Genomic DNA, 72089 nt, shown 5'->3' with positions numbered 1-72089 from the left:
TCCGGCTTGCAACGCTTCCTCCCTGCACGTGTGGATACCTTGGAGGTGTTGCGCCTGCAGCACTTGGACGAGCCATCGACGAGCCGCCGACGAGCCACGACGAGCCGACGACGAGCCACGGCACCGGAGGCGATCTTGCTGTGCACGTGGACGAGCTGCTGAGGAGCTGCTGGACGTGATCGACTACGTACGACTACGTTGATCGACTACGTACGACTACGTGATCGTCTTCACTGCACCGACGCATATCTACATCTTCCGCACCAGTAGTGCGTCGAGTGGTAATCCCGTGATCCTTATACGGCAGTTCTTCCTGGTTATACGCGGTAGAAATTTTGATTTGCGCTAGCGTAGCCTACCTCGTATCCCAACAGTGGTATCAGAGCCTTAGCTGCTTAGTTTTGGATTCGGGATGTGTGCATATGGAGATATGCGAGTTCTCTGTTTGATCTATGTCCTGATTTCGTGCCCTTGCTGCAATGGTAGTGTAACGACATACTCCTACCGGTCGGTTTCCGCCATCGGAGTTAAGTGATACACGTAAATCCAGTTGCAGTGAGGGAAGATCAATATGATTGGTCGAATCGAGATCCAGGGTCATACGCCAGGCGCATTAGATGTGCAATAGTAGATGTGATCTACTGCCGGGGTCGGGATTTTGCCGTATGCGCATGCTTCGGTAAATCAGCCGTAACGTTTCGGTACGATCTCGGATCGGGGCGATTTCTATACGAAAATTGATCTACAGAAAAAGTTACACGTGAATTTCAACGGCTTTGCCGTTTTCGGCGAAATTAGATTTGCCAAATTCGGCTTGGAAGATGGAGTTTCGGGCCTCCCAAGTTTGGAACGTTAGGACGCCTAACTCTCTTTTGCAGGATGTATGTATATATCTTGTGATCAGTATGGCCCCCTTGTGTATGTGATGCATGTGTGTAACTAATTCGTGACCTGCGTGTCGCGCGTACGGCAACACGGCAGGAGCCATATGTGTTGTCACTTTATTGTAATTAATGGTCTGCGTACCAATCTGTGATGATCCAAGCAACTATGTAATCTTCATTACTAGATTCTTTACTAGCTATTAGGCGTAATAGCATGCTCTAGTTCTTGGAGGACTCATCACCAGGAGGATGGCGCACATGGAACATGGAGATGGAGATCACCATGGTGAACAGGTTCTATGGAGATGGAGATCACCATAAGAAAAACGGGCCATACTGTGTCACAACTGTGTGAATGCTATTCTGTTTTATGTTTTACTTTCTGCATGCTGTGATGTTAGAAGTAGAACGATCCCTCACAAAGTTTAAGTTAGTATGCCCTCCCAACTAAAACTTGCGCCGTCCCATGTCTTGTACAATTAGTGGTGGGTCTATGAAATTAGGGTGCCACTAGTTTTCCTTGACTAGACGGGTTTGTGTCGGACACTTACACGCATAAGGGTTGGTTAACTTAACGAGGTCATCTTAACGGTTAAGGACCTTGGGGCATAAAGGTTGGGCGCCGAGACATAGAGATGTCACCCAACAACAGGAGTCATATGTGATATGATTAGCAAAAGTTGCTTACCGACCTACCTCGTTTGCTAGCGGTGATGCTAAAGCTCACTAGTAGACTTGTTAGTTGTGGATCCTGAATCACTAAGTTTCAATAGAGGGATATTGATTTTAGTGGGAGTAGATTCTGTTAAAATAGTTTAATGTAATTTGCTCTATCATGGATACGTTTGTCTTAGTGTATTTTGCATTACTTTTGTTGTAGATTAAATGGCACCTAGCAACACCACCACATCTTTTGCTTTGCGTTCGGTCCTTGAGAAGGACAAGTTGAATGGAACAAACTACTCGGATTGGATCCGCAACCTGAGAATTGTTCTCAGGGCTGAGAAAAAGGAAGATGTTCTAGACAACCCACTACCAGAAGAACCTGCTGAGGATGCACCCGCTGCTGCTAAGAATGCTTACAAGAAAGCATGTGATGCTAACCTCGAAGTAAGCTGCCTTATGCTTGCTTGCATGGAACCCGAGCTGCAGATGCAGTTTGAAACAAACCATGAGGCGCACGATATGATCGTGGCGCTTAGAGACATGTTCCAAACACAGGCCAGGACTGAAAGGTTCAATGTGTCTAAGGTCTTTGTTGAGAGCAAGCTAGCAGAAGGCGCAGCAGTAGGACCACACGTGATCAAGATGGTTGGTTACACCCAACGGTTGGAGAAGCTAGGCTTCCCACTGGGCCAAGAGTTGGCCACTGATTTCATTCTTTCATCTCTTCCGGCTAGCTATGGGAACTTCATCTCGAACTACCATATGCATGGGACGGAGAAGGGTCTGAATGAGCTGTGTGGTATGCTCAAGACAGCAGAGGCTGACATAAAGAAAAGCGCTAGTACCAGCCATGTGATGGCGATACAGAACAAGCCCAGCTTTAAGAAGAAGGGCAATTCTTGGAAGAAGAAGGGCAAGGCTGGAACGTCCAAGCCAAACCCACCGCCCAAGGTTAAAGCTGGACCTGGACCTGCTCCAGATAAAGAGTGCTTTTACTGTCATGAACTTGGTCACTGGAAGAGAAACTGCAAGCAGTACCTAGCTTCCTTGAAGAACGGCGGAAGTAAGAGTACTTCTACCTCAGGTACGCTTGTTGTTAATGTTATAGACAACATATTTCTCGCTGATACAGTTATTAATTCTTGGGTATTTGATACCGGATCGGTTGCTCATATTTGCAATTCGATGCAGGGAATGATAAGAAGTAGAAGCGTGGAAAGAGGAGAAGTTGATTTCCGCGTGGGCAATAATGCAAGAGTTGCTGCTTTGACCGTCGGGACGATGCAACTCCACCTCCCGTCAGGATTTATTATGGAGTTGAATAATTGTTATTTTGTTCCTAGTTTAAGTCGAAACATTTTATCTCCTTCATGTTTGATGAAGGATGGTTATTCATTTGCGAGTGAAAACAATGGTTGTGTGATCTCTAAGAATAATATGTTTATGGCTTTTGCACCCATTGTGAATGGATTGTTTGTTTTAAATCTTGATGGTTCACCTGTCTGTAATGTAAGTGCTAAAAGGCCTCGGCCTAATGATTTGAGTCCTACCTACTTGTGGCATTGTTGTTTGGGTCATATAAGTGAAAAGCGCATGAAGAAGCTCCATTCTGATGGACTTCTAACTTCGTTTGATTTTGAATCATACGAGACATGTGAGGCTTGCTTGCTAGGCAAGATGACCAAGACGCCTTTCACAGGATTTCCTGAGAGAGCAGTAGACTTGTTGGAACTCGTACATAGTGATGTATGCGGACCAATGAGCACGACGGCTAGAGGAGGATTCCAATACTTCATAACTTTCACTGATGATTTTAGTAGATATGGCTATGTCTACTTGATGAGGCACAAGTCTGAGACCTTTGAAAAGTTCAAGGAATTTCAGAATGAAGTTGAAAATCAGCGTGGCAAGAAAATTAAGGCCTTACGATCTGATCGTGGAGGCGAGTATTTGAGCCACGAGTTTAGCAATCATCTAAAGAGTTGCGGAATTGTTCCACAACTTACGCCGCCTGGAACACCTCAGAGAAACGGTGTGTCCGAGCGACGTAATCGAACTTTGTTAGACATGGTTCGATCAATGATGAGCCAGTCGGACCTACCGTTGTCATTTTGGGGATACGCTCTAGAAACAGCAGCTTTCACACTTAATAGGGTACCATCTAAATCCGTAGTTAAGACACCATATGAGATGTGGACTGGAAAGGTTCCTAGTTTGTCTTTTCTAAAGATTTGGGGATGTGAAGTGTTTGTCAAGCGACTTCAGTCGGACAAGATCACACCCAAGTCGGATAAGTGCATTTTCGTGGGATATCCAAAGGAAACTTTGGGATATTATTTCTACAACCGATCAGAAGGCAAAGTGTTTGTCGCTCGGAACGGGGTTTTCCTAGAGAAAGAGTTCCTCAAAGGAGAAAAGAGTGGAAAGACAGTGCATCTTGAAGAAGTTCAAGATGAGCCAATCGGGCAAGAATCAATGAGTGATGCTAACGTAGCAGAACAAGTTGAGATACCCATGGCAAGAGAAGCACCGCCACAACCACGAAGGTCGGCAAGGCTCCGCGAAATGCGGGAAATATTATTGTTGGACAATGATGAGCCTGCGACATATGCAGAAGCAATGATGGACCCAGACTCCGAAAAATGGCAGAGTGCCATGCAATCCGAAATAGAGTCCATGGGAGACAATCAAGTTTGGAACTTGGTTGACCCGCCTGATGGTGTTAAAGCCATAGAGTGCAAGTGGATCTATAAGAAGAAAAAGGACATGGATGGAAATGTTCACATCTATAAAGCACGACTTGTTGCAAAAGGTTTTTGACAAGTTCAAGGAGTTGACTACGATGAGACCTTCTCGCCCGTAGTGATGCTTAAGTCCATTCGGATTATTCTAGCTATAGCTGCATATTTCGATTATGAGATATGGCAGATGGATGTCAAGACAGCTTTCCTGAATGGAAACCTAGCTGAGGACGTGTATATGATACAGCCCGAGGGTTTTGTCGATCCGAAAAATGCTGGAAAGGTATGCAAGCTTCAGAGATCCATTTATGGATTGAAGCAAGCATCTAGGAGTTGGAATATTCGTTTTGATGAAGTGGTCAAAGGGTTTGACTTCACCAAGAACGAAGAAGAGTCTTGTGTTTACAAGAAGGTTAGTGGGAGCTCTGTAGTATTTCTAATCTTATATGTGGATGACATATTACTGATTGGAAATAACATTCCTATGCTTGAGTCCGTAAAGACTTCACTGAAAAATAGTTTTTCGATGAAGGACTTAGGGGAAGCGGCATATATTCTGGGTATTAAGATCTATAGAGATAGATCGAGAAGGCTTATAGGTTTAAGCCAAGATACTTACATTGACAAAGTGTTGAAGCGGTTCAGCATGGAAGAGGCAAAGAAAGGGTTCTTGCCTATGTCACATGGCATACATCTCAGCAAGACTCAGTGTCCTTCGACTGCTGATGAGCGGGATCGCATGAGTAGAGTGCCATATGCCTCGGCTATTGGATCTATCATGTATGCAATGATAAGTACTCGCCCAGATGTTTCATATGCGCTAAGTATGACAAGTAGACACCAATCCGATCCAGGTGAGAGTCACTGGACAGCGGTGAAAAACATTCTTAAGTACTTGAGAAGGACTAAAGATATGTTCCTCGTCTATGGAGGTCAGGAGGAGCTCGTTGTAACAGGTTACACCGATGCTAGTTTCCAAACCGACAGAGACGATTCAAAGTCACAATCAGGATTTGTGTTCACGCTAAATGGTGGTGCTGTTAGTTGGAAGAGTTCCAAGCAGGAGACGGTGGCCGATTCTACGACAGAAGCCGAGTACATCGCGGCTTCGGAAGCCGCGAAGGAAGGTGTTTGGATAAGGAATTTCCTCATTGAGCTTGGTGTGTTCCCGAATGCGTCCAGCCCATTGAATCTCTACTGTGATAATAATGGGGCAATTGCGCAAGCAAAGGAGCCAAGGAACCACCAGAAGAACAAACACGTAATGCGGCGATTTCATCTCATTCGAGACTTCGTTAACCGGGGTGAGATCAAGATATGCAAAATACACACGGATCTGAACATTTCTGATCCGTTGACAAAACCACTCCCGCAGGCTAAGCATGATGCGCATGTAAGAGCTATGGGTATTAGGTACCTTCTAGATTGACTCTAGTGCAAGTGGGAGACTGTTGGAGGTATGCCCTAGAGGCAATCATAGAGATGATGATATTCCATTTGTATCCATGATTTGTATATTGTGTTCATTGAATATCCATTAAAGGCTACTTGAATTGATTTGCAATTATGTGAATTGTATGTGAAACTCTTTACTTGTATGGTTATTCTAAAGTTGTCCCTAGTCGGAGTTCATGTGAGGACACACATGAATATTAGACTAGCACATGTATTAGTTGATGACTATGTTTCACAAGTCATGGACATGGAGATGTTGAACTAATAATGTGGACACATGTGGAGACATGTGTTAGGACTGACCCAACACGAGAAGTAGTTCTCTCCTTAAACAACATATACGCTTTGTCCTTAGACCTGAGATTGTCGCATGTATTCTAGATGTGGATCGACCTACTTAGGGGCTATCAAACGCTACGCCGTAACAGGGTAGTTATAAAGGTAGCTTTCGGGTTTGTCAAGAAGCATGCTATGAGACATGGTCAATCAAGATGGGATTTGCCCCTCTCTGATTGAGAGTGATATCTCTGGGCCCCTCGAGTGATCGGATCCGAAAATGCATGGCCATGCTACGTACGGTTAAGAGTTAACCTACAAAGGGATTCCGAATCACAGGATCGAGAAAGAGCGGTCGGCTTGAAGCTAGACCAAATATCGTGAGGCAAAGGGAATAGCATGTATATTATGTTGTGATGGTTCGTCTGATATGATCTTCGTATGCGTATAGGAGTTGGCACGTCTTGCTAGAGGCCGCTACCGACTATTGGGCCGAGTAGGAGTACTCGGACCATGTCTATACGTATCCGAACCCATAGGGTCGCACACTTAAGGGGCTGGAAGCCCAATTCGGATCTGATCCGAGTTGGATTAGGTTTAGGAGTACTAATGGGCCTCGGATCCAGAGGCCCATCAGGAACCCCTATAAATAGAGGGGTGGGGGCGCCCTAGGGTTTGACACCTTTTTGCGAAACACTTCTGCCGCGCCTCCCACGCCCTCGCCTGTTGCAACTCGCGGATCTAGCAATCCGGCTTGCGACGCTTCCTCCCTGCACGTGTGGATACCTTGGAGGTGTTGCGCCTGCAGCACTTGGACGAGCCATCGACGAGCCGCCGACGAGCCACGACGAGCCGACGACGAGCCACGGCACCGGAGGCGATCTTGCTGTGCACGTGGACGAGCTGCTGAGGAGCTGCTGGACGTGATCGACTACGTACGACTACGTTGATCGACTACGTACGACTACGTGATCGTCTTCACTGCACCGACGCATATCTACATCTTCCGCACCAGTAGTGCGTCGAGTGGTAATCCCGTGATCCTTATACGGCAGTTCTTCCTGGTTATACGCGGTAGAAATTTTGATTTGCGCTAGCGTAGCCTACCTCGTATCCCAACAGGGGACTGGTACCCGAACCATTTCAAGGTATCCCACAAGATCGCGGGAAAGCCCTCGAAGTGTAGACACGTTGAATGGAAGGTGCCATCCGCTACATACAGGACATGTCCGAGGGTGGCCATCTGGAACCAAGAACCAAAACCACGTGAGATGGACTCTAAAGGTCAGGGGTCGGACAGAGAAAGCATCCAGATTTTTAACCGAAAAACAAGCTGGAGGAACTAGAAATCCTTAGAACCGAAGAAGAGCTTCTCCGAGCAAGGTTGCTTTTGAGGAGGGTGACTTTACAGATTCTTAGCTTATGTCGCATGCACGGCCTACCTCGTTCTCAACCAAAACAACTGCCAAAACTTTGGTCTTACGCAGTTAGTGCCGGTGGCAAGGCAACAATTACGTCTCTCCCTATAATAGCTAGTCGGTTCTAGCAACGTCTCCTAAGCGAACGCGGTTAGTGTACCTGCAGAAAAACACCACCACACAAACCTTTCGTGCCAGCACCCACGAAAGTGTTCCCAAACATTACAGCTCACTATAGGAACGGCACCCATGCGTTCAAGGCTGCATGGATAGCACTCAACCGTGGAAATAGATTCCCTTTGAATGGAACCGTATAACCCTTCGCATACTCGCGATGCGGAATCAGCGCACGTATCATAGACGTGGTGAACAACCGTGCTGATAGGCTCGTTGGAATTGAACCGTACCAACCTTCGTATGGATTACATACGGAACCTGTGCACGTATGATAGATGTGGGCGAAACAACCGCGATGATAGGGTTCTTTGAATAGAACTCCCTATCAACCTTCGCATACTCGTGATGCGGAACTCGACACACGTATGATAAACGTGGCGAAGTGCTGGAAGGGTTAGCAAGATAACCAAATCAATATTAGCCACCTAAAACAACCCCAAAATCCCCTAGGGCCTCTCGCACTAAAGTCATCCTTAACGATCGTACGAGACAGTTTTCAAAGAGTTTCTTGCAACTTTTATCTTTTCAAAGAAGTGTGTTAGGGCTTGTTGTGTTCTCTGTATTGCTAACCTGGCTCTGGTACCAGCTGTGGCGGATCCACTTCGGATTAGCTTGATTAAACATGGTTAAGTCGCCTAACATGCGACACCCATGCCTTAGCCAAGTTAACACGAAGTGCCGTCGGATTTCATCCGATTTAACCACTTGAACAGGACCGAGTTAGCAAACTCACACGAAGGTGAGTGGTTCCAGGGAATACAACAAGTCCATTGAGTTAAACAACTTAACCATTTAGTTCGGCCATAAAACCAACATCAGAGTTTTACAAGGTTCAAAAGAAAACAACATAAGGTAAAACAGCAAGCGGAAGCTACTTCGTCGGGGTCGGACATCCCTGGTGAGGCCAGCCAGGACGTCAGTGATCCCTCTCCTCGCCGTCCGAGGAGGGATCCCACTCAACCATCCAACCCGGAGGGAGTTGGGGCGGCCAAGTGCCAACAGAAGAAGACTCGGGAGCAGCAACTTCACCTGAAAAAGAAAAAGCCACAACAAGGCTGAGCTACTAAGCTCAACAAGACTTAACCGCCAGGGAGTACGCTACTCCACCACTTCTAGACATGCAAGGCTTTTTGGCTGAGGGGTTTGTTTGCCAAGAAGCACTAAGTAGATCCTTATTTTCGAAGTTTTAGCTCAGGTTCTAAGTTCATTATCCGGTCTAGGTTAGCAACTTACTCTAAGCAACCATAGAACCAAACAGAGGGTATATAACATCATCGAGACCAAGTTATCATCAGATTCCATCATTACTCAGGGTAGCATAGCGATCAAGCAGTCTCAAACTGTGAGAGGCAGACGAATCGATTCGAGTTCTTTAACCATGCATGGTGAAATTAACCTCACGACATCCGCGCACCACCGAGGGTCGCTTCCTGTGTCGGCCTTCCCCATCAATTCCCTAACCCGTGTCGGGCCCATTTTCTTTGGTGCAAGGTTCCACAGACCCGGCCTCTGTCGTTCTGTGACCACACTTGCCACCACGTGCGGCCGCAGGGGAAACTCCGTTCCAAGGACAATGGGGCGACCGCTCACGTCTAGGTTCAATCCGGTACTAGGCTTCCTCATCCCATAATAAGTATGAAGTTAGTACTTTCAAACACTTGATCATGAACACCACCACTGTCGGGCCTTAGCAAGTTTCATAGACAGACGGGGCGATCAACCAACCACCAAAGAGTTACCTAAAACCCTGCCCGGTCCATCGTCCTTATAGTTGTAACAGAAGAGAACTCAACCAACTCCTATAACTCGCGAGTGACAGGAAATCACTCGGCTTTTACCGCTTCCTATTTAAGCAAAGCATCTACTCGGTCCAACAGCTGGTGTTCAGATCAAGGGATCTAAGTTATATCTAGGGTTGCAAACAACTCCTATACGTAAATGCACAAACAAGATGCAGAAGGCATGCGCAAGTTTGGAAAACATAGGGGTTTCATGCATCCGGGTCTTGCCTTCAAGCGAGAAGGAAGGAAGCTGCTCTTCTGCTTGGGCGGCTTCGGCTTCTGGGGGCAGGAGCTCGGCTACAGCTTCGTCTTCTGGCGCCGGGTGCAGCTCGTAGTAGCCGTCGGTGAGACGCAGCTCTACACGAATGCAATGCATTGGTTAGCATAGACGGTTATTTCAACAGCAACACTTGCAAGCCTGAGCCCAAAAACTTGCGACAAAAAAAACAGGAGGGTGGGGAGGTTCCATGGAGTTGATGGAGATCAAGAGGTAAGGGTCGGAGGGAAGGAACTTATGAGCTCACCCTTAAACTAGAGGATGTGATGTACTACGGGTCCTCAGACTCAACGCTGAAAGGTCCCCAAGTTTTACACATACACCCTCGGTTCAAAGAAAAAGACACAGCCGAGCCCTCGGGCGAGGCGGAGAAGGGTCGGCGGAACAGACAGGGTCGGGCGAGACGGAACCGGGGTCGGGCGGATAAGAGGGGTCGGGCGAAGCGAACAAGGGTTGGCAGCCTACCTTCGTCTTACAGAGGAGGCTTGGGCCGAAGAACTAAGGGCTTGGGACGGTGGCGAGAATGTCCGGCGGCGGCGGTGCTTCTTGCGGATCACAAGCAAGCTCTTTGGCAGCACTGAAAGCAGTGGCTGGTGGATTGGAGAAAAATGATGGCGCTTGAGCAGAGAGGAGAGTTCCTCAGACTTAGGTGGTGGCGCTGTGAGCTCGAACAGGGAGCAAGAGAGATGGCAGCTAGGGCAAGGGAAACTCCGACGGGGCTTGCGCATCCCGTTTTATAGCTGCGCGGAAGAGGGAAGGGGGAGCGGCGCGAAGGCCGGGGAAGAAGCGATGGAGTGCTCTGCCCGGGCGGCGATTGAGCGATGAGGGCGGTGGAGCAGGACTTCGGGGATGACGCTGGCGGTCAGTGGGCACTGGCGTCAGGGCGGCGCAGGCGTGGGTTTGCCGGTGGTTGAGATTTGGCGGAGGCGGGCGTCGTCGTGTGGTGGAGCTGATGGAAGTGACCGGGAAAACGGCGCTAGGATCGAGGGTGCACAGGTGAGAAGACAGGCGGCTGCGGGCGCGCGGGCGAGCGCGGAGCAACAGATTGTCGGGGCGGCTTCTGACAGGGCGGGAAAAGGAGCTGTCGCTGCCGCGGTCTGAGTTGGCTGAGGAGGAATCGTTGTGTAGCGAAGATCGGGCAGCGCGACTATGGCGAGGTGACAGAAAAGACGGGTGGCATCGGGCTCTGCGGCCAGGATCTGGCGATGTGATGATGGGCGCGGGCGGCGAGGTGCTGCAGAAAGGGTTGCAGAGGGGCTTCCGCTGCGATTGGGGAGGAGGGCGCGGGATTCCATCCGGTCGCGGGCCGAAGACGAGGCGGACCGGTGGACGTCGGAGGAGTTGAGCCACGCGGCGGGGAAAAACTGAAGCGGGCATGCAACTCGAGTGCGCTTGTTGCGAAGATCTGGGGGAAAAGATCTCGTGGGCCCACCGGTCAGTTTCGGTGGTCCACTGCTTGAACTGGAGGGCGGTGCTGCGCAATGGCTTAGGAAGATCCGTCGGTGGGTTGGGGGTCGGCGGGGTCGGAACTGGGGAGACCACGGCGAGGGGTCGGATTGCAGGGGTCGGGAGAGCTGGAGGTCGAACACTTAGGCTTGGAAAAACTAAGACAGGTGATCAGGGGCTCGGATTAAGATTAACGCGAAGGATTTTTGTCCGAGGCCGTTACACTACCAGGGAGGCAGCCTCCACCCTGGCTGCCCGTACACTACGGCCCCTAGTTGGCTGGCTGAGGGACGTAACCTGCAGGTCTCGGTATGGCTTTGAACTCGACTTGTCGGTATCCTATCTTTAAAGAGTATGGTTGTTATGCTATTTCAGTAGTATATTATGCCATGTCCTATGCTTTATTAAGTTATACTCATAGGCTCAGGCTGAATCTATGTTACCGCATCGGTTCGTTGCGCCTTCGGGCTTGCTCTCGTTCTATGCCTATCGATCATCATGGTCGGGGTTCTGGAGGGGCTAGAGTAGTGATCACATGTACGAGCATGGTGCTCGAGCGCATTGGGATCCATCAAATATGACTGTGCCCCACGGTCTGAGGGGTAGGCGGTAGGTGATGACAGCCCTGTCCATCCCTGTAGTCCCCCATGTACGGATATAGTGTAGGAGTTCTGAAAGATACCTTGCCTTGGCAGACCAGGGACGGGTATTCTCCCCGTAATGTTGTATGCCTAGACTTAGCTATGATCATGTGCTTGTATGACCTTTGCTAGTACAAATAGATTCCATTAGGGCCTCTTTTATGCCTTGCTCTTGCTAACCTTAAGCTTATTCTTTTATTCTTTATTCTTAAGATTGGCTCATGTGTGTCACATTACCCTCATATAATTATCATGGCTTACCTCTGTATGAACATTGGTCTATTAGTTAAGCTTATGATCCTGGATATGTATCCGGTAAATCCTTTAATACCAATGTCATCCTTTGGAAAAATATAAATAACGATACCTTTAATACTCTCCGGGTAAAATCCTACAACGGTATATCCGTGCGCTTGCAGATTTATTCTTAACGTTAAGTAATACCAACACTCTATCATTTGGACACTTGAATATCATAGAATAATCCTAGATACCGTAGCTTGGTCACTTGAATACCACCATTTGGATACAGAAAATACCATCATTTGGATCACTTGAATATCATGATTTGGCCCTTGCTTTGGTTTGGTTTGCATACTTAGAACCTAAAAAACCTACAAGATATATGCTAGATAAGCCATTAGTCTCAATGACTACCAAAATTACAAACAATAGCCTAATAAGGTCATGTTCTTACAGAACCATTACATTATGCAAGCTGGACAACGCCTCGTTATAAAATACAAAAATGAAGTGATCTGCACGGTTCGGCCGACATGGCTAAATGGGCCTGTGCAACTTGTAAGACGCCATCGGGCTAAAACTCGTGATCTTTGACAAATTTTCAGATCGCTGCCAGGTACGCAGTTCTATATGCCTGACAAAAACCATCAAATTAAACGTAGGTGCCAGGAGATAAGATCCGGACAGCACCCTGGATTTCGGTGAGGGTGTATCGTCAGATCGTGGAATCGTTTAGTACATTCTTTATTACTGAGCTGTGCTCCTATCTGGCGATTCCGCGATTGATCTGAAAGTAGGCAGGTGCACCATGCATGTCTTCATTCCTATATATGGAAAGTTATTTTTTTAATCATGTACTTCCTGTTCTAAATCATAGGTTGTTTTGACTTCTTTTAAATTATAGATTTTGTTATGGATTTAAATATACTTTATATCTAAATGCATAATAATATCTATGCATCTAGAAAATCTAAAACGAACTATAATTTGGGTTGGAAGGAGTACTCCAATACATATATATGGAAGGGTCACGGTGCCCTCCAGTTTCCACAACGTGATGAACCCATTGGTGGAAGGCATATCATGAGCATGGAGCGTGACTTCCATATGGTGGAAGGAGATGGAGAAACCAGCTACACCACTAACTCCAGACTTCAAGTTTGTACCTGGAATTCCCTATTTCTCTCTTAGCAAACATGCGTGATAAAAAGTACTCTCCATCTTACCTTTCTATTTTTCCGTCTGTATGTCCTAGCAAAAAGCTTTGTTCGAGACTAAATCAGTGCTCGAGGAGGCTGTGAGACAAGTTTGCTCTGCTCTCCTCCCTCCAAATCTGGTGGTTTGTGACCTAGGCTGCGGTCCGGGTGACAACACACTCATCTTCCTCTCGGAGGTGATCAAAGCCAGTAGCAGCCATAATGTGCCGGAGATCCAATTCTTCCTCAATGATCTGCCGGGCAACGACTTCAGCCATGTGTTCCGATCAGCTGAACGGTTCAAGAGCTCAGTTACAGCATGTCACAAGGGAGAAAGACGGCTTCCATTCCATATTGCTGGGCTATCCAGGTCCTACTACACTAGGCTTTTCCCTTCCCAAAGCGTTCATCTCTTTCACTCATCCTATAGCCTCCATTGGCGTTCTCAGGTACAATTCAGGCTGAGTAATTTAGTGTTTTATACTCCCTCCATTTCAAATTATAAGTCGTTTTGGCATTTCTAGATTCGTAAAGTTTGCTGTGCACCTAAATATACAATTATATCTAGATACATAGTAAAAGTTATGAATCTACAAAATATCAAAATAACCTACAATTTGGGACTGAGGGAGTACATATTCTTTCTTGATCATCAATGTGCTAAGAACATTGGCACTGTATGCCATTCAGCTTCCTGATGGGTTAGACGGCAACAAGAGAAACATTTACATTGCAAAGGCCACACCACTGTCTGTGGTGAAACTGTACCAAGAGCAATTTCAGAAGGACTTGATCTTATTCCTTGAGCTGCGGTATGATGAACTAGTGGTTGGCGGGCAAATGGTTCTGACTTTTCTTGGGAGGAAGGAAGAGGATCTATACAGTGGCAATATGAACTATCTTTGCGAACTACTCGCACAATCTCTTCAGTCTCTTGTTGAGAAGGTACATATGTTATAATGCAAAAATATAGTAGTATGCAGTATGTAAAAATTTGTATGACTACTATTCTTGGAGTAGAATGCAAACGATTATAAATCAGTTCAGTAAAAATGGTTGCTTTATTTTCAGTAAAATCTATGGTTGCTTTATTTTGAGGAAAGAAGAGTTAATATTGGAACTAAGCTCACTTTAATGTATATATATCTTGTAAAAGGACCTCGTGGAGGAAGATAAACTGAACTCCTTCAATCTACCAATCTTTGGGGCGTCCATTGATGAAGTGAAGGCAGCTATCAAGCAGACTGGGCTGTTTGACATCAATGAAATTAAACTATTTGAATCAAACTGGGATCCTTATGACGACTCCGAAGATGACAATGTGCAAGATAACATCCAGAGTGGGGTGAATGTCGCAAAGTGCATAAGGGCTGTGATGGAAACTCTTTTTGTAAGCCACTTCGGTGAATCCATTCTTGATGCCCTCTTCAAAGAATATGCAAGCAAGGTAGCAGAGTATCTGGAAAGGGACAAGGCCAAGTACTCAGTCATGGTCCTGTCCTTGCAAAGAAGATAGGCATACTGCACATGTTATTGATCTTTCCCATCTTTATCTTCGTGTATTTTAGTTTCATTGATTTTGTGGTATGATAATTTGATTGTTCGCAAAGCAATTTTGAGATGTTACCATGGTATATTAATATGTTATGTTTCTTGCAAAACAAGAATATTAATATTCTAGGTGTTCGTGTTCCCATCGTACGCTTTGAACTATCACTACTAGAAAAACGACCATTCGTTCAATGCGTTAGTACCGTTGATATTTTGACTCAGTATTAATGCTAATATTAGTACCAAGTTCAAATTTAGGGGTCCTCAGAAGCCTCTTAGTATCGGTTGGTGTGTTATGACCCAGTACTAAATGATCCTCCACAGTTACTTTAAAAGTAAAGTATATCTAACTCTATCACATGTGCTGTGTTTGTGAGATGCTAAGGGTAAGGTTTGAGAGTGTGGATTCGAATCTCACGTACTGCGCATGCACATATGGAAAACAAATTAGAATATGTACCTGTTGACGCCAGATTTTGACACGTATGGAATCGGCATCAAGGAAGGAAAGGACTGGCCGATGCGGCAGATTAAAAGGTCACGATTGGGAATCAGCCGATTGGTGCTACAGTTGGGGATCGGCTGATTGGCGCTACATTATTTTGGCGGATGGAGTTGGAGATCGGCCGACTAGAAGGCTGGAGCGATTGGGCCAATATGGGCTTAAAGTGGATCAGAGGAAGAAGATAAAGAAAGATTGGCCCGCAAGAGTATAATAACCAACTCCGGTACGAGTTGTGATTGTAAATATTCATTTTCGTTTAAGATTAGAAATAGATCCTAGTCGGTTAGGAAATTGGTTGTAATTGGCTATAGATAGTGGCCTTTAGAGATTTGTAAAGAACACATCAATCAATACAAACAAATCTACTTTTTCATCGCACTTTACTTTCAAGTCGGCGACTTCGCCAATACTTTTCTTTCACGAGTTCGTACGGGTTGGCAGGGCTGCATCGACACGATCTCCGGCCGATTTCGTAAGTTCCGCTTATCGAGTAATATCTAAGCTTTAACTTCGGGCGCATCGCTGTCGTTTCGTTTAGATTTATTCACCAGTTATCGATATTTACTAGAATTATAGGTTTTATCTGTTGTTCTAGTTTTATCATCAGTTATCCAGCTTGAGATTTGAACTGTCAGCTTTGTTGTTGTTATTTTCATTCACATTGTCATATAGCTGATTAGATCTATTTCAAGTATTGCTTTCGTAGCTTTGTCTAGTTTATTTTAGTAGTTTTCTTTACAATCGCTATATGATTGTCGGCTGTATTATAGCCAATTATCTTTTTATAGCAAATCGGTCGATTTGCTGATATGCTTTTTGAGATCCGAACCTTAGCCGATCGGAACCCCTGGAATTTGACACGTTTCCTTCCTTGCCAATCAACAGGTCAGATTGGCTGGCACGCCATGCGAACAGGAGCTAAGCAGATTCTCCCGGGTCATGTGTCCGACGCTGAAGGTCAATCAGCTGACTTTTAGCGCCAACACACTTTTAGCACGCCCGGTGGGACCACTTCGACCTCCAACATGTCGAAAGCTGCCGAAATCTCCAAGGACAATGTCATCGAAGTGACGGAAGCAGATCTCAAGGACGACCAGAGAGAAGAGTTGGTAAAGCAGATAGAACAATACCGGAAAACATGCCTGCAATGTTTCAGTCGTACCAGGAGCGGGGAGACCATCAAGAAAGCTCCTTTCCCAACTCCCCAGCAGATTACCATCGCCGAGGACTCGGGCAAGATGTCCGATATGGTTCAGCAGTCCGTCTACCAGGCTTTCATTGATCAATCCCCGATGATGACCAACACGGTATACAATGTCGTTATCAGCTCCCTGGCCAATGGCGTATCCCAAGGATATCAGGGCCAGCATACGCCCCGCCCATTACGGCCCCAGTCAGGAGTTTTCCAAGCACATCTTACTCGGCTCCTCAGCCGATGCCAACTCAACATGGAGGGCACAATGCTTCACTGCCTTCAATGCATCCAGGATATAACGGTGCGCCATACTTTTAGTCACAAGTGCCATCTCAACCTGCTCAGATTTCCTCCGCGCAATCATTGCCATCAAATTCAGTGCCTTGGGGGGCACCGTCGACAGTGGCCGTTCTAGATCAATCGACCGGCTATGGAGGCCCCCCGATCCAGGCACCATTCCAATCGGCCATTCGGCCGACTCCTCCACAGTATCAACCTGCCACGTCAGTAATCGGCAAGGGGGCAGACGCTGCTGAGGCGCTCCGAGGTGCGGGACCGATGATACTATACGATGAGACAGCCGGTTCGCTGCGCCACCAAATGTCAACCGCTCAGCCGGCCACGTTACCATAGAATCCGCCGCACACTTTGATTCATCACCTGGCCATCCCGCCGCTGATCCACCAACATGTGCCAATTCCCAAGCTGGTAATCCATCAGCAGCAAGTGGACTGGACGGCAAGGATAGCGGAGGTGATTCAAGATTAGTTCGGGTTGAAGCTGAAGGTACAAACTTACACGTACAAAACGCCATACCCGCCTGCCTATGATCTACTGCCGTTTCCCCATCGGTACAAAGTTCACGACTTCACCAAGTTTTCAGGGCTAGATGACACCTCAGCTGTGGAGCACGTAAACAGATTCATCATCCAATGTGGGGAGGTGGCTACACAAGATGCTCTGCGGGTGCATCTGTTCTCATCGTCCCTGTCCGGGTCGGCTTTCCAGTGGTTCACTACGCTACCGCCCAATTCCATAGTTACTTGGGCCGACCTGGAAAAGCAGTTCCATAAATACTTCTACGCGGGAGTCCATGAGATGAAGCTCTCAGATTTAACCAGCCTCAGGCAGAGGAGCGATGAACCCGTGACCAATTAGGTGCAAAGGTTCAAGGAAGTCAGAAACAAATGCTACACCCTGGTCCTGACCGATGCGCAGCTGGACAACATCGCCTTCCAAGGCCTCCTGCCACATATCAAGGAAAAATACGCTTCCCAGACGTTCGAGAGTCTGAGTCAGATCGTCCATCGATTGTCCGGTCAAGAAGTACGCCCCTTTGATCAGCAAAGAAATTTTCAGAAGAAGGTGGCGTACTTAGAGGGATTTGAATTTGAGGAGGAAGCAGAAATCGGCCTAGCAGAGTGGGTTAAAGGAAAAAAACCGTTATCATGTCCTTTCGGGAAAAAGGAACCGGAGGTGTTCAGTTTTGACACGTCAAACGCCAACAAAATTTTTGACCTACTTCTCCAAGAGGGGAAGATCAAACTCTCACCCTATCATACGATCCCATCGGCCGAGTAGCTAAAAAAGATGAAGTATTGCAAATGGCACAATGCCACGTCCCACGACACGAACGAGTGCAAAATCTTCCGTCAGCAGATACAATCGGCCATCAAGCAAGGTAGGCTCAAGTTTGAGGTCCCGACAAAGCCAGCAAAGCCAATGAAGATTGATCAGCATCCTTTTCCCACTAATATGGTTGATACGGGAAGAAACGCGCTTCAAACCAAGGTGCTAACGTCGGAATCGGCTAAAAGGAGTGGCGTTGTGGACCCCAGAAATTAGGCTACTGTGGAAGATGTCAAGGGGAAGCAACGGGTTGACGATGAGGGTGAAGGATCGGAAAGGCATCGCAGACCTATTACTTCCCAATTTCTGCTCGACAAATATCAACGGCAGCAGGAAATTTCGAGATATTGCGAAGAAATAATATGATGACACGAAGATCATTGGCGATGCCCGTTCTTCATCCATTGCTGGGAAAGTAACCTCAGGTTGCCATCAGCCGATAATTGCCCGGAGTGCAGCGGTCCATATCGCAATAATCGCCCGTTCAAGAGGTCTCGCTACAAGGACAGAGGATCAGAGCCAATCAGTAGAAACTGGCGCGAGCAAGAGGATCGGCGCCTTTCAGTGCGTGATCAGCTAGGGGGCAGAGTTGACCGATATGATCGGCCAAGGGACATACACGAGCAATATGATAGGCCGAGGGGCAGATCTGACCAGCACGACCAACCAGGGGGTAGAGTCAACGCACACGATCGGCTAGAAGAGATGGCCGATGCTCGGGTGTCAGATGAAAATCCCCTGGGACGGGAACCAGACTGGGAACGCGCCAGACCGCCAGCCAAACCGGTGAACCTCAGGTGGTGCCCTGATGGATTGACCAAATCCCAAAAATGAAGAATCCAACACCTGCGCCAATGGGAACAACAGGAAGAAAAGCAGAGGCAGATGGTGGATAAGAAGGATGCAAGGTCTCAAGTCTGGCGCCCCAAAAGAAACAACAATGAGGAAGATGGCAACCAGGAATCGGCAGCTGACGTCAGCATGGTGTTCATCTTGCCGATGGAGTTCATGGCTCCCGCTGATCGGTATGACACGACGAAGATGGAGGAACAGATGGCGCAATTGGCTTTGGAGCTGATGACAACCACTTTTGAGAAACCCGAAGATGAAAAACGACAACACCTCAAGGCACTGTTCCTCAAAGGGCACGTCAACGGTCGATAGTCACCAGGCTACTAGTAGATGGAGGCGCTGCAGTCAACATCATGCCGTACGCCATGTTCCGAAAGCTGGGTAAAAGCGATGAGGATCTAACCAAGATGGACATGATGCCCAAGAACTTCGAGGGCAACGTGTCTCCCGCGCGCAGAGCGCTCTGCGTCGACCTCACCATCGGCAGTAAGACCCTTCCCACTACTTTCTTTATTATTAATGGCAAAGGGTCCCACAACATGTTGCTCGGACGTGATTGGATACACGCGAATTGCTGCGTCCCGTCTACAATGCACCAATGCCTCGTACAATGGGTCGACGACAATATCGAGATAGTCACCGCAGATTCCGCCTACAGTGTTGCTGCGGCCAATACGCAGTAGTGGAGCTGCGAACACGTCAAGTGCATATCCGGGAGAACTTGGGACACCGATTTCCTAAAAGTGTCCAATTTTGGCCTACAGCCGATCCGAGCAGTCGGCTCTGAAGATTCAGATTAGATGGATTAGTTCATCCGAGAAGATGGAAAGCTGGGGCTTAGGTTTACGTCGGCCGATTCATTAGAGATGATAGATCTAGGTGATGGCACCAAACCGAGGCCGACGTACATTAGTGCTAACTTGGATCCAGAATATAAGTGTAAATTGACAAACTTATTAAAGGAATTTAAAGATTGTTTTGCTTGGGAATACCATGAGATGCCTGGCCTAGACCGGTCCATTGTTGAACACTGATTGCCCATAAAACTAGGATATTGGCCGTATCAGCAGCCCGCACGATGATGCAATCCTAAAATTCTACCTGATATAAAGGCTGAAATTACGAGATTGATTGAAGCGAAATTTATTCGGCAGTGCCGTTACGCCGAGTGGATCTCTAATATTGTACCTATATATAAGAAGAACAGAAAGCTGCGCGTATGCATTGACTTTAGGAACCTTAATCAGGCTACACCGATGGATGGGTATCTAATATCGACAACCGATGTATTGATAGATGCCGCCGCAGGACATAAAGTCATTAGTTTTATGGACGGTAATGCTGGGTATAATCAAATATTAATGGTCGAAGAAGACATCTCGAAAATGGCCTTCAGGTGTCCGGGCCACCTCAGTTTATTCGAGTGGGTAGTAATGACCTTCGGATTATAGAATGCTAGCGCTACATACCAACGGGCTATGAATTACATCTTCCACAAACTTATTAGCGTCCTGGTGGAAATCTACATCGACGATGTCGTAGTCAAATCAAAAGGGCATCAAGAGCATCTGGCCGATCTGTGAGAAGTATTGGAGTGCACAAGGAAGCATGAGTTGAAAATGAACCCGAACAAGTGTGCATTCGGTGTATCGGCCGGGCAGTTTCTAGGATTCATGGTTCACGAGCGTGGGATAGAAGTCAACGGAAAAATCATAGCGGCCATCAATAAGGTTGTCGCCCCACAGAACAAAACTGAGTTGCAATCCCTAATCGGCAAAGTTAACTTTATCAGAAGATTCATATCCAACTTGTCCGGACGTATTCAAGCCTTCACGCCGTTATTGAAATTAAAGCCTGACCAAGAATTTGTGTGGGGAGAGGAGCAGCGGAAAGCACTGGAAGACATCAAGCAATATCTGATCTCGCCACCTGTATTGGTCCCACCACAAGCTGACAAACTGTTCAGACTGTATTTATCGGCCGATGAATGGGCTATCGGATCGGCGCTGGTACAGGAGTTCGAAGGGAAGGAACAGGTGATATATTATGTTAGCAGAAGCCTTCTGGACGCCGAGACAAGATATTCGCCGGTAGAACAGCTATACCTATGTCTTTATTTCTCATGCACCAAGCTCAGGCACTACCTTTTGTCGGCAGAGTGCATAGTCGTATGCAAAGATGATGTGGTAAAGTACATGCTATCATTGCCGATTTTGAAAGGACGAATTGAAAAATGGATCTTGGCTCTATCAGAGTTTGACCTAAGATACGAATCGGCCAAAGCTGTCAAGGGTCAAGTCATGGCCAATTTCGTGGCCCAGCACTGCGGACCAGAAATCGCTGTCGTTGAGCCGGCTCCATGGACTCTATACTTTGATGGTTCGTCATGTGGCGCCGGATCAAGAATCGGCATCGTTCTCATATCACCTTGGGGGGCAAGTTATGATTTCTCTCTGCTGATAGAAGCTTCTGCGACCAATAATCAAGCGGAATACCGAGCTGTCCTAAAAGGCATTCAATTATTGATTCTTCTGTTTGCGTCGATGGGAGTGCTGAACTTGATTCAGGGACTGGTGTGACCAGCTCATCGGAGGAGGAGGATTCAACGATTATTGGTGTCCTGCTTGGACCGGCCTCCTGGAAAGGTACGAGGAGCAAATTCTTATGAGTATAATGCAAATGGTTAGATCTGATGACATGTGGTGATTGTTGTACCTCCGTGGTTTCCCTGGCCGATGGCTGTTGAGAATGTACAATTGACATACCAAGGGTAGCCTACATCAGAATCGATCAAGCTTTTGATTAAGTATCAAAAAATTAAGTTAAGGGATTCTTTACCTCAGTGAAAGGAATTACTGGTGCTCCAATTTCTGCTTGGGGCGTCGTCGATTGCTGCGGAGGCACTGGAACATCTTGTGCAGCCTAATGTGAAGGAGAAGTCAGTATCGGGAGAATACTCAGGAGGATATGAACACAAGGTTACCTGAATGGCTTCTAATAGAAGTGATGCAGCGGCCACTCCAGCTTCTGTAGCAGCTTGGGGATAAACCTCCTCGATGATCGGGAGAATCAGCGCAGCCAAAGTTTCCGCCGATGCCGCCGCAGACTGAACGGCCGATTCCGTCCGAGCGCGCACTCGGCGGCTTGTTTTCTTTAAGGTTTTCTTCGGCGTCTGCTTTAATCGGCTGGTGGTGATGTCATCAATGGATGGGGCGTGATGGCCGATGAGTGGAAATTTCATTTACAGGTAATGGTTCTCTATCGGCCTGCCACTTTGGCTGCGCCTTGGAGGGAGTTGGCTCTCGGACTATAAAAGAAATAAGAGTTAGTAGTATAAAAATGGCATCGAAATCGGCTAATGGAAGAACGGTACCTCTGCATTCGGGTCAATGTTGTCGGGATCCAGGATGTTGCAGTATATCACAGGGGATGCACAAAAGAGATGTTGTTTCCATTCTGCCAACCGCAGTTTGAACTGTTGGACAGCAAAAGGTGCCACTATCCAATTGGTCAGATCGATGGTGCTGGAGTCAGGCACTCGGTCGCACAACCGACTATAATCGAGACCTTTGGTGAGCTCATCTCGGAATTTTTCACGACCGGCGAAGAAAACATAAATTGGCAGCTGACCTAGGCCGAACTGCCATGCCGCAACGGATGGATTGTAAAACTCGTAAGTAGGGGCATCCTTCCCTGAGAAAAAGTTCGCCGGTAAGATCCCTAGCTTGATCAAGACATCTGTGAGATCATTGTCAAAGGTATTGGTCGTCGAGTCATAACAGAAGGGGAGCTCGAAAAGTGGTTCTGATCTCTGGTACGAGTACCAGCTGGTGGTTTCTTCACTAAAGCTGTTGTAAAAGCATCTGAAGTATTCGGCTACTTTGGTGGCGGTGAGCTAGCAACTAGAGAAGATTGACGCTGCTTCGCCAAACGAGGTGCATCGGCACCGTATGGTGTTTTCTTCTGATTCAATATTGGGGAATGTCATGTGCTCCACCCGTTGCTGTGAGATCTTGCTCATATATAAATTGAGCCAGAGATTGATGAACCACCAGGGGCCATCTGGATTTCCAATCGGCTCTCCCTTTGATAATTTGACGCCGATTTGGTGCAACATATGATAGACCGATCCTAGCAGATGCTTCCTGAGAGGGACACCGGCTCCTATTGATAGTGCTTCGGCTAGAGCTTGTGTATTGGAAGAAGGGCCGGCTGCTCGGCCGCAGAAAAGGTGTTTCTCCAGCCACATCATCAAGAAGGCCGCATATTCTCTCTCTAAAACTGTCCCGGTCTTCATGTTATTTTTTATGAACCCCTTCCACCTGCCGATTCCTTTTGTCTCCAGCCGATGGGTCGGCCTTACCAAATAATGGAAGGGGGTATCGGGGGAAGAGATGTCAAGGCTAGTCAACATCACAACATCAGCCAGAGTGGGGGTCATGGGCCCGTGTCCAAAAAGAAACACGTTGACAGCGTCGGACCAAAAATAGGAGGCTGCTATCACCAAGGGTTCATTCCTCTCCATCTGAGATAGAGAGAGATTGATGCACTGGCCGATTTTTCGCTCGTCCCATTGAACTCTCTTAGAGTTGGCCATTCTTTGGTAACATTCTTTCCAACCGGGAGTTTCATTCGGCCAAGATCTGAAAGTGCCTGACCAATGATCCAAGTCCATAGTCGACTGCTTAAATGGAATCCTATGGGTTTCCAAGTTGATTAGGTCGGTTGGGTCTGAGTTTCCCATAGGACCTAGACAGATGAGACCGGGAGCTTCAGAAAGGCGAATGGTGATTTGGTGTCTAACCGCCTAAAAAAAGGTAAAAAGGGAAGGAACTAAGAATGGATCTAAAACAAATGCCTGGGCGGTAAAGGTAAAAAGAAAAGTTCCAGGTGAATACCTCCGGGATGAAAGTCATCGTCGCCGACGGGGCTGCTAGTGGAGCTACCGCCGCCGAGGCCGTCGGTGGAACCTCTGTCACCGATGGAGCTGCTGCTGCTGCAGTTGGAGCTGCCGCCGGAGTTTCCGTTGCTAGTGAGGTTGATGACGGTGCCGCCATTGGGAATATGGAGCAGAATGCGGATGAAAAGGGGTCGCCGTAAGACGTGGTTGGAAGCCGAGAAGGCACCGGAAGAAGATGGAAACTAGTGCGCCAAGAAGGAAGTTACTGGCTTGTGAAGAAGAAGTGCGGGGCGTGCCAGTATTTAAAGACGGTCCGAGAAGGGGTAAAGGCGGGATTTTTACCGCGCCGTCTATGCGAATTTCGGGGGAATGGTTGTCTCAGGCTCCCGTTTCGAAAAGATTGAAATCATCAGGTAGGAGACTGCCAAACGGAAGCATATTTTTGATGTGTTTGTTTCGGAGGAGGAGTTAAAAAGGAATTTTGAAGTAAAAGTTATGTTTTACTCCAAAATTGGGGGGCATGTGTTGACGCTAGATTTTGACACGTATGGAATCGGTGTCAAGGAAGGAAAGGACTGGCCGATGCGGTAGATTAAAAGGTCACGATTGGTGCTATAGTTGGGGATTGGCCGATTGGCGCTACAGTGTTTTGGCGGACGGAGTTGGAGATCGGCCGACTGGAAAGCTAGAGCGATTGGGCCAATATGGGCTTAAAGTGGATCAGAGGAAGAAGATAAAGAAAGATTGGCCCGCAAGAGTAATCAAAAATTAGTACTCGGGGGCTACGTCCATGCGTACTTACACTACTCGGTGGGTTGGCGGTGCAGAATTCCAGCACAATCGTTAGGATCTCGCTTGTATTCTTAAACAGGCACCTCAATCGCGCAATGACTTCATCAACACTGAGCTCCTCCGGTGACATCCTGGATAGGTCATTGGGGCCCAAGTAGTCATAGCCCCAGGTACACCAGAGTTGCAGGGGTTGAACTCGTCTCTTCATGAAGCTGAAGGCTCCCCTAACTCCTGTTAGCCCTTTTTGCTTGAGCTTGGCAATTCTGTCTAGGAGCTCGGGTAGCTGCAAGCAGTCCCCGTGAGAAGGCTCATCCAACCATCTGTTATTCCAAGTCATCCAACTTCGGGAGCTTGGGCTCGTGGTTACCAATGTAGCACCACTTCTCCTTCCACCCATAATGCGAGTCAATCAACTCGAAGTCCAAGTACAAGCCCTTTACTTTCTCTCATCTGGATTCCAGCCCCTCTGACTACTTCAGTATGTTCTCTCTTGGGTAGTGGCTTGATGTGGAAAAACTTGCGAAAAGCTGAAAATGTGGCTGAATCCCCAAGAATGCTTCGCACAGATGAATGAAGATCGTGGCATGCAGAATGCTGTTGGGGTTATGGTGCACAAGTTCAATCTTGTAGTAGTCCAAGAGGTCGCGGAAGAAGTCGGAGGCAGGCAAAACAAGTCCGCGCTCAACGAAATGGGAGAAGATTACCATCTCATCGACGTATGTTTCTAGGGGCCACGAGTTGCTGAATGCGGACCTCCAGTTGATGACATCCTTCTCCTGGAGGAGGTTGGCCACCATGAGTGCCTTGATGTCCTCTTCCTTCAGCGATGAGCGCTTCCAGGCACAAGTAGGAAACGGTGGGGCAGTCTGGTCAGTCTTTCCATACTTCGGAGCTAGTAGTTGGATCTCTTTCTTCTTATCCACCTTCTTCTTCCCGCCTTCCGCCGCTTTGGATGCAGTTGCCTTCTTCCCCATCCTTATTGCCACGAGAGTCTTCTTTCGCATACACTCGGGGGCTAAGTGGTGGGGGACAGCAGCGCTAGAGCTCGAGGATTAGGCTGCGGCGGTGCTAGGGCTACAATGCGAAAGTTGAAAGAGCAGATGGCACGGGTAAAATGGAAGGAATATTTTTCTCCGTTATTTATAACCACAGCATAGTAACAACAGCAGAATTAAAGGGAATATTCTGGTTTAGTGGCCCGAAGATTTCGCACCTGATTGGTAGTTTCCATTATTTTCGGAAGAGATAAGGTTACTGTTGATGGATGGTCACGTTAACCGAAGGATGACCCTTATACCCACCAATCTAGTCGTGCAACGGCTCGGGGGCTGTGTGCCACGTGCCCATCAGCTAAAAAGTTTTTTCTCTCGGTTTTAAGGAAAAAGAGATGCAAATTACAGATTGACCCTCAGCCTGATTCTTCGATTCAACCTAAGGCTCGGGACTACTCGATATGGAGTGCGACTTTCGTCGCACTTCCATATAAAAAATTCAAGATTGAAAATTTAAGACCACGTTAAATGAGGCTTGAGCGCATTCTAGCCGCATGGCAGTGCTCGAGTACGTTTGAAGACTCAACACGATGAAGTACTCGAAGAGCACCAAAACTAGTCGGAGAGGTATACAAAAATACTCGGAACTGCTGCATTTGACTAAAAAGTACTCGGGGGCTTGTCGTACATACATCTATGGACCCACCAGAAGGTTCGGACAGTCCTAGATACAGGGCTAGACACCGAGACGTGTTAGATATGGAGACTACGGTGCAGGACAGCGTGGTCTACGTGGCAAGACAGGAACTAGTTGAGGATTAGAAAATCTTTGCTACGAGTAGGACTCATCTACTCAAATCCGACTAGTATTCTTGTAAATAATTGACCTGTAACCCTGCCCTCCGTAATATAAGACGAGGCAGGGATCCCCTCCAAAATAATTAATTCCAACCAACACACATGACGTAGGGTATTATGCAATCTAGCGATCCGAACCTATCTAAATCGTATATTCGAGTTCACCTTCGAGTTCAACATTTCTTCCTGCACTTCTAGATGCATTTGAAAACCACAGCCCATATGTCCGCAAGGTTAATCCACTCCCACTTTGCTCTAGAATGCCGTATTTAAGGTCAGTCACTGTATTTTGAACAATTGTACTTCCTCATGTCCTCCAGATTACCTACAGTAAAGGTCATAGGAACGATTAGGAGCATAATATGTAGAAGTTGCACTAGTGATCAGCTTAGAAAAGCTTATAAATTTGTCAACTTGAGTCTGTTCAGTTAAAGGTCTACAGCTTAGAAGACCCTTACTGAACTATGTTGGCAAAACATCACATAAGAATTATGGTTAGAACCCTGAGCAACTTCCAATAGCCTTGATAGCACATAATATTCATCAATGTGTTCATCGAACCAGAAAATTCAGTAGCATTTCTTGGGCACATGTTTGGTCTGTTCCCTTCGGTTAGCCGGGCCATATCCGTCTTTACTGAACACAGCTCAGGCCATATGGGGTAACTTTATTTTACGATCCAGTCAACATGGAAGTCATGCATGTAAGCACCGGATCGGTGGACCCTGGTCGTTTTCATGCATTCAGTGTGCATCCTGACGCTACTCACTGCTAGAGAACTCGGTACTAGTCCCGGTTGGTAGGGTGCATATCTCCTGAAAAATGATCCGCGATTAGTCAGTCGAGATAAAAGGGGAGATCTTTTGTCCCGGGTCCCTCAACCGGGATATTAGACCCCCTTTTAGTCTCGGTTGGTAATACCAATCGGGATAAAACGGTCGCCACGCCAGGGGCTGCCTCCCGCCCCTTTTATCCCGGTTGGTAATACCAACCAAGACTAAATGGTTTTGCAAAAAAAATTACAAAAATAAAAAATCTCTAGGGTCCCCGGGAGGCCCCCCACAAGTCACAAGTCACGTGATTTTTCACGCGAAATATGCGCGTGCGCGGTCCATATTCGAACCCATGACCTCAAGCCTCACGTGTAGTTTCCTTGCTATCCCACCTACACACCACATCTGTCTATATAGGGGATGTTATCATTTTGTATTAACTCATGTAGGACCCTTTAATCCGGGTTGGTAACACCAACCGGGATTAAAGATCCCATTTTATCCCGGTTGGTAAGGGATTTAGTCCTTTCCCAGCTACACATGGGGACCCCTTTTATCCCGGTTGGAAACATCAACTGGCACTAAAGGATCCCCACGGGTGGCTGATTTTGAACCAGGACTAAAAGGTCCCCTTTAGTCCCAATTGTAAATACCAACCAGAAGTAAATTTTAGCCTACCGATGGCGCACCCCTTTTCTCATGGATCTAAATTAAACCGGAACTAAAGAGGAGGGGATCGAAAGTCAGTTCTCTGATAGTGACATGAGTGAATGTCTGAACCTGAATCTGAATGCACCGAGAGAACACACAAGAGACCATCACCAACTAGGACCTGACCTGCAGTAACATTTACCTACTGCAGCATTGTACTTGCTTTGCATCATACATTCCTACCATACGTACAAACTATTTGGTACCAAAATTAAAAAGAAAGAACAGCTGATGTGTATCGTAACGGCTTTGCCCTGTGGTGCATTTGCAAATTGGCAGGCAGTGATGGTGTGCGTGGTGGACACATACCTGAAGCTGGGGCCGTCGCTGCTGCCGTATCTGGAGGGCCTGGACAGTGGGCAGCTGCAGCTCGTAACCACCTACGCCAGCCGGCTGTCCCAGCCAAGATTCATTGCAGCGGACGGCTGATGCAGTGGAGTGGAGGATGTCTCGCGGCACGGGCAGGGTACCACTCGCCCCTACCCTCCTCATAACGCCCATGACCGGACCAGGAGGAGGAGGAGGAGAATACTCTATACTCGTAGCAAGGAAGGAGGGCCTGTCTGCTGGGCTCCCAATTTATGAGGACAGATTGCAGCAATAATTCCCCTGCTTCCGGATGGAAATGTGCAGGGAGTACTACACTGTGCAGAGTAAGGGTGGCGTCTGGTATTTTCCTTCCCCGTGGCTGTTGTGATTTAAAAGAGGAAATAAAGGGTGTGCAGTTTGACAGTTTCTGGCTCTGGCTGCTGGGATATATGAATTTCATTTTGTCAGATGAAATTCGGATGGATTCCAAGCCAATTGGTTGGAGAGGCGCTCCTGTGCCCGTACTGCCCTCATGGTGGCCTGCAGCTGCATGTGCGCCATATCACCTCGCTGATACTAGTCGTTGTTGCTTGATCGATCGGGCTGGCTCTGGCTGGTCTGACCCTGATCCGTATGCAATCTGATCGCCGTCCGTCAGTTGGCAGTCCACTCACAGCACAGGCAGCAGCACGAATGGGCCATCAGTCCACCTCATCTCGTTTAGCAGCTGCGTTGGTGAAAGCTGCAACGACCTTATTAAATCAGCCGAGTTAATCCTAATCCGAGTCCCTTGTCCCTCTGTCTCACCTCCCCTGAACTTAAACGCTCAACCTCCAGTTCCCGGTCCCGACCTCTGAAGAACCCAACCAACCCCGTCGGTTCCTTATGAATCCCAAAGGTAGTGTCCCTTTTCATCTTGAGCAGAGGAGAAACCGAGACTGACTGGTGGACCCGGAAATCTTTTCCCCGGATCTCCCGAGGCAGACGCGCCCGAACAGCATGCGCCCGCTTCAGAGCTTCTCAGCCGCGTGGCTTGATCTCTTCGACGCCTGCCGCCTCGCCCAGTCGCCGGTCGCGACACGATGGATTCCCGCGCCCTCCTCCCCAATCGCCGCGGAAGCCCCTCTGCAACCCTTTCTGCCTCGCCTCACCTCGCTCGCGCCCTCGCCGGCCGCGCCATGGTGCTCCGTCGCCGCCATGGCAGAGCTTTGCCGCTGCTGTGTCAAACCGCCTCGCAACACGCGCCCATCATCATCTCGCCGGATCCCCGGCTGCAAGACCCGATGCCTTTCGGTTTTTCTGCCGCCTCTCCATAGTCGCGCCGTCCACAAACTCGCTACGCGACGATTCCTCCCTCGCCAACCCCGACTCCGGCAGCGACAGCTCCTTTTCCGCCTTGCCAGAACTGTGCCCCAGCAAGCCGCTGGTTCGCGCTTGCCCGCGCAGCCACAGCTCGCCCTGTCACTTCACCTGTTGCAACCTCGCTTGTAGCGCCTTTTTCCCTGTCACACCAATCAAATCCGCCGCTCGACGATGCCCGCCTCCGCCAAATCTAAACCCTGGCAAAATCGCGCCTGTGCCGCCTTGTCTCCAGTGCCCAATGGCCGAAGACGCCATCTCCGAAGCTCTGTTCCGCCACCCATCGCCGCTCAATCGCCGCCATGGCAGCGCACTCCATCTTTTTCTTCCCAGTCTTCGTGCTGCTCCAACTCTCTCTCTTCCGCACAGCTATAAAAGGGAATGCCAGAGTTCCACCGGAGTTCCTTCGCCTTTGCTGTTTCGCCGCCCCTACTCTGAGCGCACCTGAGCACTTCCGCTGAAACTCTTGAGAAGTTCCCTTCTTCGCTCAGACCCGCTTCTCCCCAATCCACCCAGCCGCCTGCTCCTCCGCGCTGTGCTAGAGCTTCCTTGTTGCCCACAAGAAGCTCCGCCGCCGCCGGAGCCCCGCTGGACATCGCTGCTGCCACAGCCTTAGTGCTTAAGTCCTTCCGCCCAAGTCTGTTCCTTCCCGACCCCGAAGCTTCACCTATAAACCTGAAGGTAAGCTACCGACCCTTACCGTCTCGCCTGACCCTATCTATTTCGTCCGACCCCTTTTTCCGTCTCGCCCGACCCTGTCTGTTAGCTGACCCTTATCCGCCTCGCCCGAGGACTCGGCTGTATCCTTTTCCTTGACCCGAGGGTATCTGTGTAAAAGATTGGAATTTCTCTGCGTCAAGTTTGAGGACCCCGAACACAGTTATCCCTTAAAGTTTAAGGGTCACATCACAAGTCTATTCGCATCCGACCCTTTTGATCTTGCTCTCCACCAACTAAAGTAAACTTTCCTGCTTTTTCTGAGCTTTGCTACAAGTGCCCGAGCTTTAACTCGCAAGTGTTGTTGAAATAACCGTCTAAACACTAACTCCTGCATTGCATTCATGTAGAGTTACATCTCATTGACGGCATCTACGAGCTACACCCGGCGCCCGAAGACGGAGCTGTAGCTGAGCTCCCAACTCCAGAAGCTGAAGCAGCCCCAGCTGAAGACCAGTTCTCCTCCCCTCCGCTTGAAGGCAAGCCCCGGAGCATGAACCCAACTTTCTAATCTTGCACATGCCTTCCTTCTCTTGTTTGTGCATTTATGTATAGCAGTTGTTTGCAACCATAGATGCATGACATAGTTCCTTTGATCTGAACACTAGTTTGTTGGGCCGAGTAGTTGCTATGCTTAAATAGGAATCGGTAAAAGTCGAGTGATTTTCTGTCACTCGCGAGTTATAGGAGTTGGTTGTTTCTCCTTCTGTTACAACTATAAGGACGACGGACAGGGCAGGGTTTTGGTTAACTCTTTTGGTGGTCGGCTGATCGCCCCATCTGTTTACTGAATCTGTTGAGGCCCGACAGTAGTGGTGTTCGTGATCAAGTGTTTGAAAGTACTAACCTCATACTCAGTATGGGATGGGGAAGTCTAGTACCTGATTGAACCTAGACGTGAGCGGTCGCTCCACTGTCCTTGGAACGAAGTTCCCCTACAGCCGCACGTGGTGGCAAGTGTGGTCACAGAACGGCAGAGGTCGGGTCTGTGGAACCTTGCACCAAAGAAAGTGGACCCGACACGGGTTAGGGAATTGATGGGGAAGGCTGACACAGGAAGCGACCCTCGGTGGTGCGCGGATATCGTGAGGTTAGGTTCACCATGCATGGTTAAAGAACTCGAATCGATTCGTCTGCCTCTCACAGTTTGAGACTGCTTGATCATAATACTACACTGAGTAATGAAGGAGTCTGATGATGACATGGTCTTGATGTTGAGCTTATATACATAAAGTGGATCTATGCTTGCTTAGAGTAAGTTGCCAACATAGACTGGTTAATGAACTAGAATCTGAGCTAAAACTTGAAAATAAAGACCCAACATAGTCACTTTTGGCAAACAAAACCCCCTCAGCCAAAAGAGCCTTGCATGTCTAGATGTGGTGGAGTGGTCACCGGTCGGTTAAGTCTTGTTGAGCTTAGAAGCTCAGCCTTGTTTGTGGCTTCTCTTTTCAGGTGAAGCTGCAGCTTCAGAGCTTGCTGCTGGCACTTGGCCGCACCAGCTCCCTCCGGGTTGGACGGTCCAGTGGGATCCTTCCTCCGACAGCGGGGAATGGGATCACTGATATCCCGGCTGGCCTCACCAGGGACGTCCGACCCCGACGAGTAGCTTCCGCTTGTTTTTATCTTCTGTTGTTTTCTTCAGAACTTGTAAAACTCTGATTTATAACCGAGTGTGTAACAACTTGTTAATCTAATGGTGGACCTGTTGTATTCTCTGGAACCACTCACCTTCGTGTGGGTCATGCTAACTCGGTCCTGTTATGTGGTTAAATTGGATGAAATCTGACGGCACTTCGAGTTAACTTGACTAAGGCATGAGTGTCGCGTGTCAAGCGGCTTAATCGTGCTTTAATTAAGTTAATCCGAGGTGGTTCCGCCACAGCTGGTACCAGAGCTGGTTTAGCAGGGCAGAGAACACGATGGGTCCTAGAACACGTTCTTTTTGAATAAAATTTTGTAAGAAAAAGGTTGAAAAGTCTCGTACGATCGTTAAGGATGACTTTAGTACGAGAGGCCCTAGGGGATTTTGGGTTGTTTTTGGTGGCTATTACTTATTGGTTATCTTGCTAACCCCCAGCACTTCGCCACGTGTATCGTACGTGTGCCGAGTTCGGCATCACGAGTATGCGAGGGTTGATAGGGAGTTCTATTCAAGGGACCCTATCATCGTGGTTGTTTCGCCCATGTCTATCATACGTGTGCAGGTTCCGTATGTTGATTCATACGAAGGGTGGTATGGTTCGATTCCAACGAGCCTATCATCACGGTTGTTCGCCCACATCTATTATACGTGCGCAGATTCCGCATCTCGAGTATGCGAAGAGTTATACGGTTCCATTCAAAGGGGACCTATTTCCGTGGTTGTTGTGCTGTCCATGCAGCGTTAAACGCATGGGTGCCATTTCTATAGTGAACGGTAATGCTTGGAGACGCTTTCGTGGGTGCTGGCATGAAAGGTTCAGGTGGCTGTGTTTTCTACAGGTACACTAACCACGTTCGCTTAGGAGATGCTACTAGAACCCGACTAGCTATTATAGGGAGCAACGTACTGGTTGCCTTGCCACCAGCACTGATTGCGTAAGACCAAAGGTTTTTGGTAGTTGTTTTGGTTGAGAGGACGAAGTAGGTCGTGCATGCGTCATGAACAAAAATCTGTGAAATCACCTCTCTAAAACAACCTTGCCTTGGAAAAGCTTTTCTTCGCTTTAAGGATTTCTAGCTACCTTTCCAGCTATACTTTGGTCAAATCCGAGTACCTTTTTTGCCTGATCTGTTCTTCTTCTTAGAGTTTCTATCTCATGTTGTTTCAGTTCTTGGTTCCATATGGCTGCCCCCAGATACATGTTGTACGGCGCTGATGGCGTTTCCCACTCTACGTGCCTACACTTTGACGGTTTTCTTGCTATTCTGTGGGATACCTTAAGGTGGTTTGGGTACCAGTCCCCGCCTCTGTACGTGGGACGGATGTACCAGGAGCACGGAGTGCAGAGATGCAACGTGCAGGTGATTGTACCTCCACCCCCTATGCAGCCCGAGTGGCCCCAGCTCGAAGTCTTGACTAGCAGACACGCTCTGGAGGATACCTGGGAGTCGGCTGCTCTCAGATCCTCACCCAGTTCCGTCGGCTACACCCGCTTGAGGTCACCTTGGACCCAATCGGCCTGTTTCCTGCCAGGGATCGGCTAGACCTGGCGTGGCTTGATCATGTTAACAACATAGAGGTGTTGGCAACCTCCCATTCGTTGGTCACCATCTCTACCACCACCAGATGCATGTCAGCCTTGTATCGGCTGATTGAGCTTCAAGGCCGAGCTATGGCTGTCTTGGCTCGGATAGCCATAGACACCCAAGGGTATTTCAACACCGCCAAGAGAGACTTGGTGGGACGGTCATATCAGCTCATCTAGAGAGGCATACAGATCCATGACATGCAAGCCAGGATCTCCGAGCTCAAGGGAGAAGTGACAGACCTGGTGGATGGTATGATCGAGCTTGCCGAAGAGAAGATGGAAGTTGAGCTGGAGCTCGCAGTTGCCAATGCTCATTTGGACGAGCACCACGCCGAGCTCGATGCTATGCATGCCCTTGAGATGCAGCTGGATGAACAAGAAGACCCTGAGAGGGTCATGGGAGCGTCCAGCATGGACATTGAGGATGGCGACGCCCCTTCTCCGACTCACAGTGTTCCCTCATAGGTTGAGAGCTGTAGGAATCTAATCTTTTGTTGTACTCCTCGGTAACCTAAGTTTTGGATAGTGATGTAATAGGTTAGCCTTGAGTTGAGTATTCCTCTTGTATTTTGGGGAACAACAATGAAATGATCTTAGTGAAATCAGATCTTGACTTGACTTTTGACTCTTTTTGTGACACGCCTTGGATGCCAGGTTGTGTGAGTTTTGTGCTGTGACCACACACAAGTTTTCTGTGGGTCTGTCCAAAGTTGGCCGACCCCAAGTCGCAAGGTCGGATGCGCTCGACGCCTCGAGGCAGTTCTCCGCCTCGCCCGACCCCTAGTTGCACTGTTTCGCTTAGCCTGACCCCTTGGCCTAAGGTCGGATATAGTGGAGCCCATGGGATACGGTTTTGGTTCGCCCGAAGTTGTGTGCAGAACTAAGATAGTTGCTAACTGAGATGGCAAGAGGAAGTGTGTATCTCCTTAATAAGAGATGTTGTTGTGTTGCACTATTGGTAAGAGTCGCATTTTGAGGATTTAAAGTATACGTTCCCGCATGATTGGAATACTTCTGAGGTTATGGAATTAATGGAACGTTGGCTCTTGCAGATGGCGCACCGCACCCGATTGGCTCTGTGCCCAGTGGCAGCGAGCAGAGGCAGGATCTCCCTCCGCCTCCGCCCCCACCTTCACTTGAAGCCATCCTAGCGGCTCAGACTGAGCTGCAAAGACACATTGTACAAGGACAACAGCAGCCCCATGGAGGGAGAGCTCATCAACAACCTCAAGTTGCTCATTATGAGGACTTCTTGAGCACGCAGCCCCCGACCTTCCACAAGACTGAAGACCCACTCGATCCAGATGCTTGGGTTCGTACTATCGAATCCAAGTTCGAACTCCTCACCGCCCCGTGTCCTGACCAGAACAAAGTCCGGTTCGCGGCTCAACAGCTGCGTGGTTCCGCCCGGCTTTGGTGGGATCACTACCATGCTATGCTGCCGGCCGACCATGCTGTCAGCTGGAACGAGTTCAAGACCGCCTTCAGAGGGAATCACATTCCCGAAGGTCTTCTGGAATGCAAACTCAATGAGTTCTTGGCCCTTACCCAAGGAAGCTGTGATGTCCTACACTACGCACAAGCCTTCAACGACCTGTGCCGTTATGCCGGCTATCATGCAGATACCGACGAGAAGAAAAGGGACAGGTTCCGCAGAGGCTTGATCCTGGAACTCAAGGAAAAGTTGAATCCCATCAAGGTGGATACCTACAACGAGTTGGTGAATCTGGCCATCTCTCAAGAGGACTGCATGTAGGCTCTCAGAGTTGACCAGAAAAGGAAAGCCTCAGCGGCATTGCTGAGCCCGCCCGCTCGAAGATTCAGGATGGTTCCCCCTTAGGTGCCCCACAGGCCCCAACAATCGGGACGATGGATTGCTCGCCCTCCACCTCCCGCAGCACCTCGTTTTCCCAGTTTCCAACCGCAGGCGCCCCGGCCGACCTTACCGCTGCCGCGCCCTGTGAATAGCAACCGCTGTTTCACCTGCGGAAATGAAGGGCATTTTGCCAAGGACTGCCCCAGGAACAAGCATCAGCAGACTGGCCAGAACCCCACGGCGAACAGAGGAAGAAGGCCCAAAGTGCAAGTTTGCCAAGGACGGCTCAACTACACCAGCTTGATCGAGCTCCCCGAAGGTGCGCCAGTGATGACGGGTACCTTCCTTGTCCATAATCAAACTGTTGTTGTTTTGTTTGATTTGGGAGCCTCCCATAGCTTCATCGGGAGTAAGACTAAAGAAAGATGTGAGCTGAGTGTCGATCACACTAAAGGATCATATGTGATCTCCACTCCGGGAAGGAAGATAGCCTCAGACAAGATAGTTACCCTTGTACCTATCTAGCTAGGCCAAACTCTTTTTAGGGAGAATCTCATCATCCTTGACCTGGAAGGAATAGATATCATCCTTGGGATGGATTGGATGACCCGACACCAAGTGGTTCTAGATGCAGCTGCCCGAGCTCTCCACATCGACTCACTCTTGCATGGCAATTCTACCCTATCCTTGACCCACCCTGAGTACGCAATTCCTTGTGCGTACCCTATATCGGAAGCCTGGATAGAAACCCTTCCTGTTGTCTGCGAGTACCCGGATGTATTTCCAGATGACTTACCTGGCATGCCGCCAGACAGAGATATCAAGTTTGCCATTGAACTGCAGCCAGGCACCGCTCCAATATCCGAGAGACCCTATCGGATGCCACTCGCGGAGCTGGCCGAGTTAAAAACCCAGTTGCATGATCTGTTGGAGAAAGGCTTCATCCGACCCAGTACTTCACTCTGGGGTTGCCCAGCCTTGTTTGTTAAGAAGAAGGATGGGAGTCTATGCATGTGTGTGGACTACCGACCCCTCAATGTGGTGACTGTCAAGAACAAGTATCCACTTCCCCGCATTGATGTTCTGTTTGATCAATTAGCTGGAGCCAGAGTGTTCTCCAAGATTGATCTTCGTTTCGGTTATCACCAAATCAAGATCTGACCCTGTGATATTCCCAAAACTGCTTTCTCCACAAGATATGGACTCTACGAGTACCTAGTTATGTCTTTTGGACTCACCAATGCACCCGCCTATTTTATGTATCTCATGAATTCGGTGTTCATTCCCGAACTGGACAAGTTCGTGGTGGTGTTCATTGATGATATTCTGGTGTACTCTAAGAGCGAAGAAGAACATGCCAAGCATCTTCGTGTGGCTCTTCAACAGTTGAGAGATCATCAGCTCTATGCCAAATTCTTCAAGTGTGAATTTTGGATTGAGAGTGTCAAGTTCTTGGGACACACCATCTCTCGGGATGGCATAACAGTTGACCCCAGCAAGGTACAAGAAGTCATGGACTGGAAGCCGCCCACTTTAGTTCACCAGATCCGAAGTTTCCTTGGACTAGCAGGCTACTATCGGTGTTTCATTCCGGATTTCTCCAAGATAGCTAAGCCGATGACTGAGCTGCTGAAGAAAGAAGTCAAATTTATGTGGAGTAACAAGTGTGAAGAAGCCTTCAACACCTTGAAACACTTGCTGACCTCAGCCCTGGTTTTGGCTCAACCCGACCCTTCTAAGCCGTTTGACGTATACTACGACGGCTCTGGCACTGGACTTGGGTGTGTTCTTATGCAAGACAACCGAGTCATTGCCTATGCCTCGCGGGCGTTACGACCTCATGAGCTGAACTATCCGACCCATGATCTTGAGTTGGCAGCAGTGATTCATGCCTTAAAGATATGGAGGCACTATTTGATGGGCACCCACTGTAACATCTACACCGATCACAAGAGCCTCAAGTACATCTTCACTCAGGCCGACCTCAACATGCGCCAAAGAAGATGGTTGGAGTTGATAAAGGATTATGATTTGGAAGTGCATTATCACCCCGGCAAGGCCAACGTGGTGGCCGATGCTCTTTGTCGCAAGACTCATTGCAATTGCTTGATGGCAACCAATTTCACAGAGACCCTGTGCCAGGAGATGGGAAAGCTCAGTTTGGAAATTATTTCCCATGGAACCCTCGGCCATATATCTCTTGAGTCTGTCCTGGAAGACCAAATTGGGTCAGCACAATTAGAGGATGAGGAAGTGAGGCGAATCAAAAGAAAGATTTCATTGAAGGATGAAGGGTATAAGCAATTCCGACAGGATGAGAATGGGAGAGTATATTATGGAAATTGACTTATTGTACCATCCGACCCCAATTTGAGAAAGCAAATCCTAGATGAAGCTCATCTCTCCAAGTTCTCAATTCATCCTCGCAGCAATAAGATGTATCATGATCTCCGTCAAATCTTCTGGTGGAGTGGAATGAAACCAGAAATTGCACGGTAGGTTTCAGAATGTGACACCTGTCAACGTGTCAAAACCAGCCATTTAAAGGTAGCAGGTACCCTACAGCCCCTACCTATTCCCTCTTGGAAATAGGAAGACATCAGCATGGACTTCATTGTTCGACTGCCCCTTACATCGCAGGGACATTATTCCATTTGGGTGATTGTGGATCGTCTTACCAAGACTGCCCACTTTCTTCCGGTCCACACCACCTACTTGGCCAAGAAATATGCGGAGTTGTATCTTGACCGCATTGTCTCCCTGCACGGTGTGCCTAGGATGATCATCTGAGATCGAGAAGCTCAGTTTGTAGTGCGTTTTTGGGAACAGCTACAAGCATCGCTCGGCACCAAGCTCATTTGTAGCTCGACTTATCACCCTCAAACCGATGGTCAGACCAAAAGGGTAAATCAGATCCTTGAAGACATGTTGAGAGCTTGTGTAATTCATTATGACAAGAATTGGGATAAGTGCTTACCATTGGCAGAGTTCTCCTATAACAATAGGTACCAGACCAGTTTGAAGATGGCACCGTTTGAAGCCCTATATGGTCGGAAATGTCGGACATCGTTGAATTGGTCACAAGTCAGCGAAAGACAGACCTACAGCCCTGACTTAGTAGTAGAAGCAGAAGAACAAGTGAAGATAATTCAACCAAATCTCGAGGCCGCCCAATCCCGACAAAAGAGTTACTCGGACAGGAGAAGAAGACCCCTGCAGTTTGACATTGGTGATCACGTATATCTTCGAGTCTCCCCTACCAAAGGAGTGCAACGGTTTGGAGTAAAAGGAAAATTGGCTCCCCGTTACTTTGGTCCTTATGAAATTGTGGAAATCTGTGGACCCATTACCGGATCCAACTCCCAGAACAGCTTTCGGCCATACATGATGTTTTCCATATCTCCCAACTGAAGAAATGTGTCCAAGTTCTAACTGAGGTCTTGGACCAGGAGCAACTTCAAATTGAGTCCGACCTAACTTACACTGAGTATCCAGCAAAGGTCCTCGACCGAAAGGAAAGACACACCCAATGGCAAACAGTAAAAATGTACAAGATACTATGGAACAACCACACAGAAGAAGAAGCCACCTGGGAAACAGAAGAGTATTTGAACAAACACTTTCGAGGTTTTCTTTCCAGCTAAGGAGGTAAGGACTGCACACCCCCACTGGTCGCTCTTACACCCGAATCTTGGGACGAGATTCTTTTTAAGGGGGGTAGGCTGTAACGACCTTGGTTAAATCAGCCGAGTTAATCCTAATCCGAGTCCCTAATCCCTCTGTCTCAGCTCCCCTGAGCTTAAGCGCTCAACCTCCAATTCCCGGTCCCGACCCCTGAAGAACCCAACCAACCCCGTTGGTTCCTTATGAATCCCAAAGGCAGTGTCCCTTTCCATCTTGAGCAGAGGAGAAACCGAGACTGACTGGTGGACCCGGAAATCTTTTCCCCAGATCTCCCGAGGTAGACGCGCCCGAACAGCATGCGCCCACTTCAGAGCTTCTCAGCCGTGTGGCTTGATATCTTCGACGCCCGCCGCCTCGCCCAGTCGCCGGTCGCGACAGGATGGATTCCCGTGCCCTCCTCCCCAATCGTCGTAGAAGCCCCTCTACAACCCTTTCTGCCTCGCCTCGTCTCGCTCACGCCCTCGCCGGCCATGCCATGGTGCCCCGTCACCGCCGTGGCAGAGCTTTGCCGCTGCTGCATCAGACCGCCTTGCAACACGCGCCCATCATCATCTCGCCGGATCCCTGGCTGCAAGACCCGATGCCTTCCGGTTTTTCCATCGCCTCTCCACAGTCGCGCCGCCCACGAACTCGCTACACGATGATTCCTCCCTCGCCAACCCCAACTCCGGCAGCGACAGCTCCTTTTCCGCCTTGCCAGAACTGTGCCCCAGCAAGCTGCTGTTTCGCGCTTGCCCGCGCAGCCGCAGCTGTTGGAGGTATGCCCTAGAGGCAATCATAGAGATGATGATATTCCATTTGTATCCATGATTTGTATACTATGTTCATTGAATATCCATTAAAGGCTACTTGAATTGATTTGCAATTATGTGAATTGTATGTGAAACTCTTTACTTGTATGGTTATTCTAAAGTTGTCCCTAGTCGGAGTTCATGTGAGGACACACATGAATATTAGACTAGCACATGTATTAGTTGATGACTATGTTTCACAAGTCATGGACATGGAGATGTTGAACTAATAATGTGGACACATGTGGAGACATGTGTTAGGACTGACCCAACACGAGAAGTAGTTCTCTCTTTAAACAACATATACGCTTTGTCCTTAGACCTGAGATTGTCGCATGTATTCTAGATGTGGATTGATCTACTTAGGGGCTATCAAACGCTACGCCGTAACAGGGTAGTTATAAAGGTAGCTTTCGGGTTTGTCAAGAAGCATGCTATGAGACATGGTCAATCAAGATGGGATTTGCCCCTCTCTGATTGAGAGTGATATCTCTGGGCCCCTCGAGTGATCGGATCCGAAAATGCATGGCCATGCTACGTACGGTTAAGAGTTAACCTACAAAGGGATTCCGAATCACAGGATCGAGAAAGAGCGGTCGGCTTGAAGCTAGACCAAATATCGTGAGGCAAAGGGAATAGCATGTATATTATGTTGTGATGGTTCGTCTGATATGATCTTCGTATGCGTATAGGAGTTGGCACGTCTTGCTAGAGGCCGCTACCGACTATTGGGCCGAGTAGGAGTACTCGGGCCATGTCTATACGTATCCGAACCCATAGGGTCGCACACTTAAGGGGCTGGAAGCCCAATTCGGATCTGATCCGAGTTGGATTAGGTTTAGGAGTACTAATGGGCCTCGGATCCAGAGGCCCATCAGGAACCCCTATAAATAGAGGGGTGGGGGCGCCCTAGGGTTTTACACCTTTTGGCTGAACACTCTTGCCGCGCCTCCCACGCCCTCGCCTGTTGCAACTCGCGGATCTAGCAATCCGGCTTGCGACGCTTCCTCCCTGCACGTGTGGATACCTTGGAGGTGTTGCGCCTGCAGCACTTGGACGAGCCGCCGACGAGCCGCCAACGAGCCATGACGAGCCGACGACGAGCCGCGGCACCGGAGGCGATCTTGCTGTGCACGTGGACGAGCTGCTGAGGAGCCGCTGGACGTGATCGACTACGTACGACTATGTTGTTCGACCACGTACGACTACGTGATCGTCTTCACTGCACCGACGCATATCTACATCTTCCGCACCAGTAGTGCGTCGAGTGGTAATCCCGTGATCCTTATACGGCAGTTCTTCCTGGTTATACGCGGTAGAAATTTTGATTTGCGCTAGCGTAGCCTACCTCGTATCCCTTCAGCAGCTCGCCTTGTCACTTCACCTGTTGCAACCTCGCTTGTAGCGCCTTTTTCCCTATCACACCAATCAAATCTGTCGCTCGACGATGCCTGCCTCCGCCAACTCTAAACCTCGGCAAAACCGCGCCTGCGCCGCCTTGTCTCCAGTGCCCAATGGCCGAAGACGCCATCTCCGAAGCTCTGTTCCGTAGCCCATCGCCACTCAATTGCCGCCATGGCAGCGCACTCCATCTTTTTCTTCCCGGTCTTCGTGCTGCTCCAACTCTCTCTCTTCCGCGCAGTTATAAAAGGGAATGCCAGAGTTCCACCGGAGTTCCTTCGCCTTTGCTGTTTCGTCGCCCTACTCTGAGCGCACCTGAGCACTTCCGCTGAAACTCTTGAGAAGTTCCCTTCTTCGCTCAGACCCGCTTCTCCCCAATCCACCCAGCCGCCTGCTCCTTCGCGCTGTGCTAGAGCTTCCTTGTTGCCCACAAGAAGCTCCGCCACCGCCGAAGCACCGCCGGACATCGCCGCCGCCCAAGCCTTAGTGCTTAAGTCCTTCCGCCCAAGTCTGTTCCTTCCCGACCCCGAAGCTTCACCTATAAACCTGAAGGTAAGCTGTCGACCCTTACCGTCTCGCCCGACCCTCTCTATTTCGTCCGACCCCTTTTTCCATCTCGCCCGACCCTGTCTGTTAGCCGACCCTTATCCGCCTCGCCCGAGGACTCGGCTGTATCCTTTTCCTTGACCCGAGGCTATCTGTGTAAAAGATTGGGATTTCTCTGCATCAAATCTGAGGACCTCGAACACAGTTATCCCTTAAAGTTTAAGGGTCAGATCACAAGTCTATTCCCATCCGACCCTTTTTATCTTGCTCTCCACCAACTAAAGTAAACTTCCCCGCTTTTTCTGTAGCTTTGCTATAAGTGTCCGAGCTTTAACTCGCAAGTGTTGTTAAAATAACCGTCTAAACACTAACTCCTGCATTGCATTCGTGTAGAGTTACATCTCGCTGACGGTGTCTACAAGCTACACCCGGCGCCCGAAGACGGAGCTGTAGCTGAGCTACCAACTCTAGAAGCCGAAGCAGCCCCAGCTGAAGACCAGTTCTCCTCCCCTCCGCTTGAAGGCAAGCCCCGAAGCATGAACCCAACTTTCTAAGCTTGCACATGCCTTCCTTCTCGTGTTTGTGATTTCCATATAGGAGTTGTTTACAACCATAGATGCATGACATAGTTCCTTTGATCTGAACACTAATTTGTTGGGCCGAGTAGTTGCTATGCTTCAATATGAATCGGTAAAAGTCGAGTGATTTCCTATCACTCGCGAGTTATAGGAGTTGGTTGTTTCTCCTTCTGTTACAACTATAAGGACGACGGACGGGGCAGGGTTTTGGTTAACTCTTTTGGTGGTCGGCTGATCGCCCCGTCTGTTTACTGAATCTGTTAAGGCTCGACAGTAGTGGTGTTCGTGATCAAGTGTTTGAAAGTACTAACCTCATACTCAGTATGGGATGGGGAAGCCTAGTACCTGATTAAACCTAAACGTGAGTGGTCGCTCCACTGTCCTTGGAACGAAGTTCCCCTGCGGCCGCACGTGGTGGCAAGTGTGGTCACAGAACGGCAGAGGCCGGGTCCGTGGAACCTTGCACCAAAGAAAGTGGACCCGACACGGGTTAGGGAATTGATGGGGAAGGCCGACACAGGAAGCGACCCTCGGTGGTGTGCGGATGTCGTGAGGTTAGGTTCACCATGCATGGTTAAAGAACTCGAATCGATTCGTCTGCCTCTCACAGTTTGAGACTGCTTGATCATAATACTACACTGAGTAATGAAGGAGTCTGATGATGATATGGTCTTGATGTTGAGCTTATATACATAAAGTGGATCTATGATTGCTTAGAGTAAGTTGCCAACATAGACTGGTTAATGAACTAGAATCTGAGCTAAAACTTGAAAATAAGGACCCAACATAGTCGCTTTTGGCAAACAAAACCCCCTCAGCCAAAAGAGCCTTGCATGTCTAGACGTGGTGAAGTGGTCACCGGTCGGTTAAGTCTTGTTGAGCTTAGAAGCTCAGCCTTATTTGTGGCTTCTCTTTTCAGGTGAAGTTGCAGCTTCAGAGCTTGCTGCTGGCACTTGGCCGCCCCCACCTCCCTCCGGGTTGGACGGTCGAGTGGGATCCTTCCTCGGACGGCGGGGAATGGGATCACTGATGTCGCGGCTGGCCTCACCAGGGACGTCCAACCCCGACGAGTAGCTTCCGATTGTTTTTATCTTCTGTTGTTTTCTTTAGAACTTGTAAAACTCTGATTTATAACCGAGTGTGTAACAACTTGTTAATCTAATGGTAGACCTGTTGTATTCTCTTGAACCACTCACCTTCGTGTGGGTCATGCTAACTCGGTCCTGTTAAGTGGTTAAATCGGATGAAATCCGACGGCACTTCGAGTTAACTTGACTAAGGCATGAGTGTCGCGTGTCAAGCAACTTAATCGTGCTTTAATTAAGTTAATCCGAGGTGGTTCTGCCACAAAAGCCTGCTATTAGGTCCTGCTACATGTATGAGCTAGCAGGCAGCCCGCCTGTGGGCGCCGTCGGAGATGGTGCCGGAGAGCCATGTGAGGACGACGCAGTCCATCCGAACCTAGTCGGGATGGGTGCAGATGGTATCGTTGAGGATGTGGCTGGACAGCAAGTACTTGCCGAGGGTGAGAAGAAACTGGCTGTGCCACCGCGTGTAGTTTCCGGTCTTGACGTCGAGGATGACAGTGACAAGGGCGCGGATGTTCTGGACAGCCACCGCTTGAGCATGGAGCGCCAAGAGGTGAGCAGCTTCCTGACGGAGGAGGGCGTTGTCGAGGTCGTCGTCGAAGATGGCATCGTCGGGGCGAGGGGGACCGAGAGCGCGCTTCAGCGCCTCACGCTCACGAGCAACGGCGGTGATGGCGGCCTGCTCACCGGTTGTAGCCTCCTCGCGGGCAGCGACGACGGCGGTGAGGACGCGCTCGGTGGCCTCCATGCAAGCACAGGCATCGGCAGCCACGGCGGCGGCGGTGGCCTCGTGCTGCACCGCGTCGCGCTTAGAGGCAGCGGGGGCGGTGGCAGCAGCGCTGCTTGGGGTGCTAGGAGCGACGGCAGGGGCATCCGAGGCGTCAGCAGGGGCGGCGACAGGAGTGTCGAGGGAGCCAGCGATGGAAGAGCAGGCGCGGATGTCACGCGAAAAGTGGAAGCTAGAGACCTAAGACTGAAACCTAGACTCGTAATACCATGAAAGAGATATTTAGGTGAGGAAAGATTAGATTAATTATACAAGAGCACATGCTACAACCATACATAGGCCTAGGGGACCAGGTGCAGGGACAGCTAGGGTTAGGAACCCTAGCTGACACCCTTCACTCGCTAGGGCCGGCGGCGCCCACAGGCGAGCTGCCTGCTAGATCATACACGTAGCAGGCCCGTAGACCCATAGTATACATACAGGTAAATACAACCTAATGCCTGCCAATGTCTGAATGAATCTTCAGTACAGAGGAGAGAGGAGCCGCTGCTGGGTAATGGATACGCATGTAAACATGCAGGCTTTTCTTTTTTTAGACAAGGCAAAAAATGGTAATTATATGTGCTGCTGTGATGGGCTGGGTCCCGTAGGTGGCAATTCTTTCTTGGATTGAAATCCACGAAGCCTGCTACGTACCATTGCTGGCTGCTCTGCGAGGATGGTGCAAGTTGGAAGTTGAGGAAATGATCGCCCGTACACGGCTACACATGACAATTGGCGAGGCAGGTATGCTTGCTATGATCATCAGCGACAGCAGCAGTGGCAGGATGCATGCCCAACGGGCCACGGCGGCTCATGAGCACGCACAGCCCACGGCCGGGCTGTCGAAGACTCGAAGCAAAGGGTAATCAAGTTTTACTACTACCAGACACTGACCGCAGCACACGGCTCTAATTAATTACCACTAGCAGCAATACTCTGTCCCGGATGGAGGAGGGAGGCGGGGGAGAAGTGACTTTGTGCTTGGGGCATCAGGCATTCAGGCAGCGGCCATTGGCAGCCATGAATGCGCAGCGCAGGTGCAGCAGCAAGCTGTCGTGCCACTGCCGGCTGGGTGGACGGACGGGCCAGCGCGGCGAGGGAGGCGGACGGGACGACGTGCCCTGCCCTGCCCACCGGGAGACTTGCGCGAGCAGCAGGGGAAGGAAGGCTCTCCCCGCCCATTTCTCCATAGTGCAATCTTATAGGAGCAGTGCAATTATAAAAATGGAGGAACGATGAAGAAAAAAAATCTGGAACGGCGTGCACTTTGTACTAAATCAATTATGATAACTTGATGAAAACAGGAGTAGACACGATCAAGGCCATTTACCATAATTTGAATGTATAACATGAGGATGGTGAGAGCTACGATAGCCCGTCTTGTTGTTGTGGATGTCTTAGTACGTCTTATGGATGGACTGAAGGCCCAAATTTACGATAATTTGGATGGACAATATGCTAAACATGTAATTCAGATGTATATTGACGATAATTTGGATATGGTGTCTGTACATGATGGTAGTGAAACATAAGCCCACCCGTATGGAAGATGTTATACATGCAAACTACTCTCACTATTTTAAAATATGCCTTTGTTTGTGATTTACTAGAATATATATAGTGCTTGTGAATTTGGAAACTATGATTTATACGGGAATTTTTTAACGATTTAAATCTATGTCCTTGAATACAAGTCACTATAATTATTTATGCCTTGCTGCCCTTATAAATTTGACAGCTATGAACCTATGATTTACTAGAATTTATGAATGATTACTAAAATATGAACCTGAACGTGATTTACTAGAATCTAGCCTTTCTGCCCATATGATAATCTATTTACTAGAATTGTGCAGGTTATTTACTAGAGTATATGCCCCTTGCAAGTGATTTATGATTTATTGAGATCGTACTTTAACCTCAAAATGTCATGTATATGAACAGTGAATTATTATGAAGTAATAAGAGCATTCTTACAATGTTTTAAAGTACCAGTGGTACTTGCAGGTATTTTCCTTTCTTTTTTTTTGCTTAAAAAAGAATTAAGTAGATTTACATAATCAAAAGAGCATCATATTAATTTCTCACTATTTTGGTACTTGGTTCCACCAAATTGGTATTTCTTAGTACTTCTCCTTAGGTACTTCACGGTACTTCCCTTCTTTCCATGTTTGATTTAGTACTTCTCCTTAGGTACTTCACGGTACTTCCCTTCTTTTTATGTTTGATTTCTCAGGATGGATGGTCAGACTAAAATCTCCCTATATTCAAACAAACGGAAATAGCAGAAACCCCACTAATATTGAATCATTGCAGTGTATGACAGGTGGCGATTGACAAGTTAAACATGCATACAGATAGTAGAAATCAAGCCAGCCATATACATGACACAAAAATCCAGGAGTTTAACTAATCTAACACTGCACACTGATAGAAATATCAAGTTATCAACTACATTATTTGTTTTCATCTGGAAATTTAAGTTAAAAAAAGGCACAATATGAACTGCTTGCTTTTTACATAGTATCTGGTAACGTTCCAGCACATACAATCTAGTTTTTCAGGTGCACACAACAACATGGAAGTTGTGCCAAACAGCGTCAGTCACACATCAAGTATATATGGAAGGGTTATGGTGCCCTCCCGTTTGCACTGTGTGATGAGCCAGCAGCCATCGTTTGATTTTGAATTTTTCATCTATACCAGGATGACACAGATTTAACCCAAACCCCGGCCCAGAAATTCCAGAGGATCTTGAATAAATCCGAACATACAGATTTTGCTGAAACAAATCTGCTGCTATGCTAGCTTAACCATAATGAAGACAACAAATAGACAGAGTACATAATCTTTACTATTTAAATTGTAGCTCGACAAACAATGATGAAGATAATAAACAGCACCACAACAAGCAGCACATTACACACAAACATGCATATTATTGAGTTTTCTAGATAACTGGTATAGCGCGTGGTAGCAACTAGTTGGAGTGAAACAACAAAATTTAAGGCACGATGCTTGGATATCTAGATTGATTTAATTTCTTCATGGACAGGACAATAACCGCAAGCTTCGTTTTCTCCTTCTCAAGATGTTTGGCAACACGGTGCGCATACTCTTTGAATAATGTGTCGAGTATGGTTTCTCCAAAATGGCTAGCAACCAGTGGCTCCATTACTGCTCTTATAACCTTGGCGACATTCACACCGCTCCTAAAACTGTCGTGCACAACATCACACTCTGAGTCATCATAAGGATCCCAGTTTGTCTCAAACAATTTGACGTGATTCATGTTGAACAGCCCATTTTGCTCCACTATAGCCACCACTTCACCAACTGATGGCGAATAGATTGGTAGATAGAAGGAATCAAGTTTTTCCTTCTTCAGAAGGCCCTATTAAGATCAAAGTTCAATATTGTGCTACACAAGATAGTTAGATAGTGGTTGAAATTAATTTAAATTTACCTCATCAGCAAGGGATTGCAGCGATTGTGCAAGCAATCCGTAGAGATGATTGGACTCTCCGCTGAACACATCCTCATACTTTCTCCCAATAAATGTTAGAATAATTTGGCCGCCAAAAACGAGTTCTTCATAGCGCAGCTTGAGGAAGAGGGAGAAGTCCTTTTGGAACTGCTGTTGAAACAGTTTTACTATCGAAGGTGATGTAGTCTTTGTGATGTAAATATCTCCTTTATCTTTGAGTGTTTTTCCCGTGCCCTTGAGTCCCTTCGGTGCCTACATATGTGTACACGTTATTAAAAACACACTTAGGTCTAAAAACAACCATAGGTCGTTTCAAAACCTAAAAAATAATAAAAAGCATGGACATGTACGAAATGCATCTTGCAAGCATACCTGAGAGCGCCATTGAAGGCAGAACAAAGAGTGGAAGAGGTGAACACTTTCACAAGGGAAAAGCCTGGTGTAGAAAGAGCCTGGTAACCCAGAGATATAGTATGGAGGCCGTGCCTCTTCCTGGTGATTTATTGTCGTTGATCTCTTGAACTGGTCGACCAACTCGAAGAGGTTGTTGAAGTCATTGCCCGGCAGGTCATTCAGGAAGAACTGAAGCTCTGGGTGGTCATGCGGTATGCCAAGTTCCTTGCAATAACGATCTATGATGCTGATCACCTCTGAGACGAAGCGCAATGTGTTAGGCCCCGAAGAGCAGCCTAAATCAGCCACGACCATGATTCGAGGGTGAAGAGCTGTGTATACTTCTCTCGTGGCCTCCTCAAGGAGTGGTTTAATCTGAAACATAGCCTTTTCCTGTTTCCATGCAAATAGAAAAATGTTACCGTCCTAGTCACTCATAAAAAATTGACTCACTGACACCTGGATAAGAGTTTTGATCCATTAATTAGAATTAGAATTTGAAGTAAATTTTTGGAGTTTGGATCAAAATATCCTTTCCAAACATGCCAAAAAGAACTTCAGGTGGTGGGGAGAGAGCAAGAGACAGAGACAGAGACGGAGAGAGCTATTACTTGAATCCTAGAATTCTTAGTGTAGCTAGTTTCTCCGCTCCCTCTTGCCATGTGGAGACCTTGCTCTATACTCATGGGCATGGCTGCCAGATGAGGCTTCAGCTGTGTGTAGAGAAGTACCTAACCCAAAGTTCAGTACAAGTGTAGCAATGAACCCTACAGCTGTGTGGAGCGCTGAATTTATAGAAGAATTTGCCATGTGTTCCATGAATGTTGCAACGGCAGGAATAGCCAGTAGCTGAAATAGCACAGCTACTGCACGTGAATTTCAGCTTCACTGATGTGATGCCGCAACATCTGTCGAATTCAAGACCACGATTTTTTTTAACAGTTCAATATAAGGGCGTCTGAGATGGAGACGCTTCAACGAGTTACATGCTAGTATATGCCAATATTTGTCCTACGTACAGAGATAACACAGCTAATATAACTCATGTTTAAGAACTAATCTAACAAAAAAAATGCGATTATCACCATTTTACTCATACATATGCAAGCATTTTAATGAGACTATAGATAAATCATTTTAGATGAATAGTTTTAATGACGACTACATATGACATGCATCACTATTGTAAAACTGAGCATTCGTAACGAGACTCAATACCAGTTGCATTTTGACCCGGTACTAATGTGAGCATTAGTACCGGACCTAACGGCTAGTCCCCGATGAGGCTCCCGTGAACCCCTTTAGTACCGGGTGGAGGCTTCACGCGGTACTAAAGGTTGCACATTAGTACCTGGTGAAGCCTCCACCTGGTACTAAAAGCACATTAGTACCGCTTGAAGCCACCACCCGGTACTAATGTGCCTGAGGGATTTTAGTACCAGGTGGAGGCTTCACCCGGTACTAAGCCTCCATCCGATACTAATTTGGACTTCACTAGATTGAAGTCCATCATACGCGTCCGCTTCTCACCGTCTTATCCACACACCTCCCTCTCCCGAACGACCCTCCTCTCTCCCTTCTCCCCTCACGGCAGCCTCACTTCTCTTCCTCCCATTCTTCCAGGCACACCCCTCCCCTCCCCTCTCCCCTTCGCGAGCCCCTCACCGCGAGACTTGTGAGGAGCGGTGGCGGGGCGAGGTGAGGCGATTGCACGACGGTGGGGGAGCATAAAGGCGGAGTGGCGGGTGACAGTGCAAGGAGCTACAGCGGGCGATGGTGCGTGGAGCAGTAGCGGGCGATGGCGCGTGGAGCAGCGGGATCTGCAGGCTGGCGTGGTGGGAGAGCGTGGAGGTGCTGCGGGGGCAACGGGATGTAAAGGGTGGTGGTGTGGCACGACGAGGTGCGTGGTCTCACCTCTCTCTCTGGGCGAGGGCGGCTAGCGGAGCGAGGGGCCAGCAGAGCGCGTCGCGAGGGCGGCTGGCCAGGCGAGGGGGCCGGCAGGGGGTTGCAAGGAGGCGAGGTGGCGGGGACGAGGGCCGGGACCAGGCTCGGTCGACGAGGAGGAAGGGCGGCCGGCGGTGATGAGGAGGAAGGGCGGCTCTCTCTCTCTCTTCGGTGCGGGGCTCAAGTGCTCTGCGGTCGGAGCTCCAGCGCTAGGGTGGACGGCGACGGGGTGCTGCTGGGGCTCCGACGCTCACGCGGACGGTGGCGGGTTGCGGCCGGGGCTCCGGTCAGCGGATTTCTTTTTTAGTTTTTAATACCCCTTTAGTACCGGTTATTTGACCCGGTACTAAAGGACCACCCTTTAGTACCGATATAGCAGTACTAGTTGCAGAACTGGTACTAAAGGGGAGTTTGGAATTGGTACTAAAGGTGGATTCCCCAGTAGTGTATGCTTGTTGCTAAGTGCCAACAATCCAACTATATGTAAGGCCGGCATGAACTGCCCATTTCACAATCTCTTTGCAAGAAAACAAAGCAGTCACTGGAACGAAGTTGCCTCTCTAGTTTCTAATGCTCGTCTCATCAGATGAGGAATCCTAGCTTATTGATTGGGGCCACCCAGTGTGCCACCCAAACCACTCATCACCCGCCCCGAACTAGTGGTACATAACGATAGCACGGCAATTTAGTATCGCGATCATACACCGGCTAAATGACATGATCTCACCTAGGATCATTTTCTACGACGAAGCGATTGGAGAAGAAATAGCCACCGTTGATTACATGGAAACAAGGAAACACCGGTAGAAAAAAGACCTTCCATCCTCAACAAAAATCTCGATTGCTTTTGGACTCGGGACTAAAAGTGATCCTCAATAAAAAGCTCATCCGTAGAGACACCTTTAGTCCCGGTTGATGTTACAAACTCAGACTAAAGTCTCTGAGAGCTTCAGTCCCGGTTGGTAATAGGGTGACCTTTAGTCCCGGTTGGTGTTACCAACCAGGACTAAGGGGGCCCCACAAGTTACTACAAAAGGATTGCATCTCCTACTCAATTAGATGTGCTGCGTAGGTGAGTTGGTAAGGAAGCTATGCACGAGGCTTGAGATCGTGGTTCGAATCACACGTACCGCGTCCGCACATATTTCGTATGAAAAATCGCGTGACTTGTGGGGCCTTCCAGGAATTTCTGATATTTTTTGTGCAAATTCCTTTAGTCCCGGTTGGAAAAAACAAGAGATATATGAGGTTTCTTAACCGGGACTAATACTCATTTCTCTACCAGTGATAATGCCGGTTTCTCTACTATTGAAATTACGTCATATAGAGAGAGAGAACGGAGGGAGAGCGATGAAATCCCTGGAAGTGGTGGCCGCCGCTGCGTGCTCTTCGAAGATGCGAGAAGGTCTGCCTTTACCCGCCATTCTCTTCCCCATATCGCAGATATCTCTAATCTCCATCATCCATTCTTCCAAAGTTGTTGCGGTCCTGATTTGTGATGTACTAGACAGCGATAAATGGACTATATCTTTCAAATCTGTGCCTTGCAGTTATATACATCTCTTGAATTCAAGGCCACAATTATTAGCCTTGGTCGAGTAAGAACTAGCTTCAACTAGTTACGAAATACTATGTCAATATTTTTCCTAGAGAGAGAGAACAGATCTAACTCATATTTAAGAGCTAGTCAGGCAATTATCGCCATTTTACTCATATTTATGCAATTATTATATTACTGTTTATATGATACTTCATATATTCTACATATGACATGTACGCTCTTATAGCGAAGTGCCGACAACCCAACTATATAAGGTTGGCCAGAACATCTGATTTTCACATGTCCTTAGCAAGCAAACGAAGCAATCACTGGAATAATGACGCACAAACTACTCGTCATCCACCCTAAAACTAGTGGTATGAATACAACGAGAGTGCGGACATTTCCGATGGGATGCATGAAAACATTGTACACCCTCTATTTGTGCATATTTTCAAATCTGAAAAAATTTCTTTTGATAGTCTTATTTCAATCCAACTATCTACCCACTTAATGGTTGCCTCGGGTCCGATGCGTGACTCTTCATTCTTCCAGCCAAGATTTGCTACATGGGCATCAAGAAGTCTAGGCCTTAATGAATTGTTTGTTTACGATGACTAGTTAATGGATGATAAAATAGATGATAAGTAGGATGATAGGTAGGATTATTTTCCTTGATCATTGTGCCAAGAAGAAATAGTACTATCAGAATGGAGGGTGTTGGCGCTAGAAATCGGTCAACCGAATCCCAGCGACCGACACACGACCCGGGAGAATCTGCTTAGCTCCTGTTCGGGTGAAGGCCCTGGTGCGGTTCGCGCGGCGTGCCAGCCAATCTGACCTGTTGATTGGCAAGGAAGAACACGTGTCAGGTTCAGAAACTACGATCGGCTAAGTTTCCGATCGAGAGAGTTTATCGGCGAATCGGCCGATTTACTGTGATAATGAAATCGGCTATAAGACAGCCCGATCCCTATAGCCTTGTAGACAGGAAATTGCTAAAGTAATCGGTACAAAGCTTGTGATAACAACACTAGGAACAGATCTAATCGGCAACAGATGAATCTAACGATAGAAAATAAAGAAAGCCGATACTACCGATTCCTAGCTGGATAACTGGTGATAAAAACTAGAAAAACAGGTAAAAACCTATGAATCTAGCAGATATCGATAACTGATGAATAAATCTAAACGAAACAACAGCGATGCGCCGGAAGTTAAAGCTTAGATATTACTCGATAAACGGAACTTACAGAATCGGCCGGAGATCAAGATGATGCAGCCCTGCCAATCCGCACGAACTCGTGAGAAGAGAAAAGTGATGGCGAAGTCGCCTGCTTGAAAGTAAGTACGAAGAAAAAGTAGCTTGTTGTATTGATTGGTTGATCATCACAGATTTACAAAGGTAGCTATTTATAGCCCCGTACAGATAACTTCTTAACCGACTAGAATCCTATCTCTAATCCAAACAGAAAACGAATATCTACAAGCACAATTCGTGCTAGGTTAGTTACTCCACGCTCCGTGGGCTGACCTCCACCTTATCCTTCCATCCCTTTTCAAGCCCATACAGGCCCAACTAGTCCACCCCCTTAATCGGCCGATTTCTCATCGGCAAAAGATTACCGATTGGGACTCTGGTGCATTCGTCCTGAAGCGAGACAAAAGTCACCAGCCGATTCCGCACTATAGCACCATTTGGCCGATTCCCAACTGTGCTTCTCCGATTTCCTTTCTTCTTGGCGCCGATTCTACTGGTGACGAAATCCGGCGTCAACACATGCCCCCCAGTTTCGGAGTAAAACACAGTCTTTTATTTCGAAATTCTTTATAACCTCCCCTCCGAAACGGCCGCAGTGAAAATATCCTTCCGTTTCGCGGTCTCCCAGCTGATCATTGCAATTTTGAAACGGGCGCCCACGACAGCCACTACCCCCGAAAAACTCGAAGCGCCGGCGCAGTGAAAATTCCATCTTTACCCTCTCTTCGGGCATCCTATAAATAGCGCTTCACCGCACCTCATCTTCAAGCTCACGTCTCTTTTCCCAACGCGCGCGCATCCTTCTTCTTTCAACACTTTCCCTTGCCACCGAAGTTTTCTAGTTCCAGCTCCTGCTACTTCTTCCCTCTTCCCTTCAATGGCGACTCCTTCCGGCAGCTCCCCCGCACGCGATGCTCCAGAGATAGCGCCTCCGGTGGTGGTGGCGACGACCGTCACTCCATCCACAGATGAAAGAGCTTCATCAGAAATCCCAATGGCGATCCCTATCGCGGCCCCGTTATCCACATCCGCATCGGCGACCACACCGATTACTCAGAACTTTATCCCGGAGGTAAATACCGAATCCCTCCCCTATCGGCAACATATTTATCTTAGATTCACTTCTTACATTCCCATACTCATTTTCCTTTTTTAGGCAGTAAGGCATAGAATTACTATTCATCTCACGGGAAATCCTGGCCTTGTTTGCCTCGGTCCTATGGGAGACCCAGATCCGGTAGATCTTATAAATCTGGAAACCGACCGGATACCCTTTAAACGATCCGATATGAACTTAGATCAATGGGTGAGCACTTTCAGATCTTGGCCGAATGAAACCCCAGGCTGGAGGGAATGGTACCAACGGGTGGCCGCGTCAAAGAGCGTCTTATGGGAAGAGCTCAAAATCGGCTAATGCATCAACCTCTCCCTGTCTCAAATGGAGAAAAATGAGCCGTTAGTGATGGCGGCTTCCTATTTTTGGTCTGACACACTTAATGCGTTCTTATTTGGACACGGTCCTATGACCCCTACCCTGGCCGATGTGGTCCTCTTGACCGGCCTGGACATATCTTCCCCTGACACACCCTTCCACCTTTTGACCACAACGTCGCATCGGCTGGACACAAGGGGAATCGGCGGCTGGAAAGGCTTCATCAACAGTAACAAGAAGACCGGCACCGTTGAGAATAGGGAGCACACAGCTTTCCTGATGATGTGGCTAGAAAAACACTTCTTCTGTGGAAGAGCCGCCGGCCCAACAACCAACACCCAATCCTTAGCTGAAGCACTGTCCAGAGGAAACCATATTCCTCTCGGGAAATATCTTCTGCGTGCCGTGTACCATATGCTCCATCAAATCAGCACAAAACTTTCCAAGGGAGAACCGATCGGCAACCCAGGCGGGCCTTGGTGGTTTGTCAATCTATGGCTGAACCTTTACATGAGCAGAAACACCCGGCAACCAGTGGACCATATGACGTTCCCCAATATCGAATCGGCGGAGGACCCTAGCGAGCGTCGCCGATGCATGTCCTTTGGTGAAGCAGCATCAGCTTTTCCAGGTTGCGCATATTCTGCTACAAAGGTAGCCGAATACTTTCGGTGCTTTTATAATGGATTTAATGAAGATGCATCCATTTGGTTCCCGTACCAGCGAGACAACCCAGTCTTTGAGCTCCCTACCTGTTTTGACTCGACTTCTGGCCGGTTTGATGAGGATCTTTATGAAGAACTGATCAAGCCAGGACTCCTGCCGGCCAACTTCTTTTCAGGGAAGGATACCCCTACATACGAATTCTACAACCCGTCTACTGCCGCACGACAATTCGGCATGGGTCAATTGCTGATACAAGTGTATTTTGCTGGCCGAATCAAGTTCAGAGATGTGCTCACATCTGGCCTGGATTACTGTCGGCTGCGAGACCAAATTCCGGACTCCAGTACGATTAATTTGAATGACTGGCTATTATTTCCATTTGCCGTCCAGCCGTTCAAACTTTGGTGGGCCGAATGGAACCAATTTCTATTCTGCAACTCAGCATCGGCATACTGCAACCTTCTAGATCCGGCCAACATTGATCCAAACGCCGAGGTATTTCTGATCGCCGATTTTTATTCTTCCCAACATGATTGAGCACTAATGATTTTATTGTTTCTTTAGGCCGGGAATCGGACCCCTCCAACGCACAGCCGCAGCGGACGGTTGATAGAGAGCAATCCATATACCACCTACCCTCTTATCGGCTATGACGCCCCGTCTGTTGACATGATTGCCGGCCGATCAAAGCAAGTTCATAAAAGAACCACTAAAAAGATCAGTCGCCGAGTCCGGGCTCGCACGGAACCGGCGGATCCTCCTGTGCTTGCATCAGTAGAAACTTTGACCGCACCGCCTTCCCAGGTCACTCAAAGTGCCGATACTCAAGCTATTACACAAGCCGGGGTGGCTGCCGCGTCATTATTGTTGGGAGCTATGCAGGTAAGTCCGAGTTTTGCCATCTCCGATCGTTATCTTGATATTAACTCTTCTTAACTTTGTATTTCTCAGAGCACCTCTATGGAAATACCACAATCGGCGACAACTCGACCAGACGCCAATGCGCCCCTGCCCTCATCCATTGAGGTACAGTACTTATCTTACGGATTTTCCTTCGGGTACTTGCATAATGTACTTAACCGACTCTTCGACGCAGGCCATCGGCACACCGAGCGCTTCTCAACCACCGATTTCTTCTCAGGGGGCTGGTCCGAGCACCGCGCCGATTGTCGTGGAATCCTCTTCATCAGATGAACCTATGGCACAGGCCACTGAGCAAAACACAACGGCTTCACAAGCGCAGCATGAAGAAATTCGCTATAAAATGGTAAGTTCCTAAACCAGCTTTCAACCAGCCGATTCGCTCTGATTCCCCGCCGATTCACCCCTTTTTCCTTATTTTCTCAGGAACAAGATTCTCCCGACAACAGCCTCTTCTCCTTCGCGGTTGCTCTTTCTGATGACGAGGAGGTTGCATCCCGCCAAGTTGCTCTAAGCTCCGTTCCTGATGACGTCCGAGCTAAACTTACCAGCATTCGATCCCTCCTACAAGGGGACATCGGCCGATTGGTAGAAGATGCTTCGCCGATTCGGCAACTCTTCAGTGATGTCAGCGGACGAGTACCAGAGGAAGCGGAAGAGGCCTTGGCACCGGCGGCCTTCATCGAGTCCATGAGGATCCCAGTCTTTAGGGCCCTTCGTCACATGGCCGATCGCGCGAAACTGGCCAAGACTCGTGAAGATGGAGACGCTTTCAAGCGTCAGGCTCAAGAAGCGCATCGGCGTATCCATGTTCTAGAAGACTCACGTCCGGCGATCATTAGCGAAATAGACCGCCTCAAACGTCGGAGGGCGGAACTTGCTAAAGAGATGGAGCAAGTGATCAAGGCAATCAGTGCCGAAGAGAACAAACTTCAAGAGTTACCCTCTGTTATTGCCGATTTGACACGGGAGCGGCAGCGTTTTGCTCATGAGGCTCTGAGACTCCACCGCAGCGCATCGGAGGTACCTGGATCGGCGGAAGAAGACCAACGGGTTCTTGACTCTGCCGATCAGATCCGGCGCCGGGCCATCACAGCTATCGATACCCTTTTGGGTAATCTGTAAAACACTGACCATTTTGTACGAACATTTACTATCTTCTTTGACCGTCCCTCTCTATTTACTGCCTTCCTTATTACCGATGGGACGTGGCCTCACCAGATTTCCACGTATTTTTCCCCATAAATATCGACCTCGGTGCCTACTCCCGATAGTATTGATTCGGCTCCCGTTTCACTTTTCTTCTTCTTCTCTTTAGCGCGACTATTTCGTCATGGCCTCATCGTCATCTTCTTCTGTTAACCAGGTGAAGCTCCGACTTCTTCCCTTAGATCTTTTAGGAAAAGAATGCTTTGCCTTATCCCTTTTTTGTTTCAGCCCCAACGCCTCAGTCCGGAGCTTGTGCGCGCCATCGAGCGCATTCACTCTGAAGATCCATTGACCCCGGAAGACAAGGCGCTGATTCTGGCTCACCGAGAGGAGCTCCAAGACCACATTACTGCAGAGGCTCGTGTGGTGTTGGATTCTGTGGAGGGCGAAGGTCATCGCCGATCTCCAACCGTGAGGGGTCGTCATCGTAACGCGCCTGAAGATGACGTCACTTCGGCAGCCCGCGCGGTCTTGGACTTCATGGAGAGGAACGGTGGCCAGCGACTTCCCACTGATAGGACCCGTCTGCTTCCTCGGCCAGTCATCCTTGCGGCGGCAGAGGCCTCACGTCTCCGTGTTGTGAATGAGCTGGAGCGGAATGGGAAGGCATCTGAGAAGAATAATTAGTTTGTTTTTTGTATTTTTTGTTCTAAGGGCGACTAGTGTTTTGTCGGCCATGTAATCCGTTGCCCGTACCGAATGAATGTAATCGGCCACTCCGGTCGACTTTATGTGCTTCTTAGACCGACTTGTATCGGCTATGTATGATCGTGTTACGGTTGATTTCTTAGGCTCCGACCCATATACTTGGGTAATATCTTTTTAAGTACCTTCCATTCAGAGCTCTAGTGAATTCTTCTCCTTCTATTGTTTCCAAAATGTAGGCATTCCCTGGAGCGCATCTGCCGATTTTATACGGCCCTTCCCAGGTAGGGGACCATTTTCCGAATTTAGGATCTTTCGACCCGATCGGTAGTACTAACTTCCATACCAAGTCTCTAGGGGAGAACTGCTTGACTTTGACCTTCTTATCGTACCACCTGGCCACTCTCTTTTTATTCTCTTCGATACTTACCAGAGCCCTCAGTCGTTGGCTAGCCAAATCATCGAGTTCCCCTTTCATCAGAGATGAGTAATCATCGGCTGACAACTGGTCCTGAAGTGAAATGCGCCTTGATCCTGCCCTCGATTCCCATGGTAGTACTGCATCGTGACCGTACACCAGCTGATAGGGAGACAACTTGGTAGCCCCGTGACAAGCCATCCTGTATGCCCATAGGGCCTCAGTCAAGCATAGGTGCCACTTCTTCGGATGTTCTTCGATTTTCCTTTTGATCAATTTGATTATCCCTTTGTTGGAGGATTCTGCTTGACCATTGGCCTGGGCGTAATACGGAGAAGAATTTAACAATTTGATGCCCATATCAGTCGTAAATTCCTCAAATTCCCCCGATGTGAACATTGTTCCTTGATCGGTTGTTATAGTTTGAGGGATGCCGAATCGGTAGACGATGTGGTCTCTTACGAAGTCGGCCATGATAGCCGATGTCACGGCCCTCAACGGGATTGCCTCCACCCATTTGGTGAAGTAATCAGTAGCCACCAGAATAAATTTGTGCCCCTTGCTCGATGGTGGGTAAATTTGGCCGATGAGGTCTATTCCCCACCCCCTGAACGGCCATGGTTTGATGATGGGATTCATGGCCGACGCGGGTGCACGTTGGACATTTCCAAACTTTTGACATTCCTGACAACCCTTATAATATTTGAAACAGTCTTCGAGGATCGTAGGCCAATAGTACCTATTGTTCCTGATCATCCACTTCATCTTATGTGCCGATTGGTGTGCTCCACATACCCCTTCATGAATTTCTCCCATTAGAGTCTTGGCTTCTTCTGTTCCAAGGCATTTAAGAAGAACTCCATCGATCGTTCGGTAGAACAGATCATCTTCGAGCAGTACGTATTTGGTGGCATGAAAGCGTACTCGTCGCTCCACCTTTTTGGACGGATCCTTCAGGTAATCGGCAATTTCTTTACGCCAGTCGTCGGCTGCAAGTTCTGAGGCCATAGCACCTAGAATCAGCCGATACCCAGATGCGTGCTGGGCGAGTTTGTTTGCTTCTTCGTTGCGGTCCCTTGGAACATGCTCGATTACTGCCGATCTGAACTCTTTTAAAAGCTGTAAGCAATCTTCGTGATAAATTCTTAATACGTCATCTTTGCACTCAGCCCTTCCGGTCAGTTAATCCACAATAAGCATAGAATCTCCGAAGATCTCAACAGAATCGGCCTTGACTTCTCTTAATAACTGTAAGCCTTTTAATACAGCTCTGTACTCCGCTTGATTGTTAGTAGCGGCGGTTTCTATCGGCAGAGAAAAATCATAGCTTGCCCCCCGAGGCGATATGAGAACGATGCCGATTCCTGATTCGACCCCGCATGATGACCCGTAGAAAAATAATTACCAAGGCGCCAGTTCCGCGAGGGCGGTCTCCGGTCCACAGTGCTGGGCGACGAAATCGGCCATGACTTGACCCTTGACGGCTTTTGCCGATTCATACCGCAGGTCAAATTCTGATAAAGCTAAGATCCATTTACCGATTCGTCCTTTCAATATCGGCAGTGATAGCATGTACTTTACTACGTCATCTTTGCATACGACTACACATTCTGCCGACAGTAGATAGTGCCTGAGTTTGGTGCATGAGAAGTAAAGACACAAGCACAAACGCTCTACCGGAGGATATCTTGTTTCGGCATCTAAGAGTCTTCTACTGACGTAATAAATTACCCGCTCCTTGCCTTCAAACTCTTGGACTAGAGCCGACCCAATAGCTTTTTCATCGGCTGATAAATACAGTTTAAACGGCTTACCAGTTTGAGGGGGAACCAAGACTGGCGGTGAGACCAAGTATCGCTTGATATCTTCTAATGCCTTGCGCTGCTCTTCTCCCCATATAAATTCCTGGTCTGGCTTCAACTTCAGAAGTGGCGTGAACGCCTGAATTCGTCCAGATAGATTAGATATAAATCTTCTGATGAAGTTTACCTTGCCGATTAGAGACTGTAGCTCAGTTTTGTTCTGTGGGGCCACGACTTTGTTGATGGCCGCTATGGTCTTCTGATTGACTTCTATACCTCGTTCGTGCACCATGAATCCTAAGAACTGTCCGGCGGACACGCCGAAAGCGCATTTGTTGGGATTCATCTTAAGACCGTGCTTTTTGGTACACTCTAGTACCTTTCGCAAATCGGCTAGATGTTCCTCGTGGCTCTTGGACTTGACCACAACATCATCGATGTAGATTTCTACCAGGAGGCCAATGAGTTTGTGAAAAATGTAGTTCATAGCTCTCTGATATGTAGCGCCAGCATTCTTCAAGCCGAAAGTCATTACCACCCACTCGAATAAACCAAGATGGCCTGGACATCTGAAAGCCGTTTTGGGTATGTCTTCTTCGGCCATAAGTATTTGATTGTATCCGGCGTTTCCATCCATGAAGCTAATAATTTTGTGTCCCGCGGCGGCGTCGATCAGTACATCGGCCGTAGGCATGGGGTAACCATCCATCGGTGTGGCCTGATTAAGATTCCTGAAATCAACGCAAACGCGCAACTTCCCATTTTTCTTGTACACCGGCACGATATTAGAAATCCACTCGGCATAACGACATTGCCGAATAAATTTTGCTTCAATTAGCCGAGTTATTTCAGCTTTTATGTCTGGTAAAATTTTAGGATTGCAACGCCGTGCGGGTTGTTGGTACGGCCGATACCCTGGCTTTATGGGTAGCCGATGTTCAACAATAGATCGATCTAAACCGGGCATCTCGTGATACTCCCAAGCAAAACAATCCTTGAATTCTCTTAATAAATTTGTCAATTTACACTTATACTCTGGATCTAAATTTGCACTAATAAAAGTCGGCCTTGGTTTGGTCCCGTCACCTAAGTCTATCATTTCTAATGAATCGGCCGACGTGAATCCGTGCCCTAGCTTCCCATCTTCTCGGGCGAACTGATCTATCTATTCTGAGTCTTCGGAGCCGACTGCTCGGATCGGCTGTAGGCCAAAATCGGTGACCCTCAGGAAATCGATCTCCCACACCCTTCCTGATATGCACCTGACGGTTTCGCAGCTCCATTGCTGTGCGTCGGCTGCTGCGATGCTGTACGCGGAGTCGGCTTTGACCACCTCGATGTTATCGCCGACCCATTGTACGAGGCACTGATGCATAGTTGACGGGATGCAGCAGTTTGCGTGTATCCAGTCTCGGCCAAGAAGCATATTATAGGACCCTTTGCCATTAATGACGAAAAACGTGGTAGGAAGGGTCTTACTGCCGATGGTGAGGTCGACGCAGAGAGCACCGCGAGCGTTTGACACCTTGCCTTCGAAGTCCTTGAGCATCATGTCCGTCCTGGTTAGGTTGTCGTCGCTCTTCCCCAGCTTCCGGAGTACGGCATACGGCATGATATTGACAGCAGCTCCTCCGTCGACCATCAATCTAGTGAGGGGGCGACCGTCAACATGCCCTTTAAGGAACAACGCCTTCATATGTTGTCGTTCGTCGTCCTCGGGCTTTTCAAACGTGGCCATCATTGGCTCTAAAGCCAACCGTGCTGTCTGTTCCTCTATCGCCGATACGTCCTGTTGATCGGCGGGGGTCATGAACTCCATCGGCAGTATGAAAACCATACCGATCTCAGCTGCCGATTCATCACCCGCCGACTCATTGTTTCCCTTGTCATTTCTTTTGGGGCGCCACACCCGAGGCCTCTCTTCCTTCTTGTCCATCGCGCTCTCTTCTTCTTGCTGTTCCCATTGGCGGAGACGTTGGATCCTCTATTTTTGTGATTTGGTCAAACCGTCGGGGCACCACCTGGGGTTTATTGGCCTCCCTTCTTTCCTGGCGCGTTCCCACTCCGGTTCGCGTCCTAACGGGTTCTCGTCCGTCACTCGAGCATCGGCCATGTCTTCGAGCCGGCTGTGAACGCTGGCTTTGTTGTTTGACTGATCATGTCGATCAGCCCTGCCCCCCTGCCTATCATGGCGTCTATCTTCCGACCGATCATATCGGTCACTTCTGCCCCCCAGCCGATCACGCACGGGAGGGCGCTGGTCATTTTGGTTGCGCCAATTCCTGCTGATCGATTCTGGCCTTCCGTCCCTGGAGCGAGACCTGTTGAACGGCCGATTGCCTCGATAGGGACCGTTGCACTCTGGGCAAGTATCGGCCGATGGTAATCTGAGGTTATTTTCCCAACAATGAATGAAGAACGGGCATCTCCAGTGCTCCTCGTGCCGACGCATCGCTTCTTCTCGGGACCTTGAGCGTTCATGTTGTCGTTGGTACTTCTGGAGTAAGAACTGGGAAGTAATGCGTGGCCCTTCTGACTCACCATCATCGTCCTCCATCCGCCGCTTCCCCTTGACGTCTTCAGACGTAGCTTGATTTCTGGGATCGACAGCGCCACTCTTTTTGGCCGACTCGGACGTCAGCACTTTTGTTTGGAGAGAATTCTTTCCCGTATCAACCATGTTGGTAGGAAAGGGGTGCTGGTCGATCTTCATTGGTTTGGCCGATTTTGCCGGCACTTCAAATTTGAGTCTGCCTTGCTCAATGGCAGACTGTATTTGTTGCCTGAAGATTTTGCACTCGTTGGTATCATGTGATGTGGCATTGTGCCACTTGCAATACTTCATCTTTTTTAATTGTTCGGCAGAGGGTATTGTATGGTAAGGCGAGAGTTTAATCTGCCCTTCCTGTAGGAGAAGATCAAAGATTTTATCGGCTTTAGTCGTATCGAAACCGAATGCTTCCGGCTCCTTTTTGCCGAATGGGCACGATATCGGCTTCTTTCCTTTAATCCACTCCGCAAGTCCGATTTCGACATCTTCCTCATCCTCTAATTCTTCCAGGAATGCCACTTTCTTCTGGAAATTCCGTCGCGGATCGAATGGAGGCACCTCCTGTCCGGACAATCGGTGAACAATCTGGCTCAGGCTCTCGAACTCTTGTGAGGCATATTTCTCTTTAATGTGTGGCAGAAGGCCTTGGAAAGCTAAATCGGCCAACTGCGCATCGGTTAGAGCCAGGGAGTAGCATTTGTTTCTGATTTCCCGAAACCTCTGTATATACGAAGGTATCGGCTCATCACTTCTTTGCCGGAGGCTAGTCAAATCGGACAGCTTCATTTCATGGACCCCAGCATAGAATTACTTGTGGAACTGTCTTTCTAGATCGGCCCATGTGATAATTGAGTTTGGTGGTAGAGTCGTGAACCATTGGAAGGCCGATCCAGACAAGGATGACGAGAACAAACGTACCCGCAGGGCATCTTGCGTAGCTGCCTCCCCGCATTGGATGATGAATCTATTCACATGCTCTACGGTCGAAGTATCATCCATCCCCGAAAATTTGGTGAAATCAGGAACTTTGTACCGATGGGGGAGCGGCAACAAGTCATATGTAGATGGGTATGGTGTTCTATAGGTATAAGTTTGCATTTTCGGCTTCAAGCCGAATTGTTCTTGCATCACCTCCGCAATTTGCGCCGACCAATCTGGTTGTTGCTGGGAAATAGTTGGCTGCGGTATCGGCACATGCTGATAAATCGGAGGCTGAATAAAAGGAGATTGATGAAAAGGTGGTATCTGAGTATAAGCCGGCGGTGTAGTAAAGGTTGGCTGTTTGAATGAACCACTCGTTTCATCATATAGCATGAGCTCTGACGTCTTGTTGACCTCCGGAGCGACAGACTGGTATGGTGGTATGATCGGCCGGGTGGCCGTTTGGGAGGGTGTCTGGAACGGAGGATTTCCTTGACTGACCGATTGATTCAGACCGGCCGTGTTTAAAGGTGCCCCCCAGGGTGAAGGGCTGACTGGAGGGAATGGTGCAGAGGACAGTTGGATGGAACCATATCCCAAAGGAGTCGATGACGCAGAAGCACCGGATCCTCCAACAGAAGATTGGATCGGCTGTGAAGCCGGATAAGCCTGATTTGGTGGAATCGGCTGAAAATACGTCGGTCCCCTGTACCCTTGAGGTATGCCTCCGGCGAAGGAGTTGACAACGGCATTGTGCACCATGTTTGAAAGCACCGGGGATTGATTGATGAAGGCGTGATGAAGAGATTGTTGAATCATATCGGACATTTTATCCGAATCCTCAGATATTGTGATCTGACGGGGAGTAGGGAAAGGAGTCTTCTTAACAGTCTCCCCGCTCCTGGAACGACTGAAGGATTTTAAGCAAGTTTTCCGGACTTGTTCCATATACTTATTCAGATCTTCTTTTTGGTCGTCCTTTAAATCTGCTTCCGTCACTTCGATGACGTTATCTTCAGAGACTTCAGCAGCTTTCGACATGATAGCGGTCGTATTGGTCTCACCGGGCGTGCCAAAAGTGTGTTGGCGCTAGAAATCGGTCAACCGAATCCCAGCGACCGACACACGACCCGGGAGAATCTGCTTAGCTCCTGTTCGGGTGAAGGCCCTGGTGCGGTTCGCGCGGCGTGCCAGCCAATCTGACCTGTTGATTGGCAAGGAAGAACACGTGTCAGGTTCAGAAACTACGATCGGCTAAGTTTCCGATCGAGAGAGTTTATCGGCGAATCGGCCGATTTACTGTGATAATGAAATCGGCTATAAGACAGCCCGATCCCTATAGCCTTGTAGACAGGAAATTGCTAAAGTAATCGGTACAAAGCTTGTGATAACAACACTAGGAACAGATCTAATCGGCAACAGATGAATCTAACGATAGAAAATAAAGAAAGCCGATACTACCGATTCCTAGCTGGATAACTGGTGATAAAAACTAGAAAAACAGGTAAAAACCTATGAATCTAGCAGATATCGATAACTGATGAATAAATCTAAACGAAACAACAGCGATGCGCCGGAAGTTAAAGCTTAGATATTACTCGATAAACGGAACTTACAGAATCGGCCGGAGATCAAGATGATGCAGCCCTGCCAATCCGCACGAACTCGTGAGAAGAGAAAAGTGATGGCGAAGTCGCCTGCTTGAAAGTAAGTACGAAGAAAAAGTAGCTTGTTGTATTGATTGGTTGATCATCACAGATTTACAAAGGTAGCTATTTATAGCCCCGTACAGATAACTTCTTAACCGACTAGAATCCTATCTCTAATCCAAACAGAAAACGAATATCTACAAGCACAATTCGTGCTAGGTTAGTTACTCCACGCTCCGTGGGCTGACCTCCACCTTATCCTTCCATCCCTTTTCAAGCCCATACAGGCCCAACTAGTCCACCCCCTTAATCGGCCGATTTCTCATCGGCAAAAGATTACCGATTGGGACTCTGGTGCATTCGTCCTGAAGCGAGACAAAAGTCGCCAGCCGATTCCGCACTATAGCACCATTTGGCCGATTCCCAACTGTGCTTCTCCGATTTCCTTTCTTCTTGGCGCTGATTCTACTGGTGACGAAATCCGGCGTCAACAGAGGGAGTACGTGGTAATAGCGGTTAGGGGCGGTTTACTACCTGGTACTATATCATGCGTGGGATTTTGCATGTTACACTAGTGCAATAAGGTCCTAAATTTGAGTAATGATTGAGTTCATAGATAAGAAAAATAAGTAATATAATTGACAGTATACACATGTATATTATCATAAGTCTATATATTTGGGCATAGCGAGAACACGAGGCACAGAGCCACGGGGTGAGAATTCGTTCTGATGAACACGTTTGTGGAACAGGCTTGATTGTTTTTTTGCCATCCCTACTCAGCTCACTGATTGCTACATATGTTCCTGTTGATGCAAAAAATCGGACGGTAACCTTCGCGTACTAACACACGAAAGGTCTGGGAGATTTGCTTCATTCCAGTGCAGGTCCTGTAAATCGGCGTGCGTGGTGTGCGCGGGCGTGCCAGTCAATTTGACTATTCAACTGACAAGGAGATGGTGATCCTCTTGAAGTCCGAGGCAACCGGCCGATCAGACTTATGTGATCGTTGATGAGTGTAAATGGTTCATTGGCTATTCAGCCAATTCAACAAAATTTAGCAATAACCATCGGCTAGAAAGCCGATAGGAAACCAGCTGCTGTTGAGCTATTGCTCCACCATAACTAGAGCCACAAACTGATAAGATCTAAACTAACGTCACCACCAATATTTCTAGATGAAACCATAGCGATGCGCCCGGTAGTTGTAGATCTAAAGCTAATTAAATCAAACTGAACGTCAAGATGATAAATATCAGTCGATGCAAACTTAATCAAGGCAGGATAATTGGTGAATACCGTAGATCGAGATAGAAGCGATGCGCCGTAAGTCGAAGACCCAAGATACTCGATAACTGGTAGATGCAACTAGACGAAACCATAGCGATGCGCCCGGTGGTTAAAGTCTAGAACACTTGGTGACAGAACTTGCAACTTGCCGGAGGTCGAGGTCGATGCAGCCCAGCTTGCTAGAAGAAACTCGTCGAGAAGCTACATTACTCCTACTCCTAATGCAATGGCGTGAAGCCGAAAAGGTAAATAAAAGATAAATTTGTTGTATATTGATTGTGTGATGATTTTACAATGACCGGAGGTACATATTTATACTCTGAACTAATAACTCCTAGAAGGAACCGTATCAAAACTACCGGATACGAAATATCTAATAAAAAGAAATATTAAGATACACGGACTCTAACTTTCCTTACGTAAAGTCCTAATTAATTAAGCTTCTTTTTTCGTATTGCCCTAGGTCTTTGCTCCTTCTTTCTTCCACACGTGAGCCTCTAATATGCCTTGCTTGGTTCAGCCAACTTGCATGTACGTCCAGATCTTTTCTTGATCACCTCATATATTGATTAGTACCTTCCAATATATATATGCATGCAAAGAATAGTCGCATATGACACCAATGGTCTCATATTCCGTATTAAAGGATTCGATTAAAATCTGATATCAACACAGGCCCCCAATTTCGGAGTACGAAGGTTTCATGTTCCGAAACTAATCATAGAAGTCCGATGATTCGGTGTCAACATAGGCTCCCTAGTTTCGGAGTATGAATGCTTCAAGTTCCGAAACTAATCATAGAAGTCCGATGCTTGTCTTCAGAGCTAATGATGTCTGATTGCAATATCCAAAGCCACGTCGACTCCTCTTGAAATATAAAGAACACCATCGGCAAACAATAGATCAGTATGTTGACACCAAAACTTGGTGCAGTAACCAGCAAGCTTTTATTGTCAACACAGGCCCCCTAGTTTCGGAGTATGAATATTTCATGCTTCGAAATTAAAAACCGATATATTTTATGAGCAGCCGATACTATTTTGCTTGAACCAATCAGCCCATACAATTTTGCTTGAATCAATCGACCGGAAGAGCTTTAGCTGGAATCGGGGCAAATAGTACTGTCGGCCGAAATATGGCAAGTAGCACCATTGGCTGAAAAAAAAAATCCATCGGCTGAGTGCTCTTCTTATCTTTTTTTTATTTGCTTGCCCATCGGTTGGAACTTCCATCGGCTGGCTGCTCTTTTCTTTTTTTTTATTTGTTTGTTGCCCATCGGCTGAGCCCTTTTATTATCTATCGGCAGATGCACTATGTGGCCTTTTATTATCTATTGACTGAAAAGAAATTCTCCATCGGCTACTATATGTGGCCAGCCAATGCTTGCTCTTTTGAACTTGTCCGATAATAAACGAAAACCCCATCGGCTGAAAACAAATCCATCGGCTGAAAAAAAATTCATCGGCCGCTATGCTCGTCGATGCTTGCTTTCTTTAAAAATATATTCCATCGGCTCTCATGTGACCAGCCGATGCTTGTTTTCCTTTGGCCGATGATAAAAAATTCCATCAGCTACTATGTGCCCAGCCGATGCTTGTTTCCTTTGAACTGGCCGATATATAACATCGGCAGTAAGAAATGATGATTTTGATGTTGTATCGATCTCCTCCATAATTAATCTGACATCAAATTCATTTGTACAACGTGTAGCCGATTGAAATTAACATCAGCTCTATGTACCATCGGCTCTTCTCGTTGGAATATTATATTGACTTGAATTAACTCCAACAAGCCCATGAATACTCCCTTAGCTAATTAACTTGAGATAGCTGTCGTAGATGCAACAGTTCCTTGATTTCACCCTTACTAGACCACATGCTGTTGTCATTTTCTCCATGGGACAAGCAAGCTTTCTATATGTTTGTTTCATTTTTATAACCTCCAAAAAAGGTTTAATTAGGTTTGCTCTGGTCCGCATATGGGCATATCTGTAGTGAGTGGTAGCAAATAGATGCATGTTTTTCGTGTGCGATTTCTTTGCAGTCCAACAGATAAGAATGCCCAAAAATTGGTCTGTTCGCTTCAGCTTATAAGCTAGCTGAAAAGCTGAAACGGCTGATTTGTTGTGAGAGGAAAACACTGTTTGGTGGCTGATAAGCCAGCAAAATAAGCTGAAGCGAATAGGATGTAAATTCATTAATCACAGGTCGTCCCACATAGGGAACCAAAAAGGAGGAATTTTGTGGGGTTCTTATTTCCAAGAAATAGGAGGTGCGAGAACCCCTACTAGTAAGTGTAATTTCGAAGGGATCCATGCTAGTGTTGTCTCAAATGCCTCAAATATATTCCCTCCGTTCCAAATTACTATTTATTTTGACTTTTCTAGATACATAACTTTTACTATGTATCTAGACATAATATATATCTAGGTGCATATCATAAATTATATATCTACAAAAGGCAAAACGAATAGTAATTTGGGATGAAGGGAGTAGCCTGCATAGTCACATCAGAAAAATGGAAAGGGAATAGAGGTCGCTTCTTAATTACTTGGAGTGCTGTGGACACGTTTTAGAGATTTATTGGATCAAATAGAGAAGGTATGTGAAATATTGACTAACAAATCTAATAAATAGGGCCTCATGGACAAAACTAATAGACAATATTTGTATGGATAATCACTGCTGTACATATCCTTACTCTTGCATGCACACATGTATCCTATATAGGAAAAGGCAATACTCAAGGTTAAGCGACTGCTTTGGAAGTCTGTTACAGAAGTTTACATGACTCTTAGATCGAATATGGTGGTCATCGCCGATCTAGGCTGCTCTTCAGGACCAAATGCTCTCCTCTTCGTGTCTGGTGTGATCTGTGTGATTGAAGACCACTGCAAGAGGTTAGGCTGTCATCCGCCACTGGAGCTCCAATTTTTCCTCAATGACCTGCCAAAAAAATGATTTTTCGAAAATCTCTTCCGGTCTCTCCAACAAATCAAGAAGGTGGCTGTCCACCCATGCAACCATGTGTTGGGTTGCTAGCTAGGTTCCTTCTACACTTGACTTTTTCCTTGTCGCAGTGTCCACTTCTTCCATTCCTCCTACTGCCTCATGTGGCGTTCACAGGTACCAACAACTTAGTATGTTTGTGCTTCTTCTTTTAAATATCTATTGTAATTACATTTATAGCATAAATAAATTACTTATTTTTGTAAATGACCATTAATATAGCATTTTTAGCACAAGATTACTTTAATCCTTGGTTGTATATGATCTGAGATCGAGCTGCCTGCGAGGGTAGGATCAAGCTCAGTAGTCTTGCTTGAGTCAAGCACCCAATCATGAGTTGAACTATCTGAGAGAGGATCAAGCTTGACTCGGTCAAAGAAAAATCCAAACCAAGCTGAGATCTATGACGCTCTTTATGATCTATACTCAAAATGTTAGAATGTTATTTGTATGATTCATGGGAAGGTAACCTTCAACCACACTAAGTGAGCTTGTTGGGCTTGTATCCTAAGCTCAAACTCAAGCTCGGCTCATTAGAGCTTTTACCATTGATCGTGTCATGACCAAGGTCAAGTAATACATGTTTGATCTACATGTTTTGTAGCAATACCTATTCAATGCTTGAAACCATCTTCAACTCAGAAAAAAAAAACAGGCGGTGCTTAGATCAAAGCCTGCAGGGCAAGGATACACATGAATAGGCTAGTGCAGTTCAGTGCACAGTCTACATACCTTTTCCTGCCACTATACTCGCAACAACCAAAAATCCCTAATGTAATGAAATGCAAAGGAAAAAAAAGTTCACAACATGATCCAAATCCATGCAACAAATAACGATGGGACAAAAAGTTCACATAGAAAATCCACACCATTACGTACCAAAATGTTGGCCGCAACGCGCCTGCGTGATACGCACTTTCGGACCTCTATTCCTAAGCATCCGGTTTCCCCATCATTGGCCGCATCACATTGCTGGCCTAGCATGAACAGCAACAAACAAAGTAAAACTTGGGGCACATCTCTCCCCAGAAGACTAGTCTAACGGGTAAGCACTCCCTCACACTTATAAGTTGCGCTACTCCATCTTCCACAACTAAGGTGGGACTATTCCCAACACAAATAGAGAATGTAGTATCATATATTTGATGTTAGATTTAGTGACTGGCAGTCTACCAGGTTACCCAGATGGTAGATTTGTAGGCGGGGGAGGTCGCAAGACCAAGAACTCGAATGGTAATACAGAGACGTAAGGTTTTGATAGGTTCGGGTCTCCTAAGAGTAATACCCTACATCCTGTGTTTTGATGGATTGTATTGTTGATCGCAGGTGCGAAGAGTTAATGTGAGGTGGGATGAGTTAACCCTCGGGGGGCGCCCTTGGCCGCCTTATATAGGCTGACAACCTAGGGCTACAATTGGATAGGATCTAATCCTAGTCGGTTGTTACATGGAAAGCAATCTGAGTTGGTTTACAATAAGTATCCCGTGATATCCGGGCTGAATTGATTCGCTCGGCCTCTTGGCTTGTGCTCCACATGTCTTCATACCTTGGCCCGCATGGCATGGTCAGGCGGGCCCACTTGTCAGGGCCGACCAGTATCATGGTCGGTGGGGATCCATGGGTACCCTTATCCCTCAAGCTCCCGAGCGATATGGAATCGAACAGGAAGCTGACGGATGCACAATGAAGCTTGTAATGTACCTGGCTGAAGGTATGGTGTCATCATAGTTATGAAGAGGCTGCACAGTGCTCAAAAAAAAGAAGAAAAATTGAAGCTTCCATAGGCGCATGACCAAATGCGCATGGTTATGTGATTGCCGAGCTCCGGGATGTTTGTAGATCGAAGGGAAGCACATGGAGGGCGTCGCAAGACGCACTCCACACGAAGTAGCCCCCGAGCATGAATCGATTAAAGTAATTGGTCCAATGGTCAAGAAAATGATATATTATTTCTATAGCAAAAAGAATCTAAATATAGCACCCAGCCTCCGAGCGCGAGGACTAGTGGAGCACGAAGGCACGCCTACTTGAGATAGGCGGCCAGCCTCCGAGCGCGAGGACTAGTAGAGCCAAGGAGGCACGCCAACCAAAGTTAGGCACCCAGCCCCGAGCCTAGGAGTCAGTTGAGTCATGGAAGCATGACGAGTCGTCTCCCGCCCCGAGCCAGAGAGGTCAGCTGGGTAACGGGAGGCACGCTGAGTTGTCTGTGGTGCCCAGGCCCCGAGCCTGGGAGTCGGTCGAGCCATGGAAGCACGCCGAGTCACCTCCCGAACCGAGCTACAGAGGTCAGCCAGACAACGGGAGGAACACCAAGTCGCCTCCCGCCCTGAGCTAGAGAGGTCAGCCAGGGTAACGGGAGGCACGCCAAGCCGTCTGTAGCACCCAACCCCTGAGCCTGAGAGCCGGTCGAGCCATGGGAGCACGCCGAGTCGCCTCCCAGCCCGAGCTAGAGAAGTCAGCCGAACAACGGGATGCACGCCGAGTAGTTTCTGAGCTGTAAAAGGAATATACAAAGATTATGTAGCATAATGTAGAAAAAATAATAATTGAACAACTCGGAGTTTTATTCAGTGTAGAAGTAAATTCTTGCGCTGCTCTTGTCATGTAATTTCCCTAGGTAGTTAGCTTATTACGTTTAAGCACCTAACCCTGCCAGGGTGTTGCTAAGAGTGGGCTCGAGCAGTTAGCAGGAAGCGACACAT

At 47.9% G+C, this 72089-nt stretch overlaps 2 protein-coding genes across 2 annotated transcripts; one reads left to right on the top strand and one right to left on the bottom strand.

Annotated features, from left to right (window-relative positions):
• The first annotated feature begins 13088 nt into the window (after positions 1-13088).
• On the top strand, positions 13089-14717 carry LOC101758654 (anthranilate O-methyltransferase 1). Its single transcript, XM_004965060.1, has 4 exons — positions 13089-13163; positions 13261-13650; positions 13892-14146; positions 14358-14717. Exons 1-4 carry the CDS (start codon positions 13089-13091, stop codon positions 14715-14717), a joined length of 1080 nt encoding a protein of 359 aa, XP_004965117.1.
• Positions 14718-47082: 32365 nt separating this feature from the next.
• On the bottom strand, positions 47083-48883 carry LOC101758248 (anthranilate O-methyltransferase 2). Its single transcript, XM_004965059.2, has 4 exons — positions 48742-48883; positions 48110-48523; positions 47717-47989; positions 47083-47644 (listed from the first exon to the last, which is right to left on the bottom strand). Exons 1-4 carry the CDS (start codon positions 48820-48822, stop codon positions 47255-47257), a joined length of 1158 nt encoding a protein of 385 aa, XP_004965116.1. The 5' UTR covers positions 48823-48883; the 3' UTR covers positions 47083-47254.
• Positions 48884-72089: the final 23206 nt, after the last annotated feature.

The sequence above is a fragment of the Setaria italica genome, chromosome IV, assembly GCF_000263155.2.
Source record: "Setaria italica strain Yugu1 chromosome IV, Setaria_italica_v2.0, whole genome shotgun sequence".
Taxonomy (NCBI): Eukaryota; Viridiplantae; Streptophyta; class Magnoliopsida; order Poales; family Poaceae; genus Setaria; species Setaria italica.
Note: the sequence above shows the minus strand (reverse complement) of the source record. Positions and strands in the feature narration are given on the sequence as shown.

What these genes read in the sequence shown, in the direction of transcription:
- LOC101758654 (XM_004965060.1), top strand. Translation starts at nt 13,089, where the DNA reads ATGAGCATGGAGCGTGACTTCCATATGGTGGAAGGAGATGGAGAAACC. An exon ending in CCACTAACTCCAGACTTCAA is followed by an intron (nt 13,164 to 13,260) that starts GTTTGTACCTGG and finishes TGTATGTCCTAG; the next exon opens with CAAAAAGCTTTGTTCGAGAC. An exon ending in GCCTCCATTGGCGTTCTCAG is followed by an intron (nt 13,651 to 13,891) that starts GTACAATTCAGG and finishes TATGCCATTCAG; the next exon opens with CTTCCTGATGGGTTAGACGG.
- LOC101758248 (XM_004965059.2), bottom strand. Translation starts at nt 48,822, where the DNA reads ATGCCCATGAGTATAGAGCAAGGTCTCCACATGGCAAGAGGGAGCGGA. An exon ending in GCCTTCAATGGCGCTCTCAG is followed by an intron (nt 47,990 to 48,109) that starts GTATGCTTGCAA and finishes ACACATATGTAG; the next exon opens with GCACCGAAGGGACTCAAGGG. An exon ending in TGCAATCCCTTGCTGATGAG is followed by an intron (nt 47,645 to 47,716) that starts GTAAATTTAAAT and finishes TGATCTTAATAG; the next exon opens with GGCCTTCTGAAGAAGGAAAA.